Here is a 50,492-nt window from a genome sequence, read left to right as displayed (position 1 = left end):
TATGCCTCTGATTTAGGGCTAGCAGACAGGGCAGCTTTCTTTTTTCCCTCTTGATTAAAGCCGCTTCAATTCTTTTGTTCTCAGCAAGGGTTGTCCCAGCACGCACAGTCTGTCTCCATGCACTCCGGTCTTTGGCTATGTTTTCCCACATACTTTCACTGATGCCTGAGGCTCTCATGTCTCGCTTGCAGACATCTCTATATGTTAGTCTTGGGCGGCCCTTGGGTCTGACTCCTTCCACAAGCTCAGCATATAAGATATCTTTCGGGATTCTACCATCTGGCATGCGGGTGACATGTCCGAGCCAGCGTAATCTTTTGTGTCAGGAGAGCATACATGCTGTTCATATTGGCCAATCTCAAAACTTCCTGATTGGAGACATGGTCCCTCCAAGAGATGCCCATTATGCGTCTCAGGCAGCGCAAGTGGAAACTATTCAATCTGTGCTCTTGGTACATGTATGTTGACCAGCTTTCACTGCCATAAAGGAGAGTGTTCACAACACAGGCGTTGTAGACTAGGATTTTGGTCGCTGTGGTCAATTTACCATTTTCCCAGACGCGCTTGGAGAGTTTTGCCAATGCTGTGGTAGCTTTTCCTATTCTTTTTGTCAGCTCGATGTCTAAGTCTAGGTTACTGACAATTGTTGAACCCAAGTAGGTAAATTCCTGCACCACTGAAAGGGTGTGGTTCCCAATTTGATTTATAAGTATTTCTGCAACGTCTTGTGCCAGGATTTCGGTCTTGGAGAGACTTATAGTAAGGCTAAACTCTTGACAAGCAGCTGCTAAGGCGTTCACTAGCTTCTGTAGACCTCCTTGTGAGTGAGATACGAGTGCCGCGTCATCGGCAAACAGCAGCTCCCTTATCAAGATACGACGCCTTTTCGTTTTGGCTTTAAGACGTGCCAGGTTAAAGAGCCTTCTATCGGATCTGCTATGGATGTATATTCCGTCTTCCAGGGATTTAAAAGCACTGGATAGTACGACTGAGAAGAAGATGCCAAATAGTGTAGGGGCCAGTACACATCCTTGTTTTACACCGCTCTTAATGGCCTGGAGGAAGAACTTTCAAACTGAACGGTGCCCTGCATATTTTCGTGAAAAGCTGACACTAGTTTTCTTAACTTATTTGGACAGCCGATTCTCTCTAGTATAGCAAACAGACCGCTTCTGCTAACAAGGTCAAAGGCCTTGGTCAAATCAATAAAAGCTATGAAGAGGGGCTGCTTTTGTTCTCTGCTCTTCTCCTGTAGCTGCCGCAGAGAGAAAATCATATCTGTTGTAGATCTACCTGCCCTAAAGCCACACTGCGACTCTGGATAAACACGATCTGCCAGGATCTGTAATCGCTTTAGTAACACTCTAGCAAAAGCCTTTCCGACTATGCTAAGCAGTGAGATGCCTCTGTAATTGTTACAATCAGAGCGGTCGCCTTTATTTTTATAAATTGTAACAATGTTGGAGTCTTTCAATTCCTGGGGGACCATTCCTTGTTCCCAGCACAAGCTTAGCAGTTCATGGAGTGGTTTGATTAGGGCATGTTTTCCAGCCTGAATTACTTCAGCAGGAATGCCATCTCCTCCGGGTGTTTTCCCATGTGCAAGCATGTCAATGGCAATGCTCAGCTCCTTTACTGAGGGCGTTTCGTCTAATTCCGTCAAAACTGGAAGTGATGGGAAGTTGGAAACAGCATTTGGTGAGATGGCGTTTTCAATCTGGTAGAGTTCTGCATAGTGTTCTACCCATCGTTCCATTTGCAGCGCACGATCGCTGATGATTGAGCCATCTTTTGACTTGAGCGGAGCACACTTGCTGGTGTGAGGTCCAAAGGCTTTTCTCATGCCCTCATATAGTCCTCTTATGTTACCACAGTCGGCACAAGATTGAATATCTTCGCATAGCTCCTGCCAGTATTTGTTAGCACATTGTCTCGCTACTCTTTGGGCATTGTTACGTGCAGCTCTGAGCCTTTTTAAGTTGCTTGGGGTGGGATCCTTCTTGTAGATTAGCATGGCTGCTCTCTTGTTCGTAGTGGCAGTTTCCATTTCTTGTAGTCTAGCTTCAAACCAGTCTTCGCTTTTCTTGGTTTTGTTTCCAAAGACCAGTGATGATGTTTGGTAGATTGTATCACGCATAAACGTCCAGCTTTTTTCTATCTCAGTCACAGAGAAGTTTTTAAAAGCTTCCTCTAATTTGTTCTCAAATTCTGTGCAAAGATCAGGATTTTTTGTGCTAGTAGTATTCAGGCGTGATTTTCTTTTTCCCTGTGAAGTGTGGATCTTAGTATACCGAAAGGTCTGAAAGGGGAACTTTACTTGTTACAATAAAATATTTGAAAGTGTAAACTAACAATAGGAATGAAAATTGAGTGCTTTAGTCTACTGAGAGTTAGGTTAATTGATAAAGATAACTGAACTGTTTAATGTTAATATTAAATAAATGTAAACACATATTTTAAAACTACTTTAAGAAAAAAAAAACTACAACGCTAATAAAAAATTTAAAGAAAAATTTAAATAAAAAATTTACATACCGGAAAATACATCAATATATAATAATTGTTGTCAAATAATAAAAATATAAAGTTTAAAATAAGTCCATTTAAAAATATCTTAAACAGCGTAATTGTACAGACGTACAAATTCTAGTGCTGGTGCCACAAACGTACACTATTTATCAAACTAACATTTCATTAAAACAAATATAAATCTTCGTATACGTCTGTAAACAAAATTAAATTACCTGAAAAAAAAACAACAAAACTTTAAACAGTATGGATTAAAAAGCTAAGTAAAATATATAATATAATGTCAGATGACAGAGATTTACATGCACTAATACGAACTCATACAAAAGCTAAACATGCGTACATACTTAAATATATGTTTATAAATCCAATTTAACTGTTCTCAAAGTATTACTACTTTAGTCACCTTTTTTTGTGAGACCCTCGCTAAGTGATTCTATTATTAGGCTTGGTATGTCCTTGCTATTTGAATTGTATTTCACTTCTGTTCTGTTTTTACCCATTAGAATCGCTAGACCGCCAAAAACTGCCATTCGGATTGCTTAATGTGCATGAACATGTTTCCGAACAACAAAATTGTTGCATCATTATGTGCTAGAGTTCACGTCTGCTCAATTATCATGAAAAGTACGCGGATCTATTTTCACAGATAGATTATAAGTTATCGGTAGATTAATACGGCAGAGATTTTTTGAGTGTATGTGGTGTCTTGGAGGGTACCAGCACTAGTAGCCTGGCTGACCCACCTATTTATATTAGCTTCCAAGGAGCTTTAACATGTGCCACACCCAGCGGAAATGGCCTTGACTGACAAGCTAAACCATGAGAAAAAATATCTGCCAAATCCATTTCATCCAAATGTATAGTTTGTCCAACCTGGCTAATGTAGCCTCACTTGCCAGGCTGCGCGTTATGTCACAGTAGAAAGAGTAGACGGACTGGCAACAATCATCACTGTGCTGTGGACATCATTAGAACCGGAAATGGTCATCTACAGCACTTCAGCACCTGCCCCCGGACCTCTTGACGCATTCTTATTCCAAAAAAGAAAGAGATTTAGAGCAAGTGAGATAGTCATGTTCCGCGATTCATCTTCCTTTTAATAAATATCTTAATGTATTTCACTTAGTGGTCATCATTAAATAACAATGGACAAACTAAAAAGATTATTTTATAAATACGCAACACTATAAAAACGTGAAAAGAATAAAAACGTGAAAAAAAAACTATAACAAATATAAAAAAAAAAATACTAACTAAATTGTTAATGGAATTACCAACGAAATCGAAGATTCTTTGATTTCTTTTTGAAAACAAAAAAAAATTCAGGATTTATTTAAACTTACTATTTATAATTTTTATGAATCGATGGAAAGTAAAACATTTATTATAAATAGATGAAACTCTATATGTTTCTATTTATTGTATATATGTCCGAAGCAATTGTATTATATCTGCTCTGCAGATTGGACATTTGTCCACTCCTTCGGCGCATTTAGGACAGCTGACCAGATGACCGCAAGGGACAAAGGCTACACAAGAGTCACAGCTAAGACAAATCTTGCATTGGGGCTGGACTGTTCGCAGCTCATTACTGCTGTAGTGTACGTCCATCTTATCCACTAAGCTAGATGGCGCTGAATCTCGCTGAGAGCTGCTTGGAGTTGTCTGTTCTTGGCTACTGGTGGGTCCTTGCTTTACCTCTGGGTTCAACCAGACCTAGAAAATATATGAAATATTCAATAAGGACACTCGACAGTGAACGGCGGAAAGTAGTGTTTGACCCGGGTGGATAATCAGGAGAGGATATTAAATGTCAAACAATTGATTTATACAAAATATATTAGGGTGCAGCTCACAATAAAAAAAGCATTTTTCTAAAAACGCAAGATTATCACATTTAATAGACCTTTAATAAAAACATAAAGTTAATACATCCTTAACAAGACATATCTTCTAAATATATAATCGCTCAACCATGCTTGACACCAGCAACAAGTTATGGAAAGATCACTCTTTTATTTCTGCAAGTCAGACTAAAGTTACCCACATAAACATTACGGCAATAAAACTTAAAGGGAGGGGGTGGGAAGAATAAATAATCTTCTTTGTATTCACCCACACTAAATACTAGGGCCGGACTCAACCATTGCGGGGCCTTAAGCGAAAGGATTGCGCAGGGCCCAGTTTAGGTTGGGATACCGATAATATGTGAAAATTAAGAGTTTGTATTAGAAAATAAATTCGTCTTTGCATTTTACTCATTCTTTACTACGTACATAATTACTTTACGAGCCTTGCGTGTAGCATTCATACAGTATATCATAAAAATTCTGTTTCCTACATAGATCACGCTCAGTAGCAAGAATTACTAAAATTTCAATCTATTTTCGAGAATTGTTGACCTTAAGTAGTTTTTCATTAGTTTGAGGCACGAGAAGATTCCTTCACAATATTTCACAATTAAGGGTATTGTGTAATATCGTTGTTGTTGTTGTTTTTTATATCGCGCTTAGGATTGGCGTTTTCCACATTGAATTAAACCCCGAAATGACAATTTTCGTCTATATTTCAGGAGATTTTAATGAGTTTTCTAAAGATTTTAATAATTTTAGGAGATTTTCAGGACTTTTTCGTATATTTTGCAATTTCAGGAGCTTCTGGTAAATCAGTAGGAAAAATCTGTTTTAATCTATAAAATGGTTAAATTAAATCATTTACACCTAGAATTTGCGTGGTGACTATGAAAGTGCGTAGGTTGCAGTGGCCTTTGGCCGGCCTTGCAAACTAGCGGCGTATGCTACGCGGCGTATGCTATGCCGCTAGTCGACTAGTAAAAAATATTTATTTATAACAAAGCAAGGCTTAGTTGTATCAGTTTGGATAAGTCATGTGATTAAATTTGTATTACATCTAGATTAACAATAATAAATTTGAGAGATACAAAATATTTTTACCAAATGTTTTTGTTTAGCGCAATTTCATGTTTTTGGTTTCTAAATACGCTATGATTCAATTACTTGTCTGGACCAGTTCTGAAAGGGAGGATGGGGGATGGAAGGGGGTATCTGTGTAAATTTTGCCTTGATCGCTTTATAGATGCAATTTTTTTTTTAAGTTGAAAGACATACATTTGAACTCACGGTTCAATCCTCGGCAAGCTGACAAACTAACTACTCTGGCGTGCTTATGAAAATAGAATACTGTATAGTTCTGTATATTTCGTTTCAAACTTACTTTAAAGGGGCAACTTATATAGGATGCTCTTTCAGATTGTACCACCACATCAGTCAGTACATTCTGAGTTTAATATTCAGAGCTCAATATTGGTCTTTCTTTAAATTATTCCTCTTTATGTCACTACGCTTTATAAAAACACAAAAAAAAAATGTAATTACCAGATTTAAAACATCCTGATTATAGACCAACTTTTTATCATCGTATTTCACGATAACAACACCAAAATCGTCGACTTGAATGATCATACCAACTTTTTTCATATACTAAAACACAAAATAATACAAAAAAAAACCCAGCAAACTAAAAGAAAATCAAACAGAAAAATCAAAATAAAAAAAATATAAAAAATGTGTCCGTTTAAAGTAGCACATTACACCGATCATATCTAATAGGTATTCATGGGCGTAGCAAGGGGAAGAGAGTCGGGTTTCAAACCCCCCCCCCCAGGAGGAACTTTAGTTACTGTTTTTGTTTTTTGTTTGTTGTTGTTTTTTTTTTGCTTTAATTTTCTTTGTTAAATGTAGTATTTTGATGTTGAAACATCACCTGCCCCAACGCAAACAAAGGGGGTTTGATGTTAAACCCATTCCTCCAATAAAAAAATAAAGCGAAACTGTAAAGCTTTCCACTAACTAAAGAAAGAGGCTATTTTAGGAAACAAAAACGCCAGAAAGAATGACACATTGATATTTATATATTGTTATGACACGATTACTGTGTGTGATCAGCCGTGACACACGGTCAAGTGTTGGGTATCGAGAGTTAGGGGACTTGCGGGAAGTGACGAGTGTGTAAAGAAGAAGAGAGGAAGTCATCTAGTGGAGTTGGTTACCTGTATATAAAGTCTGCCGTGTATATATGTTATGTTGAAATGCTTCACAATTAAAAGGCACTTTAAACTTAAAGGTACTTGTTTCTTCACACATATATATATATATATATATATTCGGGGGGGGGGGAGGGAGGGAGAAAAATATCCCCCCCCCCCGCCAGAGAAAAAACCCATGCAAGTATTTGAGGATCTGTTGCAATAAAGAGTTACACCCTACGACAACCTGCAAACAATACAATATATACATAGATAGATAGATAGATAGATAGATAGATAGATAGATATAGATAGATAGATACATATATATATATATATATATATATATATATATATATATATATATATATATATATATATATATATATATATATATATATATATAATGGTATCAGGGGGAGGTATGGCGAAAATATTACTTTTATTTTTCGGTATGATAGTTATATCCCATTGCTATGAATGTGAATAGTATTGCACGTGTTATGAACTGAAAGGTTTGGTCTTCCTTGAATGTGCGAGAGAATGTGTTAGTTAGCGAGGTCTTTTTCCCGGTCCAGGAAGGTTGGATGTGTACTTCCTGGACTGGTGGTTGTTTATTAATATTAATATTTATATTTGTATTATTTGAGTTCTATTGGATATTAAAATGTCATTGTTATATTCTTGGTAATGTTAGAGTTAATGTGTATTGAAGTATAATTGTTCTTGATTGTAATTATTAAGTAAACCCCTAACGAGTCTAAGGAGCCAAGACAAGACTACAAGAAATTGAACCCTGACAAATGGTAATTATCATTCCATAGCCATAGGATTACATTTTTGTTCAATGAAGTTATCTCCAGTTTTTGTGTGTGTGTGACTTTGTGCTGTAAATCTTCTGCCTGAGATGTCGTCATCCTTTCATTCAGTGCTTAATGTATTAGTTCAGCAATACATTTTCTCTGTCATGTCTTCCACTTGTTACTTTTAAGGCAAACACAGAATGATAGTATGATTCAGAACAGTTAAATATAAATCAAAAGAAATTAAAGGTATCATGTAAGAGTTTGTTTGAAACATAAAAAATAATCATTACGGCCCTTATTTCGCCATTAAATTTAAAAGTCTGCTGTACACATTTCTGTATAACAATTTTTAAAATTAAATCGCTTGTTGGCAAAAGGCTTTCGTTCCAAGTTAATCAAAGTAGTCTTGCAAATAATAAAAAAAATCAATAAGTCTCTATTTTTTCTATACAAAGTTATAGAGGCTACTTTTTACTGTGTAACAATGCAAAAATCTGGCTAACATAAGAATAACTTGTTGTCAAGGCAACGTTTCATCCAAACTGATGTGCCGCTTGGACAGCCTTACAAAAAGAGCATCAATATAGAGCAAGTTCCTAACGAAAAAAAAAGGGTGACTAATTTTATACCACCACTTCAGTCAAGTACTATTTCTTTCCTTTGTTTGCGACACCACACAAAGTATTTATTACCAAAAGTTTATAAACTAATTGGTTAATTCTTTTTTTTTTTTTAGATTCTTGTGTTGTCGGGTAAAAGATATAATTGTGCAAAATTTCAGCTTTTTAGTCCTGTTTGGGGCACATACCAATCTGACGCTCTGGCATCTGCCTTGTTTGCCTATGCCTATGGTTAAGTTCGCCCTGTGGATTATGATAATGTAAAATTATAGACGTTACTTTGATCATTCCGTCGTTCCAGCCTCCATGATCTTCTTGCATCCTTTTGACAGCCTCCACGTCGATGATGATGTTCACCTTGTCGCCGACTTTGAACTTTTGGGGAACTTTCTCGCGTTTACCTGTGAACATGTCAAACATTTCACATATTTCCCTTTCCAGAAATGGGCCCTAATTATATATACAGTATGAAACATTTTCTATTTAAGATCACATAGGAATAATATTACCGTCAAAAATAATAGCGTGTGTCATTCAACCCATTTAAATATTATAACCGTCAGAGCGCCAAAGGACAATATAAATTGCAACAGCCAGCCCTTAGACATAATTGTGTAAAGAGCAAGCCCTTAGAGTGTGACAACCAAAGGGAAATAATCCTTTAAATTATCTCAACTAATGCTTTATTTACCTTATCAATACATTCACATGATTTTATAGTGGCAATTGGTGCCTTGTATATTGTATATACATTTATAGTTTCAAAATAATATAATATAGCAATCATTTGAGCAAAAACAACTATAAGCAGAAAAGCGAGAAACTACCTAGTAGACGTCGATTGGTAAAGATATTTGAACAGAATTTTGTCCCCTTATATATTTATTCCTATTATTTCTACCTCACCCATTCTGCGATCAAGTTGAAATTTCAAACAATAATTTTTTGTACCTAACAAAACATGAATAAATTAAAGAAATTAGTCAATTAATTACTTAATTACTGGTAATCAATTGCTCTGTTTGTTATCAAATAAAGAAAATAACTTCTACATTATTGAGAGATCATTTGTAGGTGCGGAGTTGTTCCCCTTAAAGAAACTTTTTTTTAGTTTGCTTTTTTAAAACATATTTTTGGTATATGTTAATGTTTTTATCTTTCACCAGAGATATTTTCAAAACTGCTCAACTAAATTAATTTTACATTTACATTTTACAATGTTATAAACAGAATCAAACTTTTTTTGACGGGGTGTGGGAGACAAAATTAGCTTTACCTATTAAATCACAATTACTCTCATGTATAAAATGTTATTTCGTGTGGGCTTAATCGTATTGGAAAAACACACAATGCTACCTATGATGTGTGTACTATGACTCCACTTGTTAAATATAACATCTTTAATAAGTATCTCTGTATAAAACTATAGTTTAAAAACTGTACTTTTAATAATCTAAACATTCTTCTATAGCCTATACCTAAGATAGCCAAGTGTGTCTTGTAGTAGTGACCACCGACCACGGGCTTCGAAAACTTCAAATCCATCTTGCCTTTGTGTCCCAACCGATGACGAACAGGTTTGTTTGATGGCCCAGGCCACGTGACCATAGCTCCACTTCTGCGTGTCTCTGGTGTCCATTTGGTGATCTTGACCACTAAACCTTCCTTATCTTGACCACCTTAGTCAATCATAAATAATTAAACAAATAAATATATCTTACACTTCATCCATATAAGGCAAGTAAATTTCTCCTCTAATACATGCGGTCTATAGGGCAGATGATCTAAAGGTTATCTGTTTATGTGGCCCAATGTTAAAGAGGGTATCTTGTGGCCAGCACAACGACAACCGCTTTTACATTTCTCCAACTATTGTCAGGTACCCATTAGAGCTGGGTGGATTCAGAAGCGCCCTGAAAATCCCGAAATTAAAAATACAAGTCTTTACTAGGTCTCAAACCCGGAGCTCTCAGTTCGGAAGCCAAGCGCTAAGCCGCTCAGCCTATTTCTAGATGAAATCAATATTTAATTTACGTAAACAATGTTAGTAAACCTTAAATATCCTTTAATAAAATTGAAGCAGCTCTAATTTACCATGTTATCGTATAATTTCGGAACTATGGCTGACTACGTCATTTTTTTTTCTAAATCTAGTGAAGCTAAATTTAGATTGATTTTTTTTTACTCTGAAAAAATATAACGGTCAAACTAGAGATTTCCCCATGTGGCCAACGAGCTAGTAATTCTTTTCTCAGCGATATACATCAACTATTAAATTTCTAGAAAAGTCTCAGATGCGTTTTTTGAGATCACCTGTCCAGGTTCCTGGATTCAGGTTCCATGAAAGTCTGACTTGAACAAAGGTATTGTAAAAAAGATTATTTTTTTTTAATCAAAAGAATACTTTACGCAGCACTTTCTATTTTATAGCTAAAGCACAAATCCTGGAGCTAGATTTGAAATTTCTTGTGTAAATTGTTGCAGAATTTAATATTATCTTTAAACTAGATTTATAGTTTTTATTGAATATACACCCTTACCATCGACATCGTCCCATTTCCAGTGCTTTCCACGCTTGACTTGAGCACCTTCAAATATTCCTTTCGATGTCACTTTAACACTGTCACAACGCTTTGGTACTGGCACTCTATCGAAACAAATTGAAACGATTGCTATCACATGCGTTTAATAGCTTATGGCAGTGATGTTCAACCTAATTCGACCTTTGGGCTGTTTTAATTTCCGATACTCGTGTCGCGAGCCACATGTAAAAAAATTAAATGAAATTGACCTAAAACAAATTTATTGGCTGTGACTCTTGTGCTTATATTAATTAATGGGATATTTAAAGTTTATCTTTGTTTTTACGCGTCGGAAATTGAATTCACTTCTCTATTTGAAATGTGAATATTATTGTTGCTCCCTGTACCACCGACTCATTTTTTTTGGTAAATATTCCTATCGATCCTTCAATCTCTAGGCGTAGTTAAATCATCTATATTCACAGCTCAAAGCAAGAATGGCGTCATATTTGTTTTATAATTCCGTTAATATATCGAAGTTTTTTTTTAAACAGCCACACTTACTTTGCAAATCTAATATGTTGGATTATTATCATTTTCCGCAAAAAAAAAAAATCTGTTCACTTTCCCTGGTAGATTCTAAATTCAGAGTCCACTTTTACAATCTTCGGCTTTCCCATTTCATAAACGTACACATATTAAATGATTGAAATTATCTTGGTACCAATTCATCAGAAAAAGTAAGGACCTAACGTAGGTAAAGATACATTTTTTAATCTTTTCTTTTTTATAGGGAGGGGATTTTCCACAATATGTGCCACACGTTCGGCGTGCAGGATGTAACCACGTCGAGGGCCTGCATCACTAAATTAGGGCTGTTATATTAACATATTGTGTTAAGAAAACATAACAAAACATGTATTAATCATATTGATTCAGGCTTTTAATTCAAACGTTGTATCAAGGTTGTTTTTCTATGTCCTTTTTTTTATAAATAACGCTAAACAACATGCGATTAAAAAAATGTTAAAATAAATAAGATACCCCTTTTCAGACCTTATATTGAGACAAATGCTTTAAAATTATGTTTCTATGGTCGAAAGTTAAAAAGGGTGTCATGTGGCCAGAACAACGATAAAACGATAACCTTAAGAGTTGGATGGAATGAGACCAATCGCTCTAGTAGGCCCGAACACTGATCTGCTACATTCAGCCTGTTAGCAGCTTAGAACAATAGCTCGTTGGCGTGTAACAGGTCGTCAGGGCTGGACTTAACCATTGCGAGGCACTATGCAAAACGGATTTCACGGGACCAAGTTTGGGTAGGGATACGGATAATAAGTGAAAATATTAAGAATTGGTATTAGAGAAAAAATTCGTCTTTGTATTTTATTCTTTCTTTACTACGTACAGAATTACTTTACGAGCCTTACTTATAGCAAAGTCATACAGTATATCATTTTTATTCTGTTTTTTACATAGCAAGAATTACCAATATTTCTATCTATTTTTGAGAATTGTTGACCTCAAGTAATTCTTCATTATTTTGAGGCGCGATAAACTTCTTTCACCAGATTCCACAATTACGGCTAATGCATAATGCCTCTTTTAATCGCCTGTAGGATTGGCGTTTTCCATACTGAATTACACCCCAAAATGACAATTTTTGTCTACATATTTCGGAAAATTTTATGAGTTTTCAAATGGTTTTAATAAATTCCTGAGATTTCCAGGACTTTTCTTATATTTTGCAATTTTGTGAGATTATCCAGGAGCTCCTGGTAAATCAGGCCGCGGGAACTCTTTATAAGCTATTAAATGGTTTAATTAAATTATTTGCATCTAGAATTAGCGCGAGGCTTATGAAAGTGCGGGGCCCACTGCGGTCGAATAGGTTGCAATGGCCTAAGGCCGGTCTTGCAGGTCGTGACGGCGTACTTGTGACGTGGCAATGAACTATTGTTTTATAGTTCTAACAGATTGCAACGTCGCATGTCAGGGTTGAGTCTTTTTATAACTATTGGTCGGGTAGACTCAGAGTTGTAATTTAATGCAAGTCATTTTCTGGGATTGGAAGTCAAGACTTTGCAGTTTGGAGGCTAGGCATTTTACCTCTAGGCCACCATGCTCCATATGCGAATATAACTATATCAGTTCCTTCAATTTGATCTTACTTCTTAAGAAAGTAAATTAAATAAAGTATGTAAGTTAAATACAAAATACAGTGTAAACGTTAAATAGAGAGTTAAAAGTGTACAATAAACGTACGCTCTGGAGGACTGCTTATCCATCCTCAGAAAGGCGTGTGTTAGGTCATGTTTGTCCATGTTGTAACAGACTGTGCACAGGTCAATGTTGTCGCAATCAGCACACTTCCAACGCGCGCCATAAATAGGTTCCTGCTTACACTCATTACACGTAACATTCAGATGTTTGATTCCTGGATAAATTATAAGGTACACAGATCTAATGATATAGGTTGATAAGATAGAGTTTTGGGTGCACAGGTTGCAATTAAGGGTATAGTGAACACCGACCGAAATTAGACATATGTTTAATTTGCGGTACTGTACACTATGTACCTTTGATAACTTTATAAGCAACGTTTACAAGTTATATAGCCCCCGGATTACGGCGCTCATAATGAAAAATAAGAATATTTGTATCTTCGAGTAACATTACGCCAATCAAGTTGGACATATAACCCTTAACTGTACTAAGCATAAGTATGATGACAGCATCTGGAAAAGTCACTCTAATTAGTGCCTATGCCCCCACACTATGCTCGCTTCAGGAGGACAAAGACAAGTTCTATGAAGACCTCAAAGAAGCCATTGCAAACATTCCTCAAAAAGAACATATGATCCTTCTAGGTGACTTCAATGCCAGAGTAGGATCAGATCACACTACCTGGCCAGACTGTCTTGGGCTTTTTGGAATCGGAAAGATGAATGAGAACGGACAAAGACTGCTTGAATTCTGCACATACCATAAGCTCTGCATTACCAACACATACTTCAGAACAAAACCACATCACTGTGTCTCATGGAGGCACCCTAGGTCTGAGCACTGGCACCAGCTGGATATGATACTAACACGAAAAAAGGACATTGGAAATATACTGCTGACACGTAGCTACCAAAGCGCGGATTGTGATATTGATCATACTTTAGTGTCCTGCCGGACAAGACTGCTGCCAACTAAGATCCACACTTCACAGGGAAAAAGAAAATCACGCCTGAATAGTACTAGCACAAAAAATCATGATCTTTGCACCGAATTTGAGAACAAATTAGAGGAAGCTTTTAAAAACTTCTCTGTGACTGAGGTAGAAAAAAGCTGGACGTTTATGCGTGATACAATCTACCAAACATCATCACTGGTCTTTGGAAACAAAACCAAGAAAAGCGAAGACTGGTTTGAAGCTAGTCTACCAGAAATGGAAACTGCCACTACGAACAAGAGAGCAGCCATGCTAATCTACAAGAAGGATCCCACCCCAAGCAACTTAAAAAGGCTCAGAGCTGCACGTAACAATGCCCAAAGAGTAGCGAGACAATGTGCTAACAAATACTGGCAGGAGCTATGCGAAGATATTCAATCTTGTGCCGACTGAGGTAACATAAGAGGACTATATGAGGGCATGAGAAAAGCCTTTGGACCTCACACCAGCAAGTGTGCTCCGCTCAAGTCAAAAGATGGCTCAATCATCAGCGATCGTGCGCTGCAAATGGAACGATGGGTAGAACACTATGCAGAACTCTACCAGATTGAAAACGCCATCTCACCAAATGCTGTTTCCAACTTCCTATCACTTCCAGTTTTGACAGAATTAGACGAAACGCCCTCAGTAAAGGAGCTGAGCATTGCCATTGACATGCTTGCACATGGGAAAACACCCGGAGGAGATGGCATTCCTGCTGAAGTAATTCAGGCTGGAAAACATGCCCTAATCAAACCACTCCATGAACTGCTAAGCTTGTGCTGGGAACAAGGAATGGTCCCCCAGGAATTGAAAGACTCCAACATTGTTACAATTTATAAAAATAAAGGCGACCGCTCTGATTGTAACAATTACAGAGGCATCTCACTGCTTAGCATAGTCGGAAAGGCTTTTGCTAGAGTATCACTAAAGCGATTACAGATCCTGGCAGATCGTGTTTATCCAGAGTCGCAGTGTGGCTTTAGGGCAGGTAGATCTACAACAGATATGATTTTCTCTCTGCGGCAGCTACAGGAGAAGAGCAGAGAACAAAAGCAGCCCCTCTTCATAGCTTTTATTGATTTGACCAATGCCTTTGACCTTGTTAGCAGAAGCGGTCTGTTTGCTGTATTAGAGAGAATCAGCTGCCCAAATAAGTTAAGAAAACTAGTGTCAGCTTTTCACGAAAATATGCAGGGCACCGTTCAGTTTGAAAGTTCTTCCTCCAGGTTATTCTCCATTAAGAGCGGTGTAAAACAAGGATGTGTACTGGCCCCTACACTATTTAGCATCTTCTTCTCAGTCGTACTATCCAGTGCTTTTAAATCCCTGGAAGACGGAATATACATCCATAGCAGATCCGATGGAAGGCTCTTTAACCTGGCACGTCTTAAAGCCAAAACGAAAAGGCGTCGTATCTTGATAAGGGAGCTGCTGTTTGCCGATGACGCGGCACTCGTATCTCACTCACAAGGAGGTCTATAGAAGCTAGTGAACGCCTTAGCAGCTGCTTGTCAAGAGTTTAGCCTTACTATAAGTCTCTCCAAGACCGAAATCCTGGCACAAGACGTCGCAGAAATACCTATAATACAAATTGGGAACCACACCCTTTCAGTGGTGCAGGAATTTACCTACTTGGGTTCAACAATTGTCAGTAACCTAGACTTAGACATCGAGCTGACAAAAAGGATAGGAAAAGCTACCACAGCATTGGCAAAACTCTCCAAGCGCGTCTGGGAAAATGATAAATTGACCACAGCGACCAAAATCCTAGTCTACAACGCCTATGTTGTGAGCACTCTCCTTTATGGCAGTGAAAGCTGGTCAACATACTTGTACCAAGAGCACAGATTGAATAGTTTCCACTTGCGCTGCCTGAGACGCATAATGGGCATCTCTTGGAGGGACCATGTCTCCAATCAGGAAGTTTTGAGATTGGCCAATATGAACAGCATGTATGCTCTCCTGACACAAAGAAGATTACGCTGGCTCGGACATGTCACCCGCATGCCAGATGGTAGAATCCCGAAAGATATCTTATATGCTGAGCTTGTGGAAGGAGTCAGACCCAAGGGCCGCCCAAGACTAACATATAGAGATGTCTGCAAGCGAGACATGAGAGCCTCAGGCATCAGTGAAAGTATGTGGGAAAACATAGCCAAAGACCGGAGTGCATGGAGACAGACTGTGCGTGCTGGGACAACCCTTGCTGAGAACAAAAGAATTGAAGCGGCTTTAATCAAGAGGGAAAGAAAGAAAGCTGCCCTGTCTGCTAGCCCTAAATCAGAGGCATACACATGTACGAATTTGAATGTTAATTTGATTAAATATGAAATGAATGGACTATAATTAGTATGTTCATGTGTTAAAGCATAAAACTATCTTTGCGAAAAGAATTTTTATCATCTTAGAGTTCAATAAGAGTTTTAGATCTAAGCCTAGGAATAGACTCAGTAGAGAGATGTGTTAATGTGTAACCATTTGGTAATGTCTAATGAAAAATGTGCATCGGGATATCTAAATTCGCAGATATAAATAACGAATTAATGTAAAAATGCATTTGAAACACAAATTTGAAGGCTAATTTTATTATATAATGAAATCAATTGACCTTCTTTTGTATTTTCATGTGTCAAAGTAAAAAACTATCTGCGCAAAGTGTATTTCTTAAAATTAGATCGAGATCTAAATCATTTCGATCATTGAGATTGGCCAATATGAACAGCATGTATGCTCTCCTGACACAAAGAAGATTACGCTGGCTCGGACATGTCACCCGCATGCCAGATGGTAGAGTCCCGAAAGATATCTTATATGCTGAGCTTGTGGAAGGAGTCAGACCCAAGGGCCGCCCAAGACTAACATATAGAGATGTCTGCAAGCGAGACATGAGAGCCTCAGGCATCAGTGAAAGTATGTGGGAAAACATAGCCAAAGACCGGAGTGCATGGAGACAGACTGTGCGTGCTGGGACAACCCTTGCTGAGAACAAAAGAATTGAAGCGGCTTTAATCAAGAGGGAAAGAAAGAAAGCTGCCCTGTCTGCTAGCCCTAAATCAGAGGCATACACATGTACGAATTGTGGCAAAGTCTGCCGTTCTAGAATTGGCTTGATTAGCCACACTAGATTCTGCCCCGTCTCAAGATTAAGCCAAAACCAGTGACTCACTTGGGTTCATCCATTGCCTTTCGAGACAAAAGGAGCCATATATATATATGCAAGACATATTTTACCCGCGACCCGCGGGTCTTTATTTGCGAATTACTGTCGATATAGTCACTGAGAGTGTTTTTAAAACGTTTAAACGAAATAATAATGTAATAAATAAAGCGAATTTGTAAATGTAAAAATAGTATGAATGAACCCATCAAATCAAAATAGCTAATCTACTTAAATCCATTTTTTCAAAGTAAAACATTTGCTTGTAGGCCTACATATATTTCATTAAAATTTGAAATAAATAGACTTAATTTTGTATGTTCATGTGCTGAAGTATAAAGTAGATCTTGAGGTAGACATAGATCTAAATCTACACTAATCTAGAGTTGAAAATTGGCTTTTATAGAGTTCATTCTGAGCTGCGCATGCGTGACCTTTTTTCATGAATGAATGTAGGCTTATCTCAACACGGCTACGCAGCTTTAGCGAACAGCGAATGGAACGAATGTATTAAAAATGCTTTAGAAAAACAAATTTGAATGTTAATTTGATTAAATATGAAATGAATGGACTATAATTAGTATGTTCATGTGTTAAAGCATAAAACTATCTTTGCGAAAAGAATTTTTATCATCTTAGAGTTCAATAAGAGTTTTAGATCTAAGCCTAGGAATAGACTCAGTAGAGAGATGTGTTAATGTGTAACCATTTGGTAATGTCTAATGAAAAATGTGCATCGGGATATCTAAATTCGCAGATATAAATAACGAATTAATGTAAAAATGCATTTGAAACACAAATTTGAAGGCTAATTTTATTATATAATGAAATCAATTGACCTTCTTTTGTATTTTCATGTGTCAAAGTAAAAAACTATCTGCGCAAAGTGTATTTCTTAAAATTAGATCGAGATCTAAATCATTTCGATCTTTTCTCATGTCAACATTGTAAAGATGGCCTAGATCCATACAATACTATAGCTGTAATAGATTTGGTCTTTTTTTTTAATGAGGGTCTTAACTTTGTTTTAGGGCCACAAAACATACACTACGGTCTAAGTTGATACCTAAGGAACATTTCAGCCTAGCTTTATCAAGATTGGTCAAGCGGTTTTTATTTCTATACGGGGACATACATACATACACCAAACATTCTACTTTATAGTATAGATATATATATATATATATGGTTCGGAATTCAGTGACTAATTTTTTGCTTTCATTTTGTTTATTTTAGGTGAGATTTTAAATATTAATCATCGCTTACCCCAGCACAGCCAATGGGGGTTTTGTAGTTCAATTCCCCTCTTCTATAAAATAAAACAAAACAAAAAGAAAAGAAAAAGGAAACGCCAATCCCCAAATTCCAAGTAAACAGCTTAAGAAGATTTTGATTTTAAACCCTCCTCCAAAATTTACGCTAAACCCCCCATTAAATATAAAAAAAAAGGAAATAACACACTCAAAATTCTATGAGCGTAGCCAAAAGTGTTTAGAGTTTTAACCCCCTTAAGCGGGGTTTGAAACTAAAATATACATCGTTAATATAAAACAAGGTTACAAAGACAGTTTGTGTGGAAACACAAACTCAAAATCGGCCCCCGAAGTGGTCCACCCAGGCAGGCTTCAATATTTTCAGAAAGAACATCCGAATGAAATTATATCAAAGACAAATGAGAGATAAGAGTGGAGAAAGAAGGTTGACAGATCTTGTGTAGTGCCCCAACGGTACAGCAGATCAAAGGATAGGTGCAAGTGAATGCAAAGTTAGATGTGAACCTGGCCTAAGTAGCTCCCCTTTGAGACTTTGTGGTCTATAGGGCAGATGATGCAAAGTTTATCTGTTTTAGTGGCCTACGGTTAACGAGGATGTCATGTAGGCAGCACAACTACCAACCGCCTTTGCTTTTCCCCAACCAATGTCAGGTATCCATTAAGGCTGGGTGGACTCAGAGGCGAAGATTCCGAAGTTGAAAATCCCAGTCTTCACCAGTATTCGAACCCGGGACCCCCGGTTCTGAAGACAAGCGCTTTACCGCTCAGCTACCGCGCCATCCTGGCCTAACTGAAGTGTTATAATTGATGTAATTGTTTTAAAAAAATGTTCTTATTTTTTTTTTTTTTTTTTTTTTTTTTTCTCTTTTTTTTTTTTTTTTTTTTTTTTTTTTTTTTTTTTTTTTTTTAAAGGAAACCTCAGAATTTGCGCTATTCAGTTTTAGCTTTATCATCATATGAATCCTTGGGCTTTATGCCTCTTTTCTTTGCCTCTTTTTTGGGCTTTATATGCCTCTTTTATGGGCCATCTTGCCTCTTTTGTGGGCTTTTTTTTTTTTTTTTTTTTTTTTTTTTTTATATGTTTTTATTTGTAAGTTATCATAATTCACAAGTATTAAATCATAAACAATTGAAAAGTGATTAACCTAAAAATATAATAACAGTAATAGAAATATTATTAAATATCAAAGACATACTACCTAACCAATGAACCCCCTAAAGACAGAAAAATGATACAAGTATACTCTACTCCAGAACAATCAACACAATATCAGATATCCCTGACCCCCAAAACCCTATTTCTGAAAAACTACATGAGCATTATACAGGTATATGAAAATCAAACTAGATAATTCTCTACCCTAAAGTCCATTATTTTTCTAAATGTTAATTCCAAGTGATTAGGATCAAACACCTTATTATTATGTAGACATTTGAGCCAGGTAGCCCAAACAAGATTCCTGTATTCGGAAACAATAATCAAGTTAAAGTTATGTATCATTTTATTTTTTAGTTTTGGCAGCTTGTTTAAAATAATAGACAAGTTAACATTTACATAATTGCCACAGTTTGCTTCCAATAGGTCCATTACAGTACTTCTAACTTGAAGGAATAATGGACATTCCAAATACATGTGTTTTTCGTTATCAGCATTTTCAAGGTGGCATAATATACATTCACGGTCATTTGCCCGTCTTCTAGCCATAGGGGTCATCCCAAAGATAAGTCTATAACTAATCTCTCTAGCTTTTGGTGGGATATGTTTACTGTGTAGGTTTATGAATGTGTCCTTGAATTCTGTCACCCCAAGAACTCTCCCCCACTTAATCCTATGCACTAGGCTTTCCTGTAACAGCTTTTTAAGTGTTGTGTATGATTCTTTGGTTTTATTGTGTATTAAATGTTCATTACCAGGTAAAACTCTTGAAATAGATCTGTAAAATGGATGAGTGACTGTACCAAAATAGTGAGGAGTATCATTGTGTATTGGAAGAAGACTACTTAATCTTAAACCATAATAGTAAATTGTCAAGGGAAAGTTTGTTGGGTTTCTAACTACTTGACCTACAAATTTTAGCCTTAGCGACTGTATTTTTGTTTTAACATCTTGCAAGTTTATCCCCCCATCCTCTTTGTTTTGAATGAGTGTAGTGTGCTTAATGCTCCTAATAGTGTTTTTAAATATAAAGCTTCTAATTAACTTGTTCAGCTTGTTTATGAATTTAGGAGGTGGCTCTGTAATGTTAGCTAAATAGACAATCTTTGGAATGACCAAACTATTTATCAATACAGCTCTACCAAATATTGTAGAACCTGTGTGCTGATAAAGTTTAATTAAGTTTGAGGCTTTGACAAAAATATTCTCCCACTGGTCTTTACAATAGAACAAAGGATTACAGGTATAGACAATACCACAAATCTTGATTTTATCAACAATTCTGAAAGCGCGATTCTCTTTGAATTTCCATTTCCCTAGTCCCATTACAGAGGATTTATTTATATTTATTTTTGAACCACTAGCTTCTCCGAAAAGTGTACATTTCTTTAGTATATTCTCAATATCTTGCTCTGAAGATGGAAAAAAGGTTGTATCATCCGCATAGGCTTTGACTTTGCTGGTTGAGAAGGAACGACCCGGTATATTTATCCCAATAATGGATGGGTCAGATCTTACAGATTCCAAGAAGGGTTCCAAGCAAAGGATATACAAGAAGGGGGATAAGGGACAGCCCTGTCTGACAGACCTTTGTATGAGGATACTCCTACTGAGAGAATGATTAATTATCAATCTACTTGTTGCATTGGTATAGACAAGCTTTATATATCTGATTAACAGGGAACTTATTTTACATTTCTCAAGCACCTTGAACAGGAAGCTATGGCTTACTCGGTCAAAGGCTTTTTCTTGATCTACAGATAAAAGAGACACATTGAGGTTTTTATCCTTACTGTACATGATAAAATCCCGTAAAAATGCGTCATGCCGTCAATGTTTCTGTCCGGGATACAACAGTACTGGTCATGTCCGATAAGTTGGTTTATGAGTGGTTTCATTCTTAGGAAAATCATTTTTGTGAGAAGTTTATAGTCCGTGTTGAGAAGTGAAATGGGCCTATAGTCGCTAGGTGAAGTGTTATTTTCAGATTTCTTAGGTAAAAGTGTGATGTATGCTTCGTTAAAATTTGGAGGAAAATGTCCCAGTTTAATGGCGTCGCTATATAGTCGCAGTAAGAGAGGACCAAGCAGGGGGAAGAAGGTTTTATAGAGTTCAAATGTTAAGCCATCTGGACCGGGTGATTTATTGTTCTTAGTCGAGTCCAGGGCAGTCCTGAGTTCGTCTAGCGTAAATGCACTCCCTAAAAGATCTTCATCTGTCTTGTCCAGCTGGTTGCAAAATTTTAGAAAATTATCTTGAGCATCAGTATATACTGGCTCTTCACTGTATATAGTAGTGAAGTGTTTTGTAAAAATATTCTTAATATCTTCATAATCATCTACTTTATTCCCCTCACTATCTATGATGTTGCTTATTATTTTACTTGATTGTACATTCTGTTCAAACGATAGGAATAGTTTACTAGGACCTTCATTACTTAAGTAATTTTTACACCTAATCTCAGCACCCCTATAAGTATACTTGTTTAATTCCTCTAGTTTTAAAAGAGTTTCTGTTTTAACGATTTCATCATCCGTGTGTAGTAATGTGTATTTGAGTTGTTCATATTCTTGCCTCCTACGTCCCTGAGCTAATGTAGATATTAACTGGCTTTGCTGCTTGATAGAACTTTTTAGGAGAGGCCATGTCTGTGTTAAATCGAAATGTGGATCTTGTATATCTTGTAAGTAAGAATTTAGATTAGTAGAAACTAACTCCACGAAAAGGGGAATTTCCAACAGAGAATTGTTAAATTTCCAGTGGGATGACTTTCTTTTAATTTCTTTGTTTTTTATGTCCAAAGTAACTAACACCGCTTTGTGGTCTGTGTATTCTAGTGTTTCTTCCAGATGTGACACCCGACTTATATAGAAATGATTAGGAGCATACACTCTATCTAAGCGCGTCGAGACGGGGTATGACCTATGCACCATGGTGGTGTCACGACCCATAGGTTCTAGTGTCCTGTAAGCATCAACTAAATTAAAATTCCTCTCTATCTCCTCTAAGAAATTAAGATTCGGAAAGGTTTTACGAGAGGGAGGGCCCACTGCCAAAGTAGTCTGTTTATCTAATGCAGAAGTTATGTAATTGAAATCCCCCCCCCCCCCTATGATAAGCGTATCCTCTCTATAATTATTGTTTAGTATATCGATTAAATTTTCATAAAAATCCTGTTTTTCCGCGCTCTTTGCTGGTGCGTAGATGTTTGCAAGTGTAAATGTTTGATTTCCTGATTCTACTCTAATGATTACTATTCTTCCCCTGGTGTCATTAAATGCATGCACTACTTTAAACCTATCTGAGACTAGAAAAATAGCTACCCCTCTACACTCGTTACCTAGGCTAAACCAGCCCTCTTTCAGCCCTATGTCGGATGTGTATTTGCGTGATTTATAATGTGTGTCTATATTTGTTTCTTGAATGAAAATGAAGTCTGGCCTGTATTTTCTGGATAGGTGAACAATGTATTTTTGCTTGTTTCTAAGACTACGTATATTTAATGATAATATTGTAATGTCTGTCATGACTGGGTGTAAAAGTAAATTTAACCAGTTCTAGTGGTTAATTATGGGTGTTCCCCCCTCATCTATAACCAATGTGGGTGGAGTCTCAGGAATGTCCAATGCACTAACATCAAGACTCTTGTTAGGAGGGCTTACAACTTCTCTTATAATACGCGGGCTCGCGAAAAGATCCTCACACGAGGAGACAGATAAGCATCTCTTCCTTTTCAATTTTGTCGGAGACCCAGGAGCGGACCTAACATGCTCTTTAGAGCGGAACCGCTTTTTTAGTTTGAAGTCTTCGCCACTCTGGGGGGTTTCAACCTCCGCATCAACAGCTATCTCTGGTGTACTGGCAACAACCGATGAAGTAGCTGCATCCGCCATCATAGATGAAGCCGCGACATCCGACACTTTAGATATCTTCTTTGGCGACACTTTGAAGACTCCTTTTTTTCCCTTCTCTACTATCGTGAAGCCATCCTTCTGCAACCATTTTTCGATTTCCTTCTCCTTGGGATTACCTTCTTTGACCGCCTGTGCATAGCTCAGAGGGCCTGGTTTCTCCTTGGGAGGCACAGTTCGAGCCGGGCCGGCCTTTCGGGTGGGGCACTGATTTGACCAATGCTGGTCCAGTCCACAATGTAAGCATTGTTGCCTACGACCTGGTATGGTGACTAGAACTTTATAAATTTTTGGGTCCCCTTCATACCGTAGCTGGATGTAGTGTGGAATGGGTGCATCTTTTTTTGCTTTGATGAAGGAAACCCACTTGTCCGAAGCACCTATTTTCGTCACCTCCACCTTGGATCCTTGCTCTGCAAATGTTTCTATGATTTCAACGATCTTGGTTTTCGCAATTGAAGGCGATACCCAATGTAGGGTAATTTTCAGCCTTTCTTCCTCTATTGGGAAGATCTCAACCTTGAAGGAAGTCTCACTCCGAAAGACTTACCAACAAGTCTGTCTCTTACTTTCGCAGTTGTTGGTACCAAAAACCATGTATAAGGGTTTTCGAACCTATATAATGCTGTTACTTCAGCAGCTGACAACTTGAGAGCCTCTAAAAGGCTCCCAATAGAAGATTTCATGGCGTTATTGCCAGATAGTTTCAACAGGAGAGTACCCTTCGGGTGGACAAGACCACCCTCTAAGTCCTTTTTTTCAATCAAAAACGTCGGATAAGACATTCTTTGAATGAATGCACAACAATAACAAAAGGAACAGGAAATAAACAATAAAGGAAGTATGACGCGATTGGAACGCGACCGACTTAAAGAAAATAACAAATATGAAGAAGAACGCAAATTTAACACTGCAATTTGAAAATTCAAATATCTCGATATACTCCCCTGACAAATAAACACAGGAGCAATCAAAACTCCTAAGCCAGAAGTAAAGAGCGTCCAAAATCCTGCAAACAATGCATTCGAATTCACTAGATCTAGATTACAGAGAAAGCATCCGCCATCTTGAAAGTGACTTTAACTCAAAAAAAATAAATTATAATATCTCGGCTTTTCAAAATGATCAAGAATATGCAGTTTACAAGATTACTATTGGTTTTAAATTAGGTCTAACTTATAATGCATACTAAATAACCTTTTCTCTTTAAAAAAATGATTGCATAAGTGATTTTAAAAATTAGATGTTTCGCTTTCAGAAAAAAAAGTAGCCTTTGCATTAGAACTTTAATGGTCTAAAATATTGTGATGTCGGATTTTCACTATCTTTTCTAGTTTACGAGATCTAAACGGCACGGATGGACAGACGGACAGACATTTCACACAAAACTAATAGCGTCTTTTCCCCTTTTGGGGGCCGCTAAAAATCCTTTTCACATGAAACGTCATTGATAAGCAGATGGTAAGAAACGGTTGATGGCTTTGATTTAAAGATATTTTTTAAGGTCTTAGTGTCATATGAATCATGCAATGTCAACTTTTATTTTCTTCCAGAATAACTTTTGTTGCCTTTAGATCCCTTCTCAGTCATGGTATTTCTGCTCGAATGTCACCTTTTGAAAAATCATCATATATGCCAATATTTTGAAACTGACATCTACAATACTTCGTCGGTTGTTGAACTAAATAATTTTTTGGTTACATTGCTCCATATTTATCTGTTACATCAATGATTGCTTCTAGTAAGAATTGAACCTTAGAGTTGAAAAAACGATCAATGTACATACGAATGAACCTCTTTTTCTCTTCTTAAATAGTGAGTCCGGCATCTTCTTATTGCTTGCCTCACATTTTCTACTTGTTGTTATTTTTATTTTCTTCTGACTCAGTGCTTTCTTTTCTTCACAAGAGTTTTTTTTATAAGACTTTGCACTAAAATGTTATGCCTTTGTTAAAGAAAGGATTTAATTAGTAACCACATTATCAATAGTTTAAAGATAGACCTACTTGTGTATCTTTCACCTTCTTGTACATCTCCCCCCCCCCCCAAAAAAAAAAAGTAAAGATAGGTAAAATAAAATCTCTTAACCTGCGCTTCTAGCGGCAATAACTTCAGAACGAAAAAAGTATTTCAATCGTATCAAAAAATGCTACGCAGTAAGCTAATTTCTGAAAAAAAGAATGTTGACCACATTGAGTGAATGTCATAAACATCTATTAAATAGCTATTCTGTTGGTTCTTAATAAATTTCATGTACTCCTCCAAGGCTCCAGACATTGAAGCTGAATTTTCATATCTTTGAGCTCCACATTTAAATTCAAGCTTAACCTTTTCTAGACATTTTAAGATATTAATTGGATTTCATCAGCTTTTTTGGTCTCCCTTAGAATTGTAAAACTTCTGAATCTGATCAGTGTGTGCTATATTAGGTGTGCTATTTCAGTTGTGTTGTCAAACAAAGTACAAAGGTGATTACAGTCATTCTGACTCTAATATACTTAACGTCGTTTGCTAAAACATTTATAAACTTTTTAAAATTACAGATGTACTTTTAGCTATGGGCTTAAATTACATAACATTTCCATCATATCCAGGGAAATTCTGTATTCAATAAAGATTCGTTGTTAATATAGTCACAAAATGTCAAATATTCTGCTTTTATAAAAACAGTCCGTGCAATATATCCTTCCATTGTTTTTCTTCTTTACATCAATCACAGCAACAACTTCCTTGTCTATTGTTTTTATACCCGGATGTGGGATGTCCTTGTTTTCTAATTTTCCAATCCAGATGAAATCTTCAAACGTTTTTTAATATTCCAATGTTGGGCTTAATTTCAACCACAGTTTAAATTAAGTTACAGATTTCTATTTCATTTACATACAATTAGTTAAAAAATAGTCAACAACAAAATAATACAGTGTTTTTGCTATTAAGTGACTAAATCTTGGAAATGGCACTAGCCAAGAAGAAAAATCCCCATACAATATTCAAATATATCATTCTACTGACACATTGTAACAATTCCTTCTTCTTGGCTTCATCTTCTTTTACAGAAAAATAAAAATGAAATAACATTATGATTTATGATTTTCAGAAATCTTAATGGCCACTTATTTACTTTTCAATTCTACAAAATTTACATTAATTATATGTGAAATTTCAACAATATTTTATGCCTAAAGAATGTCGACATTTGTTAAACATTGACTATTGGTGGGCTAGCTACAAATTGAATAAATTTGATTAATTTTTTTTTTATCAAAGCAATGTTCATATCCTTATGTGTAAGGTTTCACGTTTTCATTGATATATTAAGTATGATATAGCATTTTAAACCTTTTGAAAGAATGTAATTAAACAATTAAAATATGCTTAGTTGAAATGAAAAAAAAAAGTATATAGATATATTTATTTATTGTGAATAACACGTTTTTATGTGTGGCCACTGTAGCTTTTTTTTTAATTGTCAGATATTCACAAAGGTTGTTTTTTTACTTGGGTGTCACCCCCTAACGGGTTTCACTGGGTGCGGATCCCACTACCCGCACCCGCTGGTAACGCCACAGTTTAAAAGATTAGATTTTTCGCTTTCAGAAAAGAAAAGAGTAGCCATTGCATCAAAACTTTGAATGGTCTAAAATATTATGGTGTCAGATTTTCAATCTTTTCCAGTTTACGTGATCTAAACGGGACGGAAGGACGTACAGACAGATGTACAGACATTCCATACAAAACTAATAGCGTCTTTTTCCTTTTCGGGGGCTGCTACAAATAATTACATTCTCAAGGATATGAACTTATTTTTATTCCTTATTCACCAGCGAGAAACATTGTTAAAAATATCAGACAGGATAAATAAAACACGCAACAATTCATGTCTCGTATTAAATTGACTACAAGATTAACATACATGTTACGTAGGGTGTAAAAAAATCGTCTTGTTTGTTTGGCACGTCTGTAAAAAAGAATAATCTACAATGTGTTTGAATACTTACCGCTAGGTGCGCTCTCGTACACAAGAAGATCATAGCAATCCTTAAATCCAGCTCGATAAATATTTTTGTCTCCTGACTCCCAAATCACTTTCACTGAACTCTTCTGGGGCAATCCGGTGACCTTCTTAACAGTTCCCATGTGACCTTCTCCACCGTCCTGATTTTTCCATTTCCAGTCAGGTCCCCTGACAACTCTAGTGCCTTCGCGTATTTCAGAGAACCCAGATGGACGTTTTTTCTTTGACTGAAACCAGGTCATTATAGACAAAGAATATTTAACATTGCATAAGACAGAGGCTGGATTAGAACGGCATAAAGCTTGTTTTGAAAGAATTTGTTTTATTTTTCGTGATTGAATATTTCTGTGTATTTGGTAGCAAGCGAGTAAAGTAAAATTTAAATCTACCCCTTTCAGACTTTCAATCATTAAGGGAAGAGGATGTTAGTGTATTCTGGTTCTGTAACCGACCATCAAGAAGGGTGCTATGTAGACAGCACTTTTTGATTGAGCGAGATGAAAGCCTGGGCATTGTTTATGGTCGGAAGAAGTCACCCTCACAGTTCCCCCTCTTCAGGCTGCTGATGTGAACAAAGGAACGGAATATCCGATATAGTTTGGGATCATTAGTGCCGTAGATTCTGCAAGCTGTAGCAGAGTGTGCCACAATTAGCCTAAAGGTCGCCAGCTCATGTTTTTTTTCTTAGGGTAGTCTCCTGAAGCCTTCCCTGTGTTTAGGGTGTAGCCGCAAGGCTGCTTAGGTTTGGATTTTTTCTTACGCTAGATGAGTAACCAACCAAGGCCAACGAGCCTCTCCTGCCAGAAGCTTACTGGTTTAGACGCCAGTTGTTCGCCTCTGCATCTTTTCCTGTAAGTGGTAAAGGTTCTACCGGGCTCAATACCTGAACTACACATGAAGGCCAGGAATTTGATGCTTTGTCTAAGGCTTTGTAAGACGCGTGCTTACAACTATTACCACTTTCAACGTTAACAACCTTGCGGAACCAGCTCTATGAACTTTTCTTTCCCCAACAAATATTAGATACCCATCAGAGTCTGGTAAACTCTATTTAAAATTGAATTATTAAAATTTTTAAGTTTAAAATCCAAATATTCATCGGGATTCGAACTCCTTGTGCATTGGTTTAGAAACCACCATGCTTTATTTTATTACTACGATAAAAAATATGTATTACTTTCCCCAAAACAGTGAAAGAGAAAGGTTGAGAGACCAAAACAAACCTGGACTGAATGGAACACACAGGGAAAGAGAAAGGTTGAAAGACCAAAACAAGCCTGGACTGAATGGAACACACAGAAAAAGAGAAAGGTTGAGAGACAAAACAAACCTGGACTGAATGGAACACACAGGGAAAGAGAAAGGTTGAAAGACCAAAACAAACCTGGACTGAATGGAACACACAGGAAAAGAGAAAGGTTGAGAGACCAAAACAAACCTGGACTGAATGGAACACACAGGGAAAGAGAAAGGTTGAAAGACCAAAACAAACCTGGACTGAATGGAACACACAGGGAAAGAGAATGGTTGAGAGACCAACACAAACCTGGACTGAATGGAACACACAGGGAAAGAGAATGGTTGAGAGACCAAAACAAACCTGGACTGAATGGAACACACAGGGAAAGAGAATGGTTGAGAGACCAAAACAAACCTGGACTGAATGGAACACACAGGGAAAGAGAATGGTTGAGAGACCAACACAAACCTGGACTGAATGGAACACACAGGGAAAGAGAAAGGTTAAGAGACCAAAACAAACCTGGACTGAATGGAACACACAGGGAAAGAGAAAGGTTAAGAGACCAAAACAAACCTGGACTGAATGGAACACACAGGGAAAGAGAATGGTTGAGAGACCAAAACAAACCTGGACTGAATGGAACACACAGGGAAAGAGAATGGTTGAGAGACCAACACAAACCTGGACTGAATGGAACACACAGGGAAAGAGAAAGGTTAAGAGACCAAAACAAACCTGGACTGAATGGAACACACAGGGAAAGAGAAAGGTTAAGAGACCGAAACAAACCTGGACTGAATGGAACACACAGGGAAAGAGAAAGGTTAAGAGACCAACACAAACCTGGACTGAATGGAACACACAGGGAAAGAGAAAGGTTGAAAGACCAAAACAAACCTGGACTGAATGGAACACACAGGGAAAGAGAAAGGTTAAGAGACCAACACAAACCTGGACTGAATGGAACACACAGGAAAAGAAAAAAGTTTAGAGACTAAAACAAACCTCGATTGAATGGAACACACAGGGAAAGAGAAAGGTTGAAAGACCAAAACAAACCTGGACTGAATGGAACACACAGGGAAAGAGAAAGGTTAAGAGACCAACACAAACCTGGACTGAATGGAACACACAGGGAAAGAAAAAAGTTTAGAGACCAAAACAAACCTGGATTGAATGGAACACACAGGGAAAGAGAAAGGTTGAGAGACAAAAATAAACCTGGACTGAATGGAACACACAGGGAAAGAAAAAAGTTTAGAGACCAAAACAAACCTGGATTGAATGGAACACACAGGGAAAGAGAATGGTTGAGAGACAAAAAAAAACCTGGACTGAATGGAACACACAGGGAAAGAGAAAGGCTGGGGGACCAAAACAAACCTGGACTGAATGGAACACATAGGAAAAGAGAAAGGTTGAGAGACAAAAAAACCCTGGATTGAATGGAACACACAGGGAAAGAGAAAGGCTGGGGGACCAAAACAAACCTGGACTGAATGGAACACACAGGGAAAGAGAATGGTTGAGAGACAAAAACAAACCTGGATTGAATGGAACACACAGGGAAAGAGAAAGGTTGAGAGACAAAAAAAAACCTGGATTGAATGGAACACACAGGGAAAGAGAAAGGCTGGGGGACCAAAACAAACCTGGACTGAATGGAACACACAGGGAAAGAGAAAGGTTAAGAGACCAACACAAACCTGGACTGAATGGAACACACAGGGAAAGAGAAAGGTTGAAAGACCAAAACAAACCTGGACTGAATGGAACACACAGGGAAAGAGAAAGGTTAAGAGACCAACACAAACCTGGACTGAATGGAACACACAGGAAAAGAAAAAAGTTTAGAGACTAAAACAAACCTCGATTGAATGGAACACACAGGGAAAGAGAAAGGTTGAAAGACCAAAACAAACCTGGACTGAATGGAACACACAGGGAAAGAGAAAGGTTAAGAGACCAACACAAACCTGGACTGAATGGAACACACAGGGAAAGAAAAAAGTTTAGAGACCAAAACAAACCTGGATTGAATGGAACACACAGGGAAAGAGAAAGGTTGAGAGACAAAAATAAACCTGGACTGAATGGAACACACAGGGAAAGAAAAAAGTTTAGAGACCAAAACAAACCTGGATTGAATGGAACACACAGGGAAAGAGAAAGGTTGAGAGACAAAAAAAAACCTGGACTGAATGGAACACACAGGGAAAGAGAAAGGCTGGGGGACCAAAACAAACCTGGACTGAATGGAACACACAGGGAAAGAGAAAGGTTGAGAGACAAAAAAAACCCTGGATTGAATGGAACACACAGGGAAAGAGAAAGGCTGGGGGACCAAAACAAACCTGGACTGAATGGAACACACAGGGAAAGAGAATGGTTGAGAGACAAAAACAAACCTGGATTGAATGGAACACACAGGGAAAGAGAAAGGTTGAGAGACAAAAAAAAACCTGGATTGAATGGAACACACAGGGAAAGAGAAAGGCTGGGGGACCAAAACAAACCTGGACTGAATGGAACACACAGGGAAAGAAAAAAGTTTAGAGACCAAAACAAACCTGGATTGAATGGAACACACAGGGAAAGAGAAAGGCTGGGGGACCAAAACAAACCTGGACTGAATGGAACACACAGGGAAAGAGAATGGTTGAGAGACAAAAACAAACCTGGATTGAATGGAACACACAGGGAAAGAGAAAGGTTGAGAGACCAACACAAACCTGGACTGAATGGAACACACAGGGAAAGAGAAAGGTTGAGAGACCAAAACAAACCTGGACTGAATGGAACACACAGGGAAAGAAAAAAGTTTAGAGACCAAAACAAACCTGGATTGAATGGAACACACAGGGAAAGAGAAAGGTTGAGAGACAAAAAAAAACCTGGATTGAATGGAACACACAGGGAAAGAGAAAGGCTGGGGGACCAAAACAAACCTGGACTGAATGGAACACACAGGGAAAGAGAATGATTGAGAGACAAAAACAAACCTGGATTGAATGGAACACACAGGGAAAGAGAAAGGTTGAGAGACCAACACAAACCTGGACTGAATGGAACACACAGGGAAAGAGAAAGGTTGAGAGACCAAAACAAACCTGGATTGAATGGAACACACAGGGAAAGAGAAAGGCTGGGGGACCAAAACAAACCTGGACTGAATGGAACACACAGGGAAAGAGAATGGTTGAGAGACCAAAACAAACCTGGATTGAATGGAACACACAGGGAAAGAGAAAGGTTGAGAGACCAACACAAACCTGGACTGAATGGAACACACAGGGAAAGAGAAAGGTTGAGAGACCAAAACAAACCTGGACTGAATGGAACACACAGGGAAAGAAAAAAGTTTAGAGACCAAAACAAACCTGGATTGAATGGAACACACAGGGAAAGAGAAAGGTTGAGAGACCAACACAAACCTGGACTGAATGGAACACACAGGGAAAGAGAAAGGTTGAGAGACCAAAACAAACCTGGACTGAATGGAACACACAGGGAAAGAAAAAAGTTTAGAGACCAAAACAAACCTGGATTGAATGGAACACACAGGGAAAGAAAAAAGTTTAGAGACCAAAACAAACCTGGACTGAATGGAACACACAGGGAAAGAGAAAGGCTGGTAGATCAAAGAAAACATGAAGTTGATCAATAGAGCAAGATGCAAAAACGGCAGGATGGACATAGACCCAAGTGATACCAGAGAAAAGTCCGATGGCTAAGTACTGTAGCAGCCCTTTGCTCCTCTGGGAGTCCTTCTAAAATATTAAACAGTTGGACATTAAACGTTAGTGCCATTAACATAACTTGGAAGCTTTGCTTTAGGTAACAAATCCCCCCTCCCCCAATACACACACACACACACACTTTTTGGTAGTCTTCAAAAAGGACAGAGGTTAGGACCACGACACAGTTAAGTATATTATTTTTATAAAATATAAATAAAGGCGGGAAATTACACAAAATCACAGTGAAAAAGTGTAACGCGTTATGTCCAAACTCTAAAACTCACTATCAATAATCTTGAATTAAATGAGTTATTTTAGCCTCGGAAAATAACGAAGTATGAACCACATTTAAGCAGGGCACTGATTAAGAGTTTATAATTGGAAATTACATAATATAGTTAGGATTACAAATTTTAGTCTTATAATGAATATAAGTTTTAGACTCATATGTGCTGAGCTACTTAATTTGTTGAATGTGGAAATAGTTTTCTGTATTATTGTTTAACTCTTTAAGAGCAGTAAGATTAACAACTAACGAATATTCACATTTGACTAAAGTAGCCATTACACATAAAAGTGTGAACTATAATCTTAAAATAGAAAAACAAAACCTAATAAAATACTTAGAAAGACACAGAGATAAAGGCAGATTCCTTGTTCCATATGCTAGGACAATTTTGTACAAATGCTTCTACTTTACTAGTGCTATTGGAGGATGGAATTAGTTGCATGAGGCAGTCAGAAAAACCAGAGGCTTGGTAGAGTTTAAGTCATTGGTTAACATGAATGACTGCATGACGTGTATGATGTAATCATCTTCTTTTTTTAAGTAACGCCTGTATTTTATAAGATAAGCAGATAAGATAAGAATCAATCGCTTCTGTATAGCTAAAGAACTTGCACTAAATACAACTAGTTAATTAGCTGTAAAGAATTTGACTACCCTGATGATTAGAGATGCACAACCTGTTAAAGCAGCTGTGTTCAAGGATTAGCATCTTTAGTCACATGAGAAGTTGCCAATTGAAAACAATGTCTCTCGATACGAAAACTATTATCATTGAAATCTTACCAATTTACTCATCAATTCCAAACGTCTCCGCGGATTGAACACGGTTGATGCAAAATCTTCTCCCCTTAGGGGATTAAACATTGAAGATCCCATATCTTGCATCAATTCTAGAAATGACTCTGCTTCTTTGCTTTCACATAACACTGTTTTGCCTAATAAACAAAATATGAAAGACAAAGTAAAATATATTACTTTTTAGAAAAAACTTGGATGATTTCGCAAGCGATGTGCAGTTGGAATTCGGGTGCATTTGACAGAAAATATGGTCTATAATTGTACTGCGCAACATATTTTTGGTGTACGCTAACACGCAATATATATAAATAGAAAGCTTTTTAGAGTATCTGTTAGTGCACATAAGCTATGTTTTTTTTTAAAGCTCAATAATTTTTGTGTGTGCACTTTCTGGCGCTGCAGAATCACATTTCTTGAACCCTTCAGTTTGTTAATTGAATTTCAATTTAGCATCTTGAATATTATTGAGTTTAATGTAAAAATCTCCAATATTACATAAAAACGACCTTTGATTTTTTTATTTAAAGTACGGGTTGTACTTTTAGATATGATGTAATATCTTGGATCCGTAGGGTGAATGATTGAAAAATAATCTCTTTATACGGCAGTCGGTTAACGAGGATCTCATGTAGTCATCACAAATGCTAACAGCCTTTACTTTTCTCTATTTTAGTTGAGTTTCCATTACAGTTTGGTAGACTGAAAACTTCTAAGCATCCAAAGACTCAGTTTTAGCTTTTCCAGCTGCTCAAACCGTTGACTTTTTGTTTCAAAAGCCCCCAAGTGCTTTCCACTCGAGAGATACGATTTTATCTTCATCCAAATTCTCTCAAGTCCTCCAAGGCTCGTTTCAGACGTCATTACGTTATGTAGCACTTAGTACTTACCTAATGCTGGAAGGTGGCTCTTATAGTAATATCCGCCGGATGCTGGGGCCACACATTTGAGGTCAACGTACCCATCAGCTCCCACTCGATAGACTGCTGCTTTACCAGACGCCCACTGTACTATGACCAATGAACGATAAGGTGGTTTCCCATCCTCTTTGACAGTCCCTTGTTGACCTTCTCCGCCTGGTAGACAAAAAAGTTTATGAGTTTGTTGTCAATAATGTCGTCTCTAAGCTTAAAAGAGACATTAGAAACATGGGAGCTAATGGACCTAAGCTTAAAAGGGAGACATCAGAAAGATCAAGAGTTAATTGTACACCCTCCAACATTCAAGGAAAGACCAGGGGCGTAGCTAGCGATTTGAGGCCCGGGGGGATTGGCCTCTTTGGGGGCCCCTTGCATTTTGACATTCGACATATGACATGAGATAATGTGCGCAAAAAATATATAAGCCCAAAGTCAAATTGGTTCAGTATATCAGTAAACTTAACCAAAAATAATCATTAAGACTCTTTTAATAAATACCGTTGTTTATTAGCTAAATAATGCACAAGTGACAAATCTCAATTCATTCGTGGATTCTATGCAGCAAAGACATCTATAACATCATCTACATCGATACTTTCTAGTATTTGTGACTTCAATGACATTAAAGCCATGATAAGCCTTTCTTGTGTCATTGTGCTCCTGAAATAGTTTTTGATGAACTTGAGCTTTGAGAATGATCTCTCACATGACGCAATGGAAGTGGCCTGAGTTAACGGTATTCGGAAGAGGTTGCAAAGTTTGAGCACACGTAATTACCATATGAAGCCTTTTTACCTAAATATGTCTATTGGTGATTGTATTACTGGTTTGTTGATGAAAAGTTTTCGTGCATCAATGACATCATTGAACAAGTGATTTGCCATTTATTTCATCATACAAACAGGAAAATGTATCACAGTTTGTCATAAGCGTGTCATCATCCAACAGGTGTCTTGGTTCAAGAAGAAACCCAAAGGTATCTATTTTCTTTCCAGCCTTTGGAATCTGCCCTTCATCTCCATATGAAATCTGTCCAGCACATCTATCGAAACACGTTTGAATTGCAGTTCTATTGACAGTCCTACATTAGAACTCAACTCCCCATCAAGTCTTTTCTTTCTTCTGGTTGTTTTGATTACAGGGAATCCATAGTATTCACTACCTTCTTTTGCTTTTTCGATGGATTGGGTTTTTGTCAGTTTCTCATCATTCTGCAGAAAGCATGAATGGGTACTAATTTCTTTAGCAGCTTCCCGTATATGCAGTCCAGACTTTTGTAGTTTCTTCTGAACTATATTAATTGGGCGCAAGAGCTTTGACCAGAATTCAAGATAGGCAAAACATTCTTAATTTTTCGCTGCATGAAGAAGATTCTGTGCTAATATTATATGATATTACGTCATTGTTGGTTGTTTATGTTTTGTGTGAAAGCAAAAGGATTCAAAGCATACAAAAGTGTGAAAGATCCATATCTCGCTATGCTCGAGTATAGAAATACTCCGATAAGTGGACTGCCGTATTCACCATCACAACTGCTGACGAGTAGAAGACTCAGGGAATCATTCCAACTGATCCCAAACTATTGAAACTATCGTTAGCTAAAAATGCAGAGACATTACTCAACGTACGACAGATGAAAAGCCAAGTGAAATACGATGCTAAAGCAAGACTACCTAAAGATTATTCTGTCGGAGAGAAAGTGAGAGTTCGTCTAGTGGATCTAGATCTAGTAATTGATTATCAAAAATACACACAAAAAATCACAATTTAGTGTTGCATTCAATCTTTTGATAAAGAAGATTATGTAACTTAAAATTGCAAAATAATAATTATGAAACGAGAGTAGTCTCATTTTTGATGTTCATTTACTAGATCTAGATCTAAAAATTAAATTATATGTTACATAGGTTAGGGTTGGAAAAAATAGCCTCTACTTCTTTTAACTACTTTACAAAACAACGCCTTGATCCAACTTTCTAAAACATTTTCACGACATTTTTTGTAGTGTTAAAAAGTCTCCATGCCCAGTCTAGATATAGTATATATCTATGGGTTTAACTTTTGCGTCACGCTTTGTAGCCTCACTCTGGTCAACTTGGCATGGGGGAAGTTCCCATAGAAAGAATAACATTTTTGTTTAATTTCACAAATAAAAAATATGCCATGATTGTGAAATTTCCTCTGACGCAAGAACATACAATTAGGTTTTTTGATTCATTTTCCAACCTTGCAATTCACTCTTTTATCACTCTAAAAGAACGGTTTGTTTGTTTGTTTTTTAATTTAGAAAAGCATGTTTCCATTGGATTGAGGAAATATGAATAGAGAGGTAATAACTCGAGTGTGAAGTTTAATTCTGAAATTATAGAAGCCAAACCCGAATAATAGACAATTCTAACATTATTAAGAATAACTATTGGATCTGTAAATTCTGTAAATTTTGCTTCAAGGTTAATTAGCGTAACCTTAAAATACTCGCCATTTAAATATATTATTAGTAAAGGTAACAAGATACCTGGAATTCGCTGTATATCATACAGTTTTACTCGTGGCAACAAAGAGACTTGGTACTTGCTGCAAGCACATGTTTCATCTCTTTTAAAAGGAAAATAAATCGGCAACAAATCTATTAAAGATTTGCATTTTAAAATGTAAAACTAACTTTAAAAAAAAACAAACTTTGATCCCTGTGGGAAAAAATATTTTTAAAAATGTCCACAAAGTCAACGTACTGAGAGACCTAGATCTAGGCTTAGTCTTTGTTATAAATTAAATCCATAAATTTTGAAAAAGAAGACACCTGTTGACACTATTTTTCAATCAAATATATTATTTTATGTATTTACAAAATAATTTCGGACACCCATTTGGGGGCCCCCCTCAAGTGGGGGCTCGGGGAATCTTCAAATTCTCCCCCCCCCACACCCTTATCCCCCCCCCCTTAGCTACGTTACTGGGAAAGACATTACGGATAAGAAATGATAAGAAAAACGAAATATTGAAAGTCTAAGGCCAGGAAACCATATATAATTTCTGTATTTACAAAGCTTATATCAACTCTGTGTTTCTGTCTGGCCAAAAGTTTGTAATTGTTATTTCTCCCTCACCAATCTCGGATCAAGCTGAAATTTTGCACATTTCTTTTACACAATACACGAATACAGAGAAATAAGTCAAATAACCAATTACTTAATTAACTATTGGTAATAAATGACTATTTTTGGTATTTAAAAAGGGGGAAAGAAAGAGTAATTGACCGGAGTGGTGGTATAAGCTGAATCAGTCCCTTTATAGATCGTCGTCTGAGACTTATATTCTGATTTAATCATATGACTGATCCATACTAAGGGATAAACTTAATATAAGCTTTGTTTTTAAATTTTTGTTTTTTTCTTTCTTTAACATGTCGATTGCCTGCACTTTGGGCAAGACATTCTAAGCAACGCGTCACGAACCTCTTAAGGCCCCTGTAGGTTGTGTGTCACTCTTTTTAGTTAACAAAGACCGAACTTAAATACGTTAGTTAATGTGAGAATGGGGATTAACCACTGGAGAAATGTAAGCAAGACTAGGTCCGGAGGAACAGTAAGTGTCCAATAATTTACGTATGTGCGTGTTTCTAATGTTACCAAGAGAAAAGGATGAGCATATGGTTTTGGTTGTGTAGTCTGAAGAGATTCTAATGAAATCACAAGGTGGTTTTTTGTAGTTTAAGTTCATAAATACTGGAGTGAAAGTTGAAGAGGAAGAACAAGAAGAGATGTTCATTTCTACAAAGCTAATATCAACTCACTCTGTCATTCTATCTGTTTATCTGTCTGTCTAGTAAAAAGTATTATTTCTCCCACACCCATTCTCTAATCAAGTTGAAACTTCGCACAATTATTCATTACCACAGTCAAGACAGGAGTATTTTGTTTTAAAGTAACCAATTAATCAATTAATTACTGTTAATTAATTATTTTGTTTGATACCAACAAAGAAAATCAATTATTCTTTATTATAAGTTATGGTTAAATTTGTTGGCCTTAGCCCCCATAAGTAACTGCTAACGCCATTTCTACTTAGCGCATTCTCAGATTAAGTTGATATTTTTAATATATTGATTATTGTACTTAACAAAACATGAGTCGATAAAAAAAAAAACTACATATACCCAATTGGTCAATTAAATATTTTAATTAATTATTTTGTTTGTTATCGAAAAAGGAAAATAACGTGTACATTATTAATATAGTTTTAAGGGCGGAATTCTTCCCCTTTAGATAAGCTTCTTTTTTTTTTACATAAGTTTTTTTTTTTTATTTTCTCCTTGTTATTCAGTTAATCTTGTTTAAAGTAGTATATTACAGTATTATTACAAAGCTTATATCAACTCTGTCAGTCTTTTTTTCTGTCTGTATGACCAAAATGTTGTACACGTTATTTCTCTGACACCCAAATCTCGGATCCAGCTGAAATTTTTGCACAGTTATTTTCTTTTTCCTGACACAAGAATAAATAAATAAAAATTAGCCAATTTGTTAATTAACTATTGATAATAAATTATTTGATATCTCAAACAAGGGAAAGAAATAATGCTTGACTGAAGTGGTGGTATAATCTGAATTAGTCCCCTTTTCAATGGAACGAAATAGTAGTCGACTAAAATGGTGGTATAAACTGAATTATTAATTACATGACTGATCCAAACTTATTGATACAAGAACACTTAATATGAGCTTTTATTTTTTTAAATAAATTTTTTATTATATTATCTTGTTTAAAGAATGTATTATTTATTTTTCATTATTTATTTAGGTTGTTTACAATTCTATTTTATTAAAGTCTAAATGGTTTTACAGTCAATTGCTTGACATCTGTAGGCATTTAGAATCGAGAATAGATTTATAAAACTACTTTTATAAAGCCTAACTTTATGAATTTCAAAAAATTAGTATGCATTTTGAATGCAGATTAGCATTAACTCATTTTAAAACAATATTTCAATATTTAAGTTTGTGTTAATTAATTAAACGGGAGAGCATAGCATTGCCAATGTATTACTTGTGAGACTCTTATAACAGATAATGTGAATACACTAATATGAATACCGAATACACTAACTTTTTGTGTTCTTAGCTCTTCCTTAGTAAATGTTTAAAATTCTGAAGGGAGAAGCGATTATGTTCTTTTTTAATTACTAGTTAAATCTACTTTTATATTATAGGGACCTCACAGCTCTTCCAGTAAGAAAAAACATTGGGGTAATAAAAACATTACTTCCTTCTTAAAATGGAGCAAAACCATATCGCTCTGACAGTCCAATTACATAATTTTTTTTTTAAAGAGCAGCACAAAAGTTAACTATTTTGCGTTTCACCAACTGCAGTCTAAAAAAATTAGCTTTTAGAATCTCTAGTACAAAACAATAGAATGTCCCACCGTCTTGGGTTCCTCATCAGAACCTTTACAAACTCAGTACAAAACATTATAATGTCCAACCGTTCTGGTCTCCACACCTTCAATCAGAGCCTCTACAAACTCAGTACAAAACAACTGAATGTCCTACCGTCCTGGGTTCCCCATTGCCAATGACAGCCTCTACAAACTCAGTACAAAACAACTGAATGTCCTACCATCCTGGGTTCCCCATTGCCAATGACAGCCTCTACAAACTCAGTACAAAACAATAGAATGTCCTACCGTCCTGGGTTCCCCATTGCCAATCAGAGCCTCTACAAACTCAGTACAAAACAACTGAATGTCCTACCATCCTGGGTTCCCCATTGCCAATGACAGCCTCTACAAACTCAGTACAAAACAATAGAATGTCCTACCGTCCTGGGTTCCCCATTGCCAATCAGAGCCTCTACAAACTCAGTACAAAACAACTGAATGTCCTACCGTCCTGGGTTCCCCATTGCCAATCAGAGCCTCTACAAACTCAGTACAAAACAACTGAATGTCCTACCGTCCTGGGTTCCCCATTGCCAATCAGAGCCTCTACAAACTCAGTACAAAACAATATAATGTACTACCGTCCTTATGGTTCCCCATTGCCAATCAGAGCCTCTACAAACTCAGTACAAAAAAACTGAATGTCCTACCGTCCTTATGGTTCCCCATTGCCAATCAGAGCCTCTACAAACTCAGTATAAAACAACTTAATGTCCTACCGTCCTTATGGTTCCCCATTGCCAATCAGAGCCTCTACAAACTCAGTATAAAACAACTTAATGTCCTACCGTCCTTATGGTTCCCCATTGCCAATCAGAGCCTCTACAAACTCAGTATAAAACAACTTAATGTCCTACCGTCCTTATGGTTCCCCATTGCCAATCAGAGCCTCTACAAACTCAGTATAAAACAACTTAATGTCCTACCGTCCTTATGGTTCCCCATTGCCAATCAGAGCCTCTACAAACTCAGTATAAAACAACTTAATGTCCTACCGTCCTGGGTTCCCCATTGCCAATCAGAGCCTCTACAAACTGTTGCTCCAGTAAAAATTCCCATGGCTCTAATTTTTTCATCTCGACTTTGGCTTCGTGCTGCAACTAATATTCTATAAGAAAAAAAAAATCTTCTTTTTAAAAAAAGGAGATAAAGCTACATGTACAAGTACTCTAGTCAAAAGTATCTTCACCCTAGTGTTAATTTTATTTATATAAAATGCAATTTCTTGAAAACCCTTAAAACAAACACACAAAAAAATATCCACAACATGTCTACAATTAGCCTCCACTTGGTTAAATCCAGCCCTCGAAGTGAATTAAATATAAAAAAAAATATTTATCAAGCTTTTTCTGAGTTTCAAGTTGTTATTTTTTTCTTTTAATCCGAAAATAACTTCTAGCGGTCCACAGATTTATTATACTTAGTTGTTATGCTACGTTATATTTAACATCTATCGGTCCTTACGTCCACCGTTAATGGTTTTTATGCTACATTAGTACATGATATAAACATTTAACTTATATAACATTAATAAAGTATTAATCAGTTTACATCAGTTTTGAAGTTAATCTTATATAGATTTAATAAAACATAGTGTTTAACTACTTTGCAACGTTACTTTTGAAATCAAATCCAGGGAAAAAGTAAAAAATTCAATTAATACCTGAGAAATACTTTTTTGGAGGGTTAAATGATTAGGATAATTCCTCAGAATTGCAGGCTATTATATCCTAGCCCAAAGTTTCCAAAAGACAGGAGAAACTGGTACGTGAAAAGTTCAGAACCAGCAACATCGAGACCATATCGAAAGCGCATACCACAACCTGGCAACAAGCCTTGACAAACGTAAAGACGTGGTCGTTGTGCAGGCCAGTGGCCACATAATATTTTCTTTAACTGTGGACCACAGAAACAGTTGACCATTAGAACGCAGGGTCTGAAAGGTGATTTTGTTTTACTTACTAAAAGTGGACTGAAGAAGTTATATTTAGGGACAACGCCCTATTTTTTCTATTTTTTTTAAAGTAGAAGCCCTAACACTCTGACATTTTTTTTCTATAAACTCTAAAATGTGAGTACCCATTGGAGGCCCGTGTGTCATATCTGCTAAACTGATGACTCGGTTCGTGTTGATCTGTTCCGTAACATTTGTTACATAGGTCGCAATTTTCACAGCTGTTACACTTCCATCGTAACCCTTTTATTCCCATGTCTTTACATCTGTGGCAGACGACAGGATGAGTAACTCCTGAAATGTTGAAAAACAGAATCTCAAATAATAACGAGATCCTAATTAACATTTAAGATAAAGCTTTATTTATATTTTCAGTGGCGTCACTAGATGGATGCGTGGGCTGCAATTTGCACAGGGTGACACTCACCAGGGTATGACATCCAAAGGCAAAAAAATCATTTTTGAAATGTACTTTTCCAAACAACGTTACAAATATTGTAAGTGACTGTAGCTAGATACCAAACATACTTGTTTACACGTTTAGTATCTATATCTAGTAGTTGGCCTCCTTCAGATATTGAAGACTAAGGTTCATCTCAAACAGTTTTTCAATTGACTGTGGAGCTCTATTTTGGAGAGACACTCCCTTCCAAATGTATCACAAGTCAAGGTTGCTTTCGCCTTCGCGGTAGAGAAGCCAGCCATTTTTAGTATGGTACGCTTTTCTTCTTCCAGAGCTGAGGCCCATGTTTTTTCAGTCCATAGCTTTCTTGGTCACCGTATCGCTCTATCTAATTCGGTCTAAGTCTGTGTCATACCAATGGTAAGTATCAATGTACACAGTTTTAAGATGCTGTTTTATCACATCCAAGTAGTATTATACTATATGACACAATTTACTAAAAGGGAGAGGAGGTGAAGGCTTTTTCACTGACCAAACCATACAAAAGGCAAATTTAAATAGTAAATGTCAATTCGATGTTTGTTTCTTTGTTGTTTTTTTTTTAATAAACAAATTGGAAAGAATTATGAATTTATTATTATTGTTATAATTAATTTCTTTTTGTATCATAACAACATACAAAACATAAATAGGTCGAATATGTTTGAAGGCATAATACAATTAACATTTATAATGCGTCTAAAACATTTAGCATTGAAAGAACGGACATAACGGCTTCGCCATGTCAACCACTAAACATTTTTTTCTCTAAGCTTTTATATATATACATATATATAAAATTACCTGCAGGGGCGTTGTCCAAAACATAGAGATCATAGGCGTTTTCAGCACCCACCCTGTACAGATGTCTGTTTCCATTGTCCCACAAAACTGTGACATGTTTATCAGGAGTTGAAGAGTCGTCCTTCCCTGGGACCTGCACTACAGTGCCCACATGACCTTCACCTCCGTCCTGATCTTCGTAAGTCCAGTCGGGTCCCCTCACCACTCGAATACCAGGCTTCATGGTGGGAGCAGGTTCGAACTGGTGTCTAGTGTTCAGAATGTAGCGCTCCTTTAGAAAAACAGAAATTAACCGTAAGCCTCAATAGCGGTAAAAAACAGAATAAGAAAATCAATGTCGCTAAGCATTCATTGTGTTTTCTAGAACTTCTTTTCAATTTAAGCCTACTTTAAAGGGAACCACGGTTGCTTTTTTTTAAGGGAAATTCCCCTTATGGTTTCTTTAAAAATGTAGCACAAAAAAATGAGACTCATTAGCACGACGATTCTCAGTCTGTATAGTGCTTCATTGAATATGGAAAAGAGCGGTGGGGCGGGCGACAGACATACTGGCAAAGAGGGTAGAAAATTGGCTGTAGAAAAGCTAGGAATTCATAATCATTCGGGGGCATGGAGGGCTTGAACCCTTTGAGGGCCCCTGCATTTTGCGTAATATTTAATATTTAATAAAAAATATTCGAACACTCACTGGGGGGATTTTTCCAATTCTCCCCCCTTCACGCACCTTAGCTACGCCATTGAAAAGTGGCCTTTTTCTATTTTATCAAACAATGCTTTTATTTGGATTTCAACAAAAAAACTATTTGAATATTATTGTTTAATTTGTGTTTTGTTAATTTTTTTTCAACTACAATAAATCCTGTTCTGTAGACTCCAGAAGAATGCATTTCCGCAGCTCAGAGTACATGAAAACGCTTGAGTCGCAACAATCGTCAGACACCCTAACTAGCAGTTAAACATTTTTTAAGGAAACCCATGAACGTCACAAATGAAAGTTGGAGAATCATTGAATTAGCGAGCACAATACTGACTTAGCTACACGGTATCGTTTTGATTCTAATCATAGCTCTAACGTCAGCAAAGCTGGTGCTAAGAGTAGTTGAGCAAGGGGACACAAATAATAAAGAGATAATAGAATCTGACGACTTCGCCTTGGTTACCATATTCACCTTACTTGCCTTTATATTAACATTGAATTATAAATTATCGATTACTAAAAAAAGCAAATCTAAAAGAAAGTATAGCTTTCCTTTTAAACCATGTGGTCTATAGGGAAAACGATGATAAGATCATTTGTTTCTTTGGCCAACGGTTAATAAGTTGGATGTCATTTGACCAGCACAACGAAAAACTTTTCTTTCCCCAAGTCAGGTACCTTTAAAGTTGGGTGGATTCAGGGGCGCCTTCAAAATCCCAAAATTCCAAATTTCAGTATTTATTGAAGTTCGAACCCAGGACCCCAGTTTCGGGAAGTCAAGCGCTTAATCACTCAGCCAACGGGCCACTCTACCCATTTAAATATCTGATATGATTAACGTTAAGCGTTGTTGACAGGCCAAGTACGCTGGAACTTAGTTTGGCTTGCCTACCTATGAAGGGTGACTCAAGCAGAGTTGTGTTTACTGAGCAACTAAAGGTAGCACGGGAAAACCTTCTCCCAGATACCCCCTCACCCCACTGGTCCACAAATGACATTGGACCATAGTGCTCTGTTTATGCTGTAAGCATGAAAGTATTGCTATATAAAAGCTATAATTTATTTATTTATTTACTTTCGCTTTCATTCTTTAGTCCTGGTTCACCCTCAAGAGTCCAATATAATTCTTTAACAACGGACTGTTATTGCAATACGTCAGTACTACACGTTTAACAAAAGTCCAAAGCTTTAAAGACAACAGCAAAAAAACAACAACTAAAGGTTTAAAGGCTTTTAGATTATGTCAACAAAACTTTCGCACTAAAAAAAATATTAAATCTAGAAATAATAATAATAAAATAGTGAACTTTGTTTAAATCTAACGAAACTCGACCCTGGCATTACAAGTGAATGAATGCTCGTTCGTTTCTACCATAATAATAATAATTAAAATTTCTATTATATGGGAATCTAAGTTTGGAAATTAAGCAGATTTTGAATTTGTCAAAAAAACAATTAATCTTCTTTTTTTCAAGTAACGTCTGTATTATATAAGATAAGATAAAATATATCAACTTCCAATGGGATAATGACAAATAACCTCAAAGATACATTCACGCCTTTAACAAAATCCCTAAGAAAATTATCGTTGCCTTTCAGAGAGCAGTATTGCTGCAGTATTGCTGTTGCCCATTAGAGAGACCCGCGAATCGGCCCATGAATCCCAGGAGAACCCGACCAATCCTCGAGCTGGAGTCCAGCACTATCCGCTTTTCGGAGATCCCGTGGGTCTCTTACTCATCGTTGCCCCGGGGCCCCACAGAGGGGGGGGGGCTGGACATAACCCCTTTGTTTGCAATTTTACACTTGCCGGCTGCTCATTTATCAGCGGCAAGCAACCAGTACCCTTGGCCACCCCTCTGGAGAGCGGGGTGTTCTCTCAGCGATCACGATGATGTGGAACTGGAACGCCGAGCGCCACATCTCCAGAAAATTCCTTAGTGGATACTGTTTAGGGGAGAATACAATGAATTTGTTTCTCTTTAACAAAACTCGACACTGGCAGAGCCAGAGTAGGAGTATTCGTTGTTTTTTTCAACATAATAGTAATAATAATTATAATTAGTAATATTATTACTTCTTAGATTCATAAATTCTTACAAATATGTATATTTAAAAAACAACGAAAAAAAAACCCCAAAGAAACATAGATCGAATAGACATCTACTATTTATATTAGTCTTTTGTATTGTAAATTTTAATTACTTAATAACATACAAAAACAAACGGAAATCTTATTGCTACCTAAAATGTTGTGATCGGAGCAGTACTTTTGGTTTAGATAGTATTTGGCATGTGTATCAACACTATAGCATTATAAGCCAATTAACAATTTAACATGTTAAAACAACGTGTTAAGACACTTTATACCGAAACATAAAGTTAATGCCAAAACTTCTGTGACTTTCGTAAAGCAATATAATTTTGCGGAATTAAATTGCGAATGATGAGATAACAGACTACAGCTTAGAATTACGTATCAATTCGTCTTGAACATGTAAGCTTACCTTAAGTTAGTAGGCGACCTATTTCCCCGTAGCGTAATGGTAGTGACTTATAAAAATTAAAAGACTGACATATAAAAAAACCCACTGGCTGAAAACGGATTTTTAATTAGGTGATTTGTTTGAGTGGTTATTTCTGTCTGTCCAAAGATTATCTCTAAGAGCCCAGCCCCTCCCCCTTACAATTTCCAGGAAAAAAATTTATGGGCCTGAGCACGCTACGAACATGACGCACACACACACGTATCTAATCATTAATTCAACATGTTCAATGTAAGCAGAAAAAAATTGATATATCTCTATAACGCTTTTAGAGGAAAAGAACAAAAATATGAATAATTTTTCTTTAAGAAATAGGTGCGTCTCAAATGGTGTGTTTACTAATAATGGCCCTAATATTAATAAAAATAACATCGTATGTCAAAGTTATGTTAGCGAGTCTCCTTGTTAAAACATAGTGGGCCTTCTGTGACCAGCATTAAGATTTGAAATAAATCTTTTCATTTGTGTAGATAATAAGGCTTCAATAATAAAGCCATAGAATAGATTCACACTATAATGGTATAGTGGGCTTAGGGTTAGGTATGGAATCCACCCTGGCAATAAAATGCTATATGATCAACCAATTGTGTGCCTTAAGGTGAAGACATATTCGTAACTGTCCACATAGGTAAAACTTGATAACCCATAAAAAATCAGAACAATGGCGCCAAAGGATAAAACCTTTTATATGTGCTTGAACAATGCAGTTCACGTATAATACGAAGCTTCTGCACCGTGCGTTATCATACACACTCTTCGTAACGTATAGCATTTTAGGCAGACTCTTTTAGGACAATGTTTTAGACTAGTATTAAATTCCCGGGTTCGAATCCTGGGTTTTTTAATTTCGGGATCTTTGGGCGTCTCTGAGTTGTAAGACACTTAGTTAGTATTATTAGTCTGTATAGAGACGCACCATAATTGCCAGACTTTGTGACGTCATGACTTAGCAGGGTTAGAGACTACCTAGAGACATAAAATCAATTGGTGATAGGATTTCTTAGGGTAACATGCATTTATCGACAAAGAATCTACTATGGCCTTTTGGGTATTTGACCATCATCTGAATTGACTAACAGTTTGGACTTAGTTTCGTCACTTGTTACTTTGTGTAAGTCTATGTTCTTGTTAGTTAATCGCATTGAATACACCCGCAAGTTATATGCCTTATAGATCACAAGGTCTGAAAGGGGAGCTTTACTTTTTATTACATTTTAAAATCTATTTTAAGAATAATTTTTATAAAAGGTTAATCACGGCAGTCAGTGTGACACTTTTACAAGAGAATATATAATCTTTTATGGGCTTTTCTACTATTTTAAGCAAACATTACATGGCTGCGCACCATACATAAATGATAAGTCCCATTGCCCATCTAGCCAAAATGTCCCTAGGACTCTATGTAGGAATCAAAACTTTAACTAGAAAAAAAATAAATATAATATTTGTCAGTATCGTTATGATAATATGCTCGAAAGTTAAAACATGGTGTGGCCATTAGAAACACTAATCGAGAAAACATAGATATATTCGAACTATATAACTAAGCCTGTTTCTATTGATTTTAATAGTACACAACATAGGGATACGACTAATCTCTTCACCTTCATCTATCCCTTGGTCTGTTGATCCGTTGGGGCACCACACAAGTGTCAGGGTTCTATTCTTGCTTTGGCTTGACTTGGCTCGTTAGAGGTTACAATTAAATATTACTTTTAATAACAATTACTTAATCAAATAACAGTCTTATATACACATACATACATTCAACATACGCATATACATAATCGTATTATACATAAAACACTGAACCATAATCTTCAAATGCAAAAACAAAATTTAATAAAATACTCAGAAAGACACAAAAATAAAGGCACATTCCTCATCCCATATGCTAAGACAATTTTGTACAAATACTCCTTCCCTAGTGCTATTAGAGCATGGAATGGGTTGCCAGAGCTAGCCAGGAAAACAAGCGACTTGGCAGAATTTAAGTCATTGGTTAATATGCATGACTAAATGCATGACGCGTAGGACGTAATCATTTTCTTTTTTGAAGTAACGTCTGTATTACATAAGATAAGATAAGATGTATTCAAATACTAACGACACAACAGAAAATTATGGTATCTAGCTATAATTAACGAAAATAAAACAATCACTAACAGTTATAGCTGCGTTTCTCATTGTATTGGAAAAAAATATACAATCATGTACAATTACTTAGTCTTGATAATTACAGCTAGTAGACAATGGTCTGTGGTCAAACTGGATTGTGAAATTACTAGAGTATATTTCTAGGTCCTGTCAAGGCGATGGACACTCACGCTAATGATGACATAATGTCACTCTCTAAGTAACAGCTTTCTGCCGAGGTACTTAACCGGATGAATAATGCCATTCAATAGGTGCAATACGCAGCAAGCTATTCCCCTGTCGGGTGCACTGTTCAGATAATACATGAACTGTTATTGTGTTTAGTAAAAAAAAATTAAATAGGTGACAGACAAGACTAAATTTTATTTCAATTCCAGGTCGCAATCGGGAATTCAAGCGACCCTCGTGGAGATTCCTTTCTCAGCAACTGGAAGAGCGGAAACACTACATCAAGACTTATTCCTTTTTCTGAATATCTTTAGGTACAATAATTCCACTCCTCCACCTCCACCTCATTTGTTTCCTTTTCTCTGCTCCCATTGCCTTTATTTCCATTTCTAGAGTTAATGTCTCTAAATCTAGTCTTTGTTGATTCAAAAAAACTATTTTAACTCCTTATCGTTAATCCCTATCATGTGGGCTTGTTCTATTATTACATCGATGGACCGAGGTTTAAAATCGTCCATGGTAACAACAATTAATAATGAATATTACTGACCTTATAAGTTTAAATTAACTCATAGAGGTTACACATTTAAAAGTCACATTGTTCTAGCTACATTTGACAATACATTATAAAAAGATCAACAAAAAAAAAAAATTCGCCCTCTATCTCCATTACTGACAAGGTAATGTAGGCCTACGATTTGACCCTGAATGCCCGATACAACAGACACTAAAAAAAATCTTAGCTTATCCGTGAAATGTCTGATGCCAGGGAACGGATGACAACTTTTTTCTATGACAATGTAGAATCAGTGATGGGATCAGACTTTAAAAAAAAATTTTAGAAATTTTTTTTTTAAACCTAAACACCCTCCTCTCTCGTTTTTGAACTAGCTTGTCGCAGCGGCCTAAAAAAAAAGGTGATGCTGAATTTTGTTTAAACTATGCAGAACCATCTTATTTAATATTTTATTTAATTAATGTTGTATTACATAATAATTACACTGCATAAGCTTTATTGTAGACATGCACAGGAAATACATGCAAGGCACTATTGTTTGTATATTAATATATAAATGAGAGGAGAAAGCTTTTTGCAGATGCTTTCTATCTGGGTCCAGGCAGTCTGAGCATTCTAAAAAAAAAGATAACTGCTTTACTGTAAAAAGTAAATGTGTTTGAGAATCAAAACATGCTTGAGTTTTGGAAATACTTGAAAAGTATGAGTATGTTTTACTGATAATTAAATTTTGTACATAATTCCACCAAAAATGCTTTGAAAAGCTATTGAGAGAAAGCTGCTGTATTCTTTATTCTTTTTTTATAGGCTTTTTCAAAGTGACGAATGACAGATATGAGGTACAACAGACACGGTACCTGACCGGAAGAAGCCCTCAGATGTCAAGAACATAAGCAAAACAAGCAATAAAAAGAAACCTCGACATCCCAGGAAGGTCGGATAGTCGCTTCCTGGATTGGTGGTTGTTTATTAATATTAATATTTATTGTGTATTATTTGAGCTCTATTGGATATTAAAATATCATTGTTATATTCTTGGAGATCTGGAGTTGGAGTCGATGTGTAATAAAGTATAATTGTTCTTGATTGTAATTATTAAGTAAACCCCTAATGAGCCAAGCCAAGCAAGGCAACGATTAGAACTTCTGACATCTGGAGACTTCATCCGGGCAGGTACCGTGTCTGTTGTACCTGTCATCTGTCATTCGTCACTTTGAAGAAGTCTATAAGAAAAAAATAAAGAATAAGCAAGCAATAATAGGAACCCGACATTCTAAGCCCAGACAAAATTTGTTTTTGTCTATGTCGCTGGGACAACTATCGAGATTGATTTCCATTCAATAATGGCGACTAAAATTCCTATTTATCATGTCATTGTTCTTACAGGGTTATTATTTCATGAACAATACGATCCAAGGAAGGTATTTCCTGCAGTAGCTCTTTCTTAAGTGTTAATATAAAATCTATAGTCCTTTATTTTTCACCTGTCAATTTTTCTCTTGTGGCCAATACGTATTAAAGGCTCTGCATGAAAATGT

The 50,492-nt window shown here is 36.5% G+C and overlaps 1 protein-coding gene across 6 annotated transcripts; it reads right to left on the bottom strand.

Moving 5' to 3' along the window:
• Positions 1 to 2,496: 2,496 nt before the first annotated feature.
• Positions 2,497 to 46,232, bottom strand: LOC129928325 (E3 ubiquitin-protein ligase MIB2-like). 6 transcript variants are annotated; one of them, XM_056042242.1, is made up of 13 exons: positions 46,074 to 46,232; positions 42,870 to 43,140; positions 41,749 to 41,917; positions 40,665 to 40,777; positions 34,201 to 34,386; positions 33,299 to 33,450; positions 27,227 to 27,470; positions 12,794 to 12,965; positions 10,544 to 10,650; positions 9,482 to 9,682; positions 8,283 to 8,404; positions 5,928 to 6,032; positions 2,497 to 4,248 (listed from the first exon to the last, which is right to left on the bottom strand). In XM_056042242.1, exons 2-13 carry the CDS (start codon positions 43,090 to 43,092, stop codon positions 3,949 to 3,951), a joined length of 2,094 nt encoding a protein of 697 aa, XP_055898217.1. In that variant the 5' UTR covers positions 43,093 to 43,140; positions 46,074 to 46,232; the 3' UTR covers positions 2,497 to 3,948. The 6 variants fall into 6 exon arrangements, with proteins under 6 accessions (XP_055898217.1, XP_055898219.1, XP_055898220.1 ...); XM_056042244.1 differs by lacking the exon at positions 40,665 to 40,777 and adding an exon at positions 36,746 to 36,825; XM_056042245.1 differs by lacking the exon at positions 5,928 to 6,032.
• Between the last annotated feature and the right edge of the window lie 4,260 nt (positions 46,233 to 50,492).

This window comes from Biomphalaria glabrata, chromosome 9 (genome assembly GCF_947242115.1).
Source record: "Biomphalaria glabrata chromosome 9, xgBioGlab47.1, whole genome shotgun sequence".
Classification (NCBI taxonomy): Eukaryota; Metazoa; Mollusca; class Gastropoda; family Planorbidae; genus Biomphalaria; species Biomphalaria glabrata.
The sequence above is the reverse complement of the archived record's forward strand: the minus strand, read 5'-3'. Positions and strand labels throughout refer to the sequence as shown.

Excerpts from the sequence above, each read along its gene's own strand:
- LOC129928325 (XM_056042242.1), bottom strand. The coding sequence starts at position 43,092 with ATGAAGCCTGGTATTCGAGTGGTGAGGGGACCCGACTGGACTTACGAA. Across the intron at positions 34,387-40,664 it reads GCAATGGGGAACCCAGGACG|GCGGAGAAGGTCAACAAGGG; the intron begins GTAGGACATTAA and ends TTTGTCTACCAG. Across the intron at positions 33,451-34,200 it reads GAGCCACCTTCCAGCATTAG|GCAAAACAGTGTTATGTGAA; the intron begins GTAAGTACTAAG and ends TTTGTTTATTAG.